The 64,575-nt window shown below is 39.3% G+C and overlaps 2 protein-coding genes across 2 annotated transcripts; one reads left to right on the top strand and one right to left on the bottom strand.

Moving 5' to 3' along the window:
• Nucleotides 1-4,997: 4,997 nt before the first annotated feature.
• On the top strand, nucleotides 4,998-15,186 carry LOC139943283 (uncharacterized). The gene is made up of 5 exons (XM_071940108.1): nucleotides 4,998-5,117; nucleotides 10,073-10,115; nucleotides 10,804-10,912; nucleotides 11,944-12,174; nucleotides 13,912-15,186. The coding sequence occupies exons 1-5, from the start codon at nucleotides 5,110-5,112 to the stop codon at nucleotides 14,007-14,009; spliced, it is 489 nt and encodes a 162-aa protein (XP_071796209.1). The 5' UTR covers nucleotides 4,998-5,109; the 3' UTR covers nucleotides 14,010-15,186.
• Nucleotides 15,187-19,209: 4,023 nt separating this feature from the next.
• Nucleotides 19,210-40,870, bottom strand: LOC139943201 (DNA-binding protein SMUBP-2-like). Its single transcript, XM_071940018.1, has 14 exons — nucleotides 40,724-40,870; nucleotides 39,246-39,415; nucleotides 37,113-37,320; nucleotides 35,597-35,718; nucleotides 34,847-35,016; nucleotides 33,045-33,245; nucleotides 31,111-31,433; nucleotides 29,366-29,613; nucleotides 26,833-26,981; nucleotides 24,945-25,068; nucleotides 23,542-23,718; nucleotides 22,853-22,994; nucleotides 22,134-22,272; nucleotides 19,210-20,253 (listed from the first exon to the last, which is right to left on the bottom strand). The coding sequence occupies exons 1-14, from the start codon at nucleotides 40,798-40,800 to the stop codon at nucleotides 19,213-19,215; spliced, it is 3,291 nt and encodes a 1,096-aa protein (XP_071796119.1). The 5' UTR covers nucleotides 40,801-40,870; the 3' UTR covers nucleotides 19,210-19,212.
• Nucleotides 40,871-64,575: the final 23,705 nt, after the last annotated feature.

Genomic DNA, 64,575 nt, shown 5'->3' with positions numbered 1-64,575 from the left:
GCCTGACTTAACAAGTTGTTTTTGTTGCAATAATTATGCCTACGCGTGCTGTCTTGTTATAATTATTATTTTTTGGAGACTACGAATATTATTATAGGCACGAACTACAAAAGAGAGGGGTTCCATAATAACTATAATAATAAGCACATTTAGGGAGGTTGCATACCTTTTGGGTGAAATCTTTTGAAAACAAATTTCAGCACCCACTTTGTAGTTAATAGCCTTTGTTGACATAATTTTGATAAGAAAGCCGCATAAATAGGCCTATTGTTTAAACCGCATTTAAAATGGATTATACACCAGTCCAGTTTAACCAAACAATGTTAATGGTCGACACAGATAACAAATTTCAACCTTGATTAAAGAGTTGCGTTTTTCGTTTGATTGTTTCAATGTTAGCTGATGAGCCAATAATAATATAAAAAGTCGGTGTTCGGTTCTAGGGGCGTACTTTGTGGTGGTTGGGGGGGGGGGGTACGAGAAGTACCGCTCCCGACGAATGATCTAAAATTAATCTAATAGGTGGGCGCAATGCAATATTATCAGGGCAGTGCATGCCCATTGCCTGCAAGTTGTAATAGAACAGTGGCCAAATTCAATAAAGGATGTAAGCACAAACATAAATAGCACCCCAAAAAATCTTAGCAAAATGATGATAAGGCCTATCACCCACAACACTGTGGCTGCAACCAAAGAGAAAGGACACTGCAACGTAGGCCTACAGTGCCTCTGTCATTTCTTGCTTAACCAAAGTAATTAGCTAAGAAGAATTTTCGGCTTAAAGGAACACGTTGCCTTGGATCGGACGAGTTGGTCTATGAAAAGCGTTTGAAACCGTTTGTTATGAAATGCATATGGTTAGAAAGATGTTTTAAAAGTAGAATACAATGATCCACACAAGTAGCACTCAACATTGTACGGTTTTCATTTTACATCGCGGACTAACACGGTCGGCCATTTATGGGAGTCAAGTTTTTGACCCCCATAAATGGCCGACCGTGTTTGTCGACGAGGTAACACGAAAACCACGCAATTTCGAGGCATATTTGTGTAGATCATTGTATTCTACTTTTACAACATCTTTCTAACCATACCGATTTTATAACAAACGGTTATAGAACGCTTTTCAAAGACCAACTCGACCGATCCAAGGCAACGTGTTCCTTTAACAGCTTTATGAAACTGTGTCAAGGTGGATCCACGGAGGTGTGTCAGTGAGTATCAGGGGGTGTGGCAGAGAGGGGTTCGGTTCTTGGACAGCCGACCGGGAGGGGCGTGGTTGGGGGATGGGGTGTGTGCCGCATGCATATCCAGCTATACAATTAGACCAAGAATTCACACATCATATGAACCAGTCTCTGATGGGGCGGGCCCCCAACCTAAAAAAAAAAAAATTCACGGCAGCAGAATGGGTTTTAAATTGGCGAAGCAGACACGGGATAAATAATACTTGTTGTGCACATCACACATTGCCTACAGATCGTTGTACTAAATTGATAACTATAATAACAATGTGTGTACTCTGTACTCCTGCCCCGTATTATCTCTAAAAGCCGATAATACAGAGATTACATTACATAATTAATCATGTTGATATGAGAGATCAATTGTTATATCCCGATATTCTAATTAGAGTACAAAGGCCAATATTGTTTATAACCTAATGGGAGACGATGAGAAGAAAATTAATTTTGCAGACATGGGGTCTAAGTAGGTCGGTTACGTTACAATTATGTTTTATTACAAAATAATTTTACCCAAAAGCTGGATGGGTACACCCGTAGAACGTGTGTAATATTTCTCTTCCTGGTAATCACTGGTTACAGAGGCTGTTTGCCTGAGATAGAGAGAAACTGTGGATCAGGCGCCTCCACAGACAAAATGTTCCAAGCATTGGCCTGAACATCAACGACTGCATGCTCTAAATCACATGATATTGTTAAAGACAGTGGACACTATTGGTAATTGTCAATAGTCTTCACAGTTGGTGTATCTCAACATAAGCATAAAATAACAAACCTGTGAAAAGTTTAGCTCAATCGGTCGACGAAGTTGCGAGATAATAATGAAAGGCAAAACACCCTTGTCACACGAAGTTGTGTGCTTTCTGATGCTTGATTTCGAGACCTCAAATTCTAAACTTGAGGTCTCGAAATCAAATTTGTGGAAAATTACTTCTTTCTCGAAAACTACATCACTTCAGAGGGAGCCGTTTCCCACAATTTCTTATACTATCAACCTCTCCCCATTACTCGTAATCAAAAAAGGTTTTATGATGATACTTATTTTGAGTAATTACCAAAAGTGTCCACTGCCTTTAAATCGAACGTCCCACCCAACCCATAATACCCAAAATAATCCTATACCCCTCTAACTGCATGCGGCATGCAGTGCAGTCCACAAGATGAAAGTGCATGGATGAAGGTATTTCGGTCTTTATACCACACAATAAGTTTCCACTGTCTCTCCACAAAAACGCTGGGATAATCACCACCCTACTAAACATTGTAGGTACACGCCCATTAAAACCACCAGCTAATTGGGAACACATCTTATCTGCATCAATGTATTCATAAGTAACAACACATCAACATTATTGTTTCGCATTATAATACACTTTGAAGATAATCCGCCTATGCAACAACATACCCAGGTGTTTGATAAAATGCCGCCAAAGGACATGTTTTGTGCCGCTGGTTAGTGATGTGTGGATGTGGTGGCTCTGTTGATGGTGTGTTATATATAGGGCAGGTCTTTCTTCCTCCATGATTATACGTAATTACGGTGGCGTTATAGGCTACACACTAACAGAAAATCCTCGGATCTGCGTCCAACTTCATAGACCGGCTTAAGCGGAAATATTGTGCTTAGCCTATACAATTGTCATTCCAAGCAAAACCATGGCAAAAGTCAGCATGCTGGCCACCAGTCACAGTTTGTAAAAAAAAAATAACGTGGCATTCTACTTTGGCTGGTAACCTTATATATAAGTTATAGTTAGCAGCGCTATGAAACAGGCTGGACACAGGCTGGGACATTGCATGGTTAGAATTGACCATAGAAAGAATTTGACTTCCTCAGACAATGCAAATGAAACCATGTATTAACACGATCGTATAAACATTTTAAAATTCTTATTAAGTAATTTTCCCTTCCTGTATTATAAGGAAAGTCGATGTAATGTTAATCGTCAGGAAAGTAAAATTCGGGATATCTGAAGGACACAATTTCATAGAGCTGCTTACATACAAAACGGAGTAGCTATAACAACAATGATTACAAGAATAATTTTAATAGCATCCAAGAGTACCATTTTTCGCATGCAACAGCAGCTGTGACTATTAATTTTTATCATGCTTAGTTTTGCTTATACTATACCTACAACTTCTTTAGAGAACTGTCTTTCTATAATCTACTACACCGAGTAGGTTTTTCGAACAATAACTGTTTGGGAAGCTTCTCAGCCTTCTGAAAAGAACTGTCCTGCTTCCCAAGGCGGAAGGTATAGATTGAAACTTTAGGTGCTGGGACTACACTTTAGGATGGAGGGATTGGCTAAAAGTGACACCCAGGTTGGTAGCACAATAAAACTTGCAATTGTCTCAATAAAACTTGCTCACTTGGCAGATCTTACCGGCAGGTGTATGAGACGGGGCCTTTTATTTTCAAGTTTAAGCGCCGGGTGAGAAAACGGAGTTGAATATTTTTTTCCCCTCATACATAATATCGAAGTTTTTCTCAGTCAATACGCGTGAGTATAAACAATAATCACAGCCTGTAGCCAAGGTGAATAAAATAATTCAAGCCCCAAAATATTATGCAGAGGGCAGGATTTGCCTTTGTTTTCTTTTCTTCCCCAAACAAGGATCTCTCAGCCGGCCGGCGGTCGGTCGAACAAACATTCTTCATTTTGCGGTTTCGTCTCAGACCAGACTTTAGGCCTTTGATCTTTAGCGCGGTATCAAGTCTTGAGACTCTCTCGTAATAGGTTTGCATTGTTGTGGTGGTGAAGTTAATAGTGGGGAAGGACAGATGCACACCCAAGCAGCTGCCCGTCTGTTCTTTAGGAGTTATAGCGCCCTCTTGTGGATTGCAATGAAAGAAAACCGTTTCACACAAAAAAATAGCGCTAAAAAAAAAAATTAAAGTAATAATACAAAAAATAAAAATAAATAAATAGAAGTCTTATAGTTTTTTACTGTAAAGGGGAAATATTGTCCATTGACTCTTGAACTTGTGCCCCTCCTCAATCATGGGAAGTCCATGAGAACGTCAAGTTATATCCCCCTCATTTTTTCCCCCGGCCTCATGATCCAAAAACACATCAAGTTGGAAGTCAACATTCAACCCCCATCTCAATTCACATTGACCAAATTTTCACTGAAACCCCTTTTGGGATTCTTAACTGACCATACCAATGACCAATGTAATTCATTATGATAAACATTTCACTGGTTGAAAATTTACGACAGTAAATTCTCTCCCTCTGGAGATTATTATTCCCCCGCCCCAATGGGCGCCTAAAAGGCCTAACGGTGAATTGTGTAAAAACTTCAGCAGCCCTCGATCACTGGCTCATTTGGTTCATCATATTCCGTCAGAATATTATTATTAGTTACTATGCCTCCGGATATACATTATTTTTTTATTTCTGTACATCAATAAATATTGTCTCTGTGCTTTTCACAAAAAATCAAGACAAATTTAGACGATGGCAATTCTATAATACAGGGGGAAATATTGCCCGCCATCATTATTTTTTTGTCGTTGTTGTGGCAGTCAGGCCGTGTCCTAAACGACGGCTACAGCTACGGCTAGATCGCGCGCGTCTGCTATTCTTCAACACTAGACGCGCTGATCTAGACGTAGCTGTAGCCGAAGTCGTCGTTTCGGACACGGCCTCTCAGTTTTCCTCGTTTTCCTTGCGGAGGTTTTGTTAGAGCGCCCTCTCGCGACTGTATTTTTTCGGATACGTTGTCTTGCATAAGCTGTAAACAATCAACACGTATCCGAAAAACGCTTCAACCACAAACAACGAAAGAAAGCGTGTCCAAAACGACGAACCGTGTAATCGACTGACGAGGAAAATCTGTCCTTTCCACAGACAAAATGCCAAAGTAAGTTTTATAATGTAAAATGTTAGAGATGGGGGTAGAGTTAACACATATTATCTTTGTAGTTAATACACCTACAGCCACAATATTTGAAGAAAAGGGTTTCCGTGTGGCCGTCCGTCCGTCATGGTAGGCAGTTTCATCAAGTTGATTTTACGTGTACCAAAACACACACACACACAGCCCCGAAAAAAAAGAACGAAATATATTAAATCATAACTCACATTTTGTACAACTCACAACTATGAGACTTGACAGCAGGCAGGAGCATTCTCTCCCCGTGCTTACATTTCAAAAATATTCGAAATCGGATGAATAGTTTCGGAGATATTGTAAAAAAAAGAGAGCAACGACAAAAAACAGAAGCTTGGCCTGGCGTGCAGCGCCCATTCGTTTGTGCATGACGTCAACTTTGAACCCCGTGGACAACGGATTTCGGAAATCTTCGGAAAGCGCCGAAGAAGCCCGAAGACGGTTTTTTGCGATGCGGGAGCACATGTTTACACAAAATGAGATAACGATTACATCATCGTGTAGCCGATAAAATTCCGCACATCGTACAGCTAGTCGCATAGCTTTTACCTTAAAAACCTATTTTTGTCGGCGTTTTCCATTTTTTGAATCAAGATTTCTTCCAGAGACAATCATCAAAATTGAATGCGACTTTGTCAGTGCTAATTCCCATACTTTTAAGTTTAACTTGTGAAAATTTGGTGTAATTTGATTATGTTTTCTTCTCCCGCAGAAAGGTTTTGTTAGACCATTTCTTGCAAAGTTGTCCTAAATACGCACGATTGTACATGTACGTCGTACTCGTACATCTTCGTGTTTCCGTGATGTGCCACCACAAGAGGGCGTGTGTTACAATAAGTTTGATAGGCCGGGGCTCTAATAATAGAAAGCTGGAAAGCTGCCCGATCTTGTTTCTTTGATAATTTCTACGTTCTGAATTGATAATAACAGACTGCTCATCTTGAGTCAAAAGAAACTAGTATTGTTATATACTTTTAGAGGCCTATACTAATTGAAACGAAAGTTGAACAAAAAAATTGATTGTATAATTATAGCCATTGGTTTTTAGAAATTGTCTTTGTAAATATAACAAAAATAATCGATGTATACAAATGCCTTCATCCTCAAGTTTTTTAAAGATTGTTCTAATGTTTTACTGTGTTAATGCTACAATTTTAAATCAAAGGATCAACTGATCTTAAATTAAAGGAAACACCAGTCATAAACTCTTTAATTTTATTTCATTCTGGTTAATTCAATAATGCTATTTGTTGACATAATTAATAAAGAATATTCACACAAACACCTGCAAAACTTAACACATATTTAATTTTTATAGTTAACAATTTTCCCCACGATGCCGCTCCTCAGTTTGATTCACAAAATATCACTTTTTGCCGTTCATAAAAAATCATACTAGCGCCTCAAAGCACAGTTTGTAAGAGATAGAGGGCGCTCGCCTAGTGTGCGCCCTCTATTGCCATAGGCTGTGCATTAAACTTGGCCGTGGCCGATATGAAGAAAAACATAAGAATTGAACTTGAACACGGGTACGTTTTTTTCACGATCCACGCTCATTAAAAACGGTATATCTCTGCAACCAAACATCCAATTTCAAAATTTTAAATTGATTTTTACTTCTAAGAATACACCTTAACAGACTACATCTTGTCAGAGAAAAAATCACCTGCATTAAATTTGACTGAAACTGCCTAGTCATGGTCATGTCCGTGTCATTTTTATAAAATTTTATTTAGACAACTCGTCCGTCGGTTAACTCGACCGTTCGGACAACTCGACGGTTGAGACAGCTCGACCGTTTGGACAACTCGACGGTTGAGACAGCTCGACCGTTCGGACTACTCGACGGACGTTTTTTTCAACAAAGTTCTCAGTCAGATGGCCGTGACGGGGGCCCTCAGCACGGTCCTACTAAAAGCCGACAACAAGCCGACAACAAGACCAGAGCGCCGCCAACACGCCGCCAACAAGTTTTAAATACCTCCAAAATGGCCAATAAACCATAGATATATTAGAACTATATGTGTTCTGTAATATAAACAGAAATTTAATGGAAAACTTCACGAAAAGTGTGTATTTTTTAACCAGAAAAAAAACTTCACTTGCACGGAAACGGTCGGACGCCATCTTGGCTTAAAAACCGTGATTGGACCAGACCATTTTGATACGGGTTGATTTAGCACTTATCAACAACAGAGGGCGGGCTTCGTGTGAAGACCTTCACTGCAGTGTGCACAGTGCATGACGCCCGCCCTCTATTGCTAAATCTGACTTACCCGCATCATAATGGACTGGTCCAAACACGATTTTAAGCCAAGATGGCGTCCGACCGTTTTCCGTCAAAGTTAAGGTTTTTTTTCTGGTTAAAAATTCACAATTTCGTGAAGTTTTTATGTTTATATTACAGAACACACATAGTTCTAATATATCTATGGTTTATTGGCCATTTTGGAGGTATTTAAAACTTGTTGGCGGCGTGTTGGCGGCGCTCTGGACTTGTTGTCGGCGTTGTCGGCTTGTTGTCAGCTTTTAGTAGGACCCCCTCAGCATGCTCAGCTCTAGCCCCATAAATCGGTCCAATCCACTCCGTATCCTTGGCCCCAGCACCACTGATATCAAAACCTTTCGCTTCCTTGAAAAACCATCTGCAACGTTCTGCATCATGAAACTTACCGATCTAATGCTTCAGAAGTTGCAGATAGCACTACACTTGAAATCGTTCAAATAGGTATCACAGATTTTGAGTAAAAATCAAGTGAATTTTGCGTGTGAATTTTCTCAACTACCGCTCTTTTACCGCTAATGCCGATATGCTGATTGTCCCCCGACCGTGCGCAAATTTTTTTCCCAGGACAAACGTGTGGAACCATCTGCACACGTTCGTCCTGGGAAGAAAAGATACCCAATCCGCGCTTCGTGTACGAACCTGAGGGGGGCGGAGCTTCGGCTGTTTGTGCACGTCACGGACTTAGCGCTGCGTGTGGTGCATTCTGTATCCCTGCAACTGTGCAGCCGTAGTCTTGTACACGCGGTGAGATGCGAAAACAGAGAAACAGAGCGCCCGCTAACGTTCGATTATAACAAGCGTGTACATTTTTTGCCAGGCATAGATCGGAACGTTAGTTGTGTGTGACCGGGCAACATCAATGGTCTTGGATCAAGACTACGGCTACACAGTTACCGGGATACACAATGCACCACACGCAGCGCTGAGTCGTTGACCCCCGTGACGTGCACAAACTGCTGAAGCTCCGCCCCCCTCAGGTTCGAATTTTCAACCTGGGTCTTTCGCTCGGGAATCTGCTAAGTTTTTGTGCCTTTTCTTCAAATTACTTCCTCAATGGTGTTTTGAGTGATATTGTAAGATTCATTAGACACTGAAGATCAAGTTCGTGTTTCTAGAATTTGTGTCATGATTTTCAAAAGTGGTAAAAACGGAGCAAATCTGCTGACTAGCTGTCGAAATTGTTCGTTTTTAACCATTTCGCCCTGCACACATTGCGTTTGCTTCGTAACCCTGCGGCTACGTCGTCGGCAGGAGGGTAACGTTATCGCAACTAGCTCAGCTCAGAGTCGGTGGCAGTGGCCATTGCCAGTGGCAGTGCGGGGCGCGCCCAGGCTGACGACAGGGGCAGCACGCCAGCAGTAGGGCCAGTGTGTTTTGTACTCAACAAAGCATGGATCGCTTATTTTTTTTCTTTCTATGAATTACACAAATCAAGACATTGTGATTCAGTAACTAGGCGACAATAACTATTACTATTCTAGTCATTGTGAAACCAGTGGTTTCTTCCTTCCCACAGTTTCTTTCTGCCATTCAGCAAAATCCACCAGGCGGTAAAGTACACAGGCATGCAACTCGTCCGCGTTTACGCGGAATTCCGCAATTTTTAATTTTTATACTGCCGGGTGGCTTGTAGATAAGGTGCCAGAACTTTTTTATTGCTTAGCTGCATGACTGAGGAAATTGGCTGGACATGTGGCTAAGGATTCAGCTATCCTTAGCCACACAAGTGGGGCTAAAAACAATGTGGGCAACGGCTCCCTCTGAAGTAATTTGGTTTTCTAGAAAGAAGTAATTTTCCACGCATTGATTTTGAGACCTCGGATTTAGAATTTGATGTCTCAAAATCAAGCATATGAAAGTACACAACTTTGTGTGACGGGTGTTTTTTCTTTCATTATTATCGCAACTTTGATGACCGATTGAGCTCAAATTTCCACAGGCTTGTTATTTTAAATGCATGTGTTGAGATACACCAAGTGAGAAACTGGTCTTTGACAATTACCAGTAGTGTCCACTGTCTTTAAAAAGTAAATATTGTTATCATTCATGCACTAGTCTTTAAGCTACCAAGATTCCTGGTTTGGGTGGAACTTTCCGGTCCTACTACTTGCCATCAACTTGCCGACTTGCCGTCAACTCGCCGTCAACTCATTTTCGTGCCGTCAACTCATTAAATTTACATGAAAAATTTATAAATGGGGCACGGAAGTGTTTAGTCTGAGCTAAACTACATATTTCTCATGGTTTTCGGTAAAATTTCATTCACAAAAACGACTTTGTGTTGATAAAAAAAAAAGTACCAATCATTGACACTTGGGCCAAGACGGTTTTGCTGCTTCGAGATAATTTTTTCACTAGAAAAAAACCTCAATTTTTATTCCGACATATGACCTAAAACTTACGCGAATTCTCTTTGAGCTGATACTTTACAGTTCTATGCTTCTTTTGTGGATTTTAAATATATATTGGAGGAGTTGACAGCGAGTTGACGGCGCAAGTGAGTTGACGGCGAGTTGACGGCAAGCAGTCGGCAAGTAGTAGGACCTGAACTTTCTGTAGCTGGAGCTTGAGCCTTATAATATAGAACATAATAAATCAAAATAATAAACAAGTTGTTTTTTCTTTTTTTCTTCTTCAGGTATTACTGTGACTACTGCGATACATACCTCACACATGACTCAGTAAGTCTGCGGGATTACTTAGTTTGACTAAGTGTCCATCATCATCATCACAGCTTTGCTTCATCATGAACAAAGCCTAGTAGAATGTTCCTCGGTCTTAAACTGCAAGGATAAAGCAGTCACAGATCCCACTTTAAACACAATGGTTCTATTTGATCAGAAACATTGTTTCTTTTATATTGACGGATAGGTAGCCGGCCTGGAATTTATTTCACATTTGAAAGGGCATGGCCATATTCATTTTGCAAAGGGCACTATTTCTATTGGAAAATCTTAAAGTAAATGGGTAACTTTTGATGAGGCACCAAGGCCAACAGGGGGCCATGGCCTGCGTGTGATTCAAGGCCTGAGGTACATGTACGTAGGTCACGCAGGGTCATTAAACACTCTGTTGCAACACTCTGTACGCAACGCAAACATTATGTTTAGTTCTGGAGCAACTTAATTTCATCACATGTTGCCCTTTTTCTATATAGTTTTTGAAAACAACTTCAAAGAAATTAAATGTGTAGCTAAAGGATCAAACGCATCATTGGTTACATGCTTCCGTATGCACTGTGCGGACCTTGAGAAATAGGTCTGTGCTCTGCTTACGCAGTAAAAACGCAGGGAGTGTGAACTAACCTTAGTGGAAAGACACTAATGCAGCACTACATCAAGGTCACTAAATTCTTAACTTAATTCACAGCCATCGGTGAGAAAAACACACTGCAACGGCAGGAAACACAAAGAGAACGTCAGAATCTACTACCAGAAATGGATGGAGGAGCAAGCCCAGAGTCTCATCGACAGAACAAGTAAGTAGCTGTTTTATTTAGTAAACACACATTAAAGTATTTCGCCATCTTGAACTACATGTAGACACACTAGTCAGGTAGTTGGTCAATTTTAATATACCTTATGCACATGATGTCATTTCAGTAGGGCGCCCTCACCTAGAGGTCAAAAGGAGGTTGTTCATTGGCCAATCCTGTGCGCCGTGCGTACAAATCTGTGTGTTTTGATTGTTTCGTCACTTTTTTTCCACTAAGATGGCCGCTGGATGACGTCAATGCATTTATGTCTATTGAATTCACACCCAAATCACCTAGCCTAGAACTTTATTTTTAAAAGGGCAAGGTCCTTTTCAGTTTCACAAAGGGCATTCCCTTTGGGCACCAAGGCCAAGACGAGGTCAATAGAGGTAATGCAGGCCTGTATGTTTTTTTTTTCAAAGGGTATCCGGTAAGGGCACAAAGGCATTTTCTCCTTAGTAAGGGCAACCTATGAGAACAATTTAAATTTCCACTGTCAGCATTTTAAGGGCACTAATGGAATTTTCAGGGGCATGGAGGCAAGTCGCCTCTGTGGCCTCCAGAAAGTATCAGGCCTAGTAATGGCATGTGCTGGTAATGGCTAGGCTTCACTTCTAGTAATTCACTACTGAAACTGGGAGTAGGTTTTTCAAAATTTGTATAACAAAGTGCAGTGTCGCGCCATAAAATTAGGGTTGGTCAGGTAACCGATAGCAGATCAGTGTTTTAGACCATACTGACAAGCCACAAATCTATAGACGATGTGACCTGTGTTTACATTCAAACCCCCCTCTGTTGACAAAACACTGTATACATGTACGTCATGTTTCGCCGGGCAGAAAGATTGCTTACACTTTCTAGCTGGCTGTTCAAACACAAAGGTTTTGCCTGGCGGTATGTGCGCGAATCGTGTTATGGTTTTCGAGTGACGGCAGAGGTAACATTGACTATAAGCAATTAAATTTAAAAGCAAAGCAACTGAATCTGAAATAAAAATTCAATATTTCTACAAACATTTGTCTCTTTGCCAACAGCCGCAGCGTTCCAGTCCGGTAAGATCCAGCACAACCCGTTCAATGAGGGCGGTGGGCCACCCCCTCCAGGCGGGGCTACCGTTCCACCCCCACAGAACTATGGTGGACCAAGGGGGCCGATGCCACCCAGGGGACCTATGGGTGGTCCAGTGATGGGTGGGCCACCGGGGGGTCCCCGACCACTCATACAGAACCCGCCAGGCCTGATGGGTATGGGGCCCAGACCGCCAAGTAAGTAGCTCAGTTTTGTTTTCTTCACTTTCCTTTTTGTTACAGGCACTGGACACTATTGTTAATTACTCAAAGTAATTGTTAGCATAAAAACTTACTTGGTAATGAGCAATGGAGAGCTGTTGATACTAGTATAAAACATTGTGAGAAACGGCTCCCTCCGAAGTAACGTAGTTTTCGAGAAAGAGGTATTTTCTCACTCAAATAATAAAAGACTTCCGCTGAAGCCTTTTGTTATGCATCTGAAAGCACACTAAGTTGTGCATCAGCAAGGGTGTTTTTTCTTTTGTTACTTTTTTGCAAGGTTTGTTGTTTATATACACCAGGTGAGAGTACTTGTCTTTGACAAATACCAAACGTGTTCCTGCCTTTAAGCATTGAAGTAGAGATGGTGCGCTTAGATTGCGCGCGCTTAGATTACGCGCTATTACTATAGCTATGAATTGCATTCCGCGTGACAATCTTGCGCGTCGCGCTTAGATTGCGCGCGCTTAGATTACGCGCTATTACTATAGCTATGAATTGCATTCCGCGTGACAATCTTGCGCGTCGCGCTTAGATTGCGCGCGCTTAGATTACGCGCTATTACTATAGCTATGAATTGCATTCCGCGTGATAATCTTGCGCGTCTGATAATCAAACAGTTCTGAAAAGAATTGTCCTGCTTATTAACTATTACCTGAGCGGATGGTATAGAAAAAGGCTGGGACTACTATTTTAATAGCTTATAGGATCGTAATTAACTGTACTGCCGCGGAGTCAGTTCTTGGGTTGGTCTCAACGTTTCGACTAGCTTGCTCTAGTAAGTCATCGTCAGGAGACGCACATTTTTCTGCTACAGTAAGCACAAAAATGTGCTTACTGGTAAACAGCTTTATGAAATTGAGCCCACGTTGTCAAGCTATGTTTAGGTTTGTAAAGACATTGGACATTATTGGTAAATGTCAAATGTCTCCTCACTTGTTGTCTCTCATCACATGCATAAAATAACAAACCAGTGAAAATTTGAGATCAATTGGTCATCGGAGTTGGGAGAAAATAATGAAAGAAAGAAAAAATCTCCTTGTCATACGAAGTTGTGTGCTTTCAAATGCTTGATTTCGAGACCTTAAATTCTAAATCTGAGGTCTCAAAATCAAATTTGCGAAAAAAATTACTTCTTTCTCAAAAACTACGTCACTTCAGAGTTTTATACTAGCAACATCTCCCCATTACTCGTTACCAAGTAGCGTTTTATTCTAATAATTATTTTGAGTAATTCCCAATAGTGTCCACTGCCTTTAAAGGGAAGTTACACGTTTGGTAGTGACTCAAAACAAATATTAACTTAAAAACTGACTTGGTAATGAGCATTGGAGAGCTGTTGATAGTATAAAACATTGTGGGAAACAACTTCCTCTGAAGTAAAGTAACATAGTTTTTGAGAAAGAGGTAATTTCTCACTAAAATAATAAAAGACTTCTAGCTTGAAGTCTTTTATTCTTATCTGAAAACACACAAATTTGTACAACAAGGGTGTTTTATTTGCATCATTTTCACGCAACTTCGATGAGCGATTGAGCCCAAATTTTCACAGGCTTGTTATTTTATGCTTAAATATAATGGGATTCACCAAGTGAGAAGACTGATCTTTGACAACTCCCAAACGTGTACCTTCCTTATAAGTCGACTCATGGCTGTTCATGACGTGTTGATCTATAATTGATCTAACTTGATTGTATTTTTTTTATCACACAGTGATGGGACCCATGGGCCCTATGCCGCCAGGAACTATGCCACCTCCAGGAGGGCTACTACCAAGACCTGGCATCCCAGTTGCAAACAGACCCTCATAACATTCTACAAGCTGTTTTTAGTTTTTTTAAAGTAAACTTTTTTTTTTTTAAGGGTCTTTGTACTTTTTCTAGGACAAAAAACACAATGTCCACAGAATTACACTAAATTTACATAGTTTGAAGATAATGATAGTAGAAAGCTTCCCTGAAAATATTACTTGTTGAGGTGCTGTAGTTTTTGAGAAATGAGTCAAACAATGTCATGAAAATAATTGTTGTCTCAGTGAGGAGATGAAAATTATTGTAGCATGTAATATGTATTTTTATGACATTGTTTTACTCATTTCTCAAAAACTACAGCACCTCAGCAACTACCATTTTAAGGTATGCTTTCTATTATCATTGTCTTCAAACTGTATAAGTTTAACGCAAATCTGTGGACATTGTGTTTTGTGTCACAAAAATTACCCAAATCCTTTCATGTTTGTTCAATCTTTTCTGTTTTCCTGTGCTATGTTTTTGTCTGTTGACCCAAACTTTTGCCAAATCCAAACCAAAAAAATGTGTAATTTTTTGGAGACCTCAACGGCCACAAGCAGCTTGGCCCAAATTCCCAATAAACCCATTGTATTGACTGCCATCGTTGGTGCAACGTGCACCTGTAAAAGGCTATTTATTTTTTTGCCGAGAGTTCCTGTGCTTCAATTTGTTTGTGCCGACCAGTCTCTAGCGATGCTTCAATTTATTTGTGCCGACCAGTCTTTAAATCCATTCACAAAAATATAGATCGCACAGCTACACAGTTTTCAGAATGGGAAACAGTACTCCAGAGGGTGCTGTTGCAACTTTTGGCGGGGTCGCCATTTGCAAAAATAAATAAACAATTTTTATGTCCATCACACAAAGACATTTCTTGGCCTGTTAGTCATTTGTATGTCTTTTTCTTGATTTATTTTTTACTTAGATCTTCTTTTGCCGTAACTTTTATCAACAATGTTCACTTGTTTCCGAGCCTCTTGTTGTCCATTTGAAGTGATGTACTGTAGATATCCCTTATTCTAATGACTGGTTCATAATTCAAGCGAGAGTGAATGCATAGAATGTTATGTGACGCAAACAATTTTTTTTAATGTGAAGGAAATTTGTGTGAAGTATGAACCAGGCTTAACACCAGAAAATTGTGTTCCTTTTTAGTATGTATGTATTTTGGAAATAAAACATTCTCATTTAACATAAATTGATTCTAATTTTGGTTGTCAAATTTGTTGCGTATTTTAAAAATTAATTACATGTAACCCTGTTTATATAGAGCACTGTTTTATAGAGTTGCTGCTTTAATAAATAAAAAAGTTCATTCTGAAGTTCTGAATCCAAGAATTTTGCCACGAATTTGTTTTAAAACAATTGTAAAAATTTGCTTGAAATGCATTCGCCTTGGTCCATTAACAGTGGCTAGCCAGGGCCCAATTTAATCATTTATGTATACAGCTGTTAAAGACACTGGACACTTGGTTATTGTCAAAGCCCAGTCTTCTCACTTGGTGTATTTCAACATATGCGTAAAATAACCAACCTGTGAAAATTTGAGCTCAATTGGACGTCGAAGTTGCGAGCTAATAGTGAAAGCAAAAAACACCCTTGTCACACGAAATTGTGTGCTTTCAGATGCTTGATTTCGAGACCTCAATCTCTAAATCTGAAGTCTCGAAATCAAATTCATGGAAGTTGACTTCATTCTCGCAAACTACACTACTTCAGAGGGAGCCGTTTCTCACAATGTCTTTTACTATCAACCTCTCTCCATTACTTGTTTATACCAAGAAAGGTTTTATGCTAACAGTTATTTTGAGTATTATACCAATAGTGACCAGTGCCTTTAAACCAAATATTCTGCTTGGTAAATTTCTTGGCTAAGCAATGGTAACTGTATGCTTGGTATTCTGGCTGGTAACCTATTGTTGACACATACATATATTTGTGCTTAAGCATGTTTTTGTGTCCTGGGCCCAATTTCATAGGGCTGCTTAGCACAAAAATTTGCTTAGCATGAAATTTCTTCCTTGATAAAAACAGGATTACCAACCAAATTTCCATTTGTTTCATATTGCTTGTTACTGGTATTCAGCTGTTGCTTATCCTGAAATCACATGGAAACTTGGTTGGTAATCCTGTTTTTATCAAAGCAAACATTTCATGCTAAGCAAATTTTTTGTGCTAAGCAGCTCTTTGAAAATGGGCCCTGGTCATTACCAAGCTGTGAAGACCAGGGCCCAATTTCATAGAGCCGCTAAGCGGCCGATTTTGTTGTTAGTACTGTGCGATTTCCTTTTCACAACGTCGCTAACTTTTAGCACATGAAAAAGCATGCCAACCTTCCAGTGCTTACCACACGAAAAATAAACGAGTCACAAACCAAATCCGCGCAATATGGCCGCCATTTTTTTTTGCAAACTTGTGAAATACACTTGCCCCTTGAACATTTTTCTGCTACAGTAAGCACAAAAACTAGCTTACTGTTAAACAGCGCTATGAAATTGGGCCCATGTCATCACAATATTATTCCTTGTATATAAATACCTATAACTAAAAAAAAAAACTGATCAAAATCGAAATTTTACTAGTATTGGAGGGCCATTCATGAAACTGTACAAATTTTGTGTGGATTCTAGTCTCTTACACTTTTTATTAAACTTTGAATGCATTATTTGCAAGAACCAGACTATGAGCTTTGAAACTTATCACCACCATTACAAGAAATACTTTCTCCAGAAGACGATCAGAGCATACTGATCGAAGTGTTGAGTTGAAATCAACGGTTCTTTTCAGAACCACCCTAACTCATTTAGAGATAGTCATAACATGGTGTTACCGCAAACCTTTCCATATATAAAATACTTTGGTTGGTGTTCTGCTTTAAGCTAAAACATTATGTTGCCTTAGTGTGTGTATCTGCTGTCTAAAATTCACCCATTGTTCATGCACAAAAACACATGCAGTGTGTTGAAACTAAAGAGTAGTGATTAAAAATACCCAAACTATTTGACTGGAAATACGTACAGCCAGCAAACATAGGCAGTCCACCATTAGTTTACATGGTTATAGGGAAGATACACGTTTGGTAATTACTCAAACAAATATTAACTTCAAAAGTGACTTGGTAACCATCATTAGAGAGCTGTTGATAGTATCAAACATTGTGAGAAACGGCTTCCTCAGAAGTAGCATAGATTTTGAGAAAGATGTAATTTCTCACTAAAGACTTCTCTGGCAAGAAGTCTTTAATTCCTATCTTAAAGGGTGTGTTTTCTTTCATAATTTTCTCACAACTTCGATGACCAATTGAGCTCAAATTTTCACAGTTTCACAGGTTTGTTATTTTATGCTTATGTTGGGATACACCAAGTGAGAAGAGTGGACTTTAACAATTACCAAACGTGTTCAGGTGCCTTTAACAATAACTTGACATGCCTTAGGAGTACCCCCATGTCAAACTGAGCAAGAGGATACAAGTTTAAGACTCGATAAATAGGTTCCTGTTACATGTAACTGTAAAAAGCTGTGTGACTTCTTAGTATTTTTAAAGCATTTTTCGAATATTTAGCATTATTGCACTATGGGAGGTTTTCGACAGGACTAATAATTTTAAGACAGCTATTATCTCTCTGGATTGACCATGGTATTTAGGAATCAACTGTTTTTATCAGGAAATGGAGGGTGTTGGGAGCAAGCAAAAACATTTCCACACAAGTTCCTCTAAGAACGATTGTTAGTCCCATAAGAGTTTTATACCCGCACGTTTATTAGGAAAGGCGGGGAGAGGAGGAGCAAGTAGAAACCATTCAGAGATAACCTGCAAGTTTGTTCCAATACAGACGATGTGACCTCTCGACGTCATTCGAAAACCATACATGATTCGCGCCAAACCCCCGGGCAAAACCTTTGTGTTTTGGCAGCCAGCTGGAAAGTAAACGCAATCTTACCATGACTACGCATCTATTTGCCAGGCGAAACATGACGTGTACAGTTTTTTGTCAACAGAGGGCGGTTTGAATGTAAAACATAGGTCACATCGTCTATAGGTTTTCTTTTAACTATTTCTTCTCAAAGGCACTGGACACGATTGGTAATAATTCTCAATAACAAACCTGTGAAAATTTTGGCTCAATTGGTCATCGAAGTTGCAAGAAAATATGGGGGAGAAAAAAAAACCCTTGTTGTACAACTTTGTTCGCTTTCAGATGCGTAATGGAAGGCTTCAGGCCTGAAGTCTTTTACGATATTATTTGTGTGAGAAATTGTCTCTTTCTCAAAAACTATGTTACTTTAGAATAGAGGGAGCCGCTTCCCACAATGTTTTGTACTATACACAGCTATCCATTGCTCGTAACCAAGTAGGTTTTTATGCTAACAATTATTTTGAGTAATTACCAATAGTGTCCAGTGCCTTTAAAATGATTTTCTTGTCTTTTTCTCTGCCATCTCAATCCCATTTTTTTTCAACTAGGGTCCACCTTGCCATGGTGGAGTTGCTCGATTGATCACAACTAAATCTCCTAAAGAAAACCACATCAGGGCTCAATTTCATAGAGCTGTTTAAAGGCAGTGGACACTATTGGTAATTACTCAAAATATTTATTAGCATAAAACCTTACTTGGTAATGAGTAATGGGGAAATGTTGGTAGTTTAAAACATTGTGAGAAACGGCTCCCTCTGAAGTGGAGTAGTTTTTGAGAAAGAAGTAATTTTCCTCGAATATGATTTCGAGATCTCAGATTTCAAATTTGAGGTCTCAAAATCAACCATCTTAAAGCACACAACTTCATGTGACAAGGGTGTTTTGTCTTTCATAGTTATCTCGCAAGTTCGATGACCGATTGAGCTCAAATTTTCACAGGTTTGTTATTTCATGCATATGTTGAGATACACCAACTGCGAAGACTGGTCTTTGACAATTACCAACAGTGTCCACTGCCTTTAAACAGCTCTATGAAATTGGCCCCTGGTGCTTACTGCACGAAAATAAATGAAGTAGCAAATGTAAATCCATGGTGAACGTGCAAGATGGCTGCCTAATTTTCTTGCTAACCTGTGTAATACACTTACGATTAAGCATTTTTTTTCTGCTACAATTAGCATGAAAGTTTACTTACCATTAAGCAGCTCTATGAAATTGGGCCCAGATCTTATCAGAACCAACTCATCTCCCCAAAAGATTTTTTACTCACAAGCTTAATAAACAACTATAGTTTTTCTTATAATTAACTATTTCTTCTTGGATGATTTTCTAGTCCGTTTCTCTGCCATCTCGTTTCGTTTCTTGTCCAATTGTCGCTCTAGGTGCGCCCGGACATTAGGGTCCACCTTGCGTTCCTTGACCCCACTCCCAGCCCTGACGACCTTCTCCCTATGGACAACCTTCCGAGCGTGCGCCCTCGCCATCTCCGTGCATCCGTGCACCTCTGGCATGTTATGGCCGAAGCAGTATCGCCGGTTACAGAACTGACACAGGATTCCAGTCAGAGAGATCTTCTCTTTGCATTTGACATAATTGCATCTTGTATCGGACTTGATCGCTATGGCAATAAGAGCGTCAAAGTCCTCCTCAGTGGTCTTCTCAAGGAGGTTGCGCTGTTTGCTCTTATCCATCTTCTTCTTGGCTCCAGCAGACGCATCCTTAAGACGCTGCTTATCCTCGGTGACTTTCTCGCAGTGTATTTCGTGGAGGAAGACGTTTCCAGCTGGGAGTTTCTTCTTACAGAACTTACACTTGTAAAGGTCTATCTTCTCAACAGGCTCTTTCACCTCCGGTGTCTGAACTTTCGTTGTTTGTGAAGATTGTTCTTGCGCTTCTGGAGAAACATTTGTTGTTTTGGTAGATTGTTCTTGTGCTTCTGTAGACAGTTTCTTGGTTTTTGAAGAGTGTTCTGTGGCTTCTGTAGATACTTTGGTGTTGTTCTTGCACTCCACATTTGAAAAATCTGCGGCGTGATTCCAATGTGTTTCGTGGTCGCATTCTACAAAACTTCCCTCAGCATTGTGGGTTAATACTTCTTGAGCGTCCAGAGCCAAATCACTGATGGCTTCCATGGGATTTTTAGTTCCCAACTCTTCAATGATGACATCAACATTTGAATCTGTTCCCTTCAAACCCACATTTGCATCATCGAGAGACTTCTCCCCCAATGCACCCTGGGATGGGTCAACTTTAGATTCCTCGGCTGCGATAGGCTTTTTGCTGATGGTGATGTGTCTATCTTTACCCTCCCCTACACTGAAATGGTTCAGTCCAAGTTTCTCCGAAACCTGTAACATTTGAATCATAAAAATATCTTGTTAGTTATATTATAATTATGTTAAAGATGCTATGTCAGATTGTTTGCCGATTTTACCCCAGAATTTTGATTTAAAATTCAATAGGTATTTTGATGGGGGTCGAGAAAGTTACAAGCTTTCATTTGAGCCATTACTCAAAAAAGTCTGCCAATTATTAGAAACATTTTAAATTTTTGTCATGGTTCCTGACCATCAAAAGTAAAAGTAAATTTTTTTTCGTTAGAGTGGGTGGTACTCTTTGAAATACTATTCACTCAAAAGAATCTATTTTTTAATGTTTGGGGCCAGAAATCTGACATAGCATCTTTAACAACAAACAAACTAAAAAAAATGAAATGGCTAAAGCAAATAAATTGCCCTCCATCCTGTTCCCTATGCTTATCATCACCCCGCCTAACAGAAAAGCCAACAAAATAATAAGACATCCCAAAAGAAAAAATGTGCAAACTGCTAAAAGAAATAACGGGTGATGCAGTATAGCGGGGGGGCCTGATGCAATGAAAAGGCGTAGCGTCTGACAAGAGAGCATTTATCTCCACGCAACCAAAACAAGCATTAACATAAGTTTGGTGACCAGAGCTTGGCACAGATCTTAAGTGCAAGTTACCGAGAGTCGAGGTCAAGTTTAACTATCAGGTTTTCTTCGTTATAGTTTTGTTTTTTACTTTCATACTCTCTCAATTAGTACTAAATTCCCAACAACATATTTTTCATGGTAAACAAACTACATTCATCTAGAATAACTGACGAAACAAAATCTCACCCACGTACAGACAACTCCACATGGTTGGGACCACAATTGCCCAGAAGTTTAAATACACGTTAGGGTCCTGTCACACAAGGCAATATTTACGGGCAACTTGGAGGCAACCCACTGCAGTGCTTGCTGCATGTACATACATGTAAGAGACTGTTCAAATATTGTCTAAGAACCCAAGAATAATTTGTGAACATTCAAATGTTACTGGATTTTGTTTTTCAGGGATTGCATTATGTGACATGACCTTTTAGACCTGTAGTCTATTATTTTCTGGTCGATTTCACAAAACTCTTCCCAACTTAAATTCAATCCTAGGATTTAGAGCCTTAAAGCCATTATACACTTTCCGTTAACATGATTGTCCAAGGCCCACACTTCCTGTATCACAACTTATATATAAAACAAAAAACCTGTTTCCGCGCGTTTCGCCGTGTCATGACATGTATTTAAGATAAATCCGTAATTCTCGCTAACAAGAATTTATATTGTTTTACCGTTTTCTCAAAAAGTAAAGCATTTCATGAAATAATATTTCAAGAGAAGTCTTTCACTTTTGCCTTCTGTGAACCCTGTAAGTTATTTGTAAATCTGTGAACCGAAAGGGTCCAATGGCTTTAAGATCGATCCTACATCGATTTTACAAAACCCGTCTTCAGCAGGGCGAGTCCCAAGTAATATTAAAAGTAATATTAACAGTCAAACAAATTCTCGGAGCCTAAAAATATTGTTCGATGGCTATTTCATGTCTGTATTGCCTACATGTAGTTAATGAAAAGGCAGTATGATTTGTACATCACGTGATCATGTACTTCTCCTTTAAAGAAAAAGAAAAAGATTGTCGGACTGATACTTGCCCTAACTCGAGATGAGGCCCGGTCCCACTGCAGCGATAACGAGACGATAATGATAACGACGCAAAGAGAAGGCATTTTATTGGTTGAAATGCTTCGCACAGAATACGCCCACGCTTATTCAACCAATCGAGGGCGTGTATTGATAATTTTTTCGTTCTCGTTATGGAGGCCTGTGTGACTGGGCCTCTACTCTTGGTGAAATCAACCCCCTGTACTTCAACTTGTGCCTGACTTACCTGATGAACAACTAGTCGATCATGGGAGTTGAGATTAGATGGAAACTGGATTTCATCTCTAGTCTGGTCTCGGGAGAAGCGCTGCACTTGTTCCGTCAACTCAATCTCTTTCTTTGCAGAGGCTTCAGCGTCAAACGTCCTGCCAAAGAAACAAAAGATAATTATTTTAAAGTGTAACGCACGTCCAGGGCCCAATTTCATAAGGCTTAGCAAATTTCTTTGCTAAACAAAACAACAGTGGGCAACAGTTGCAACAATGTACACTATACACTTTGTGGAATTAAGGCTCGTATAAGATCCTGTTCACAGGCTTTATGAAATTGGGCTCAGGTATTTATTGCCTGGGTTTAATTCTCCGATAGTGTGTTTATAATTGTGGATTATTCTTCCTGTGGACGATAAGTGTTCCAGATTGTTTGCGATTTCTCAAATAGGCTATACCCTTTGAAACTGAAGTTTTCACAGGTTAGTTTGGGAACAGTGGAAGGGAATAGGCCTGGTCATACAGGCCCCAATAACGAGATCGAAAACGTCCACGATAAAAATGCACCCCCTCAATTGGTTGAATAAGCGCGGGCGTATTCTGCGTTGAGTAATTCAACTAATCGAGGGTGTGCAATTCTATCGTTCTCGTTTTCATTCTCGTTATCGGGGCCTGTGTGATCGGGTCTTAAGGCTCGATTGACAACAAAAATACTTGATTAAATGTTCAGACAAACCTTTCCTTGTTCCCAGGGATGTTGTAATGCTTTGCCTGGGGTCGAGGTTGCTTCGGTCTGGTACCCTTCTCGGTACCTGAGGATTGCTTGCTTTGTCTCAAGAGGAGATGATCCGGTCTTGTATATTCGCTGATATCAATTTCTGTGGTCAAAGGTCAAAGTTGAGTTAATAATTTTACAGGCAGTGGACACTATTGGTAATTGTCAAAGACTAGCCTTCACAGTTAGTGTATCTCAACATATGCATAAAATAACAAACCTGTGAAAATTTGAGCTCAATCGGTCATCGAAGTTCCGAGATAATAATGAAAGAAAAATATTCCTTCTCACACGAAGTTGTGTGCGTTTAGATGGTTGATTTTGAACTAGAGGGCGAACTGGTGATGCTGCTTGCACAAACGCGACGGGACCGCAAGGGGACACGCGCACCATTCTGTATGCGCATTGAATATGAAGTACACGTTGAAGTTTGCTTTTATTGAGCGCTACGCAATACTGCACAAACACACGCTGTGCGATGCTATTTTGTCAATTTAGAAAATGTTGTAGCCGCGTCCTTCGCAATTCAGCTCTAAGCGAGTAATACTACAGGCATGCAACTTGACTTGGCTGCGTACACATATATAAACCAGTCCGCCCGCTAGTTCTTATATATAACTCTATAAGCTCAGCATCGTTCTGAATCTGACCTTCTTGATATTGGAATGCACTCCTGACCTCCCCGTTGGTCGACATGTACTCCACTAGATTCTTCAGGAATCCATGATGGCTGACTGTCTCGGAGTCACAGATGACTGCAACATGACGACGGGCTCGGGTCACCGCAACATTGATCCGACGATCTTCAGCTAAGAAACCAACTTCCCCTAGATAGATTCAATATAAAATGCATCTTAAGTTTGCGATAACACCGTATGATTTTGTCTTTGAGAAAAAGACTTTGCTAGGGCCGAAACGTCAACTATTTGTTTGCATTTATACTGTAGGTCCCTTTGGTTGGTAAGCAGTTTGCAACAGCTAATGTAATACCGTTTGTCACCATGTGCTGTGTAGGGTTGTTTAGGGTTGTTTTTTTATTCGACAGCTCGGCCACAACACGCCACAAAGAGAGGCAACTACCCTACCTATGCACATCTCACACAGGCTTCCTGTTGTGTGAGAATGTGTGCATCATGCTCGAATGCTCATACAATGTGGGCACCAGTGACTGTTTATGCAAAAAGGACTTGGGCTGAAAGGGTTAAAGAGAGGCAACTACCCTAGTCTGATGTGTGTTAAAGGCAGTGAACACTATTGGTAATTACTCAAAATAATTATTAGCATAAAACCTTTCTTGGTAACCAGTAATGGGGAGAGGTTGATGGTATAAAACATTGTAACAAACGGCTCCCTCTGAAGTGACATAGTTTTCGAGAAAGAAGTAATTTTCCACGAATTTGATTTCGAGACCTCAAGTTTAGAATTTTCACAGGTTTGTTATTTTATGCATTATGTTGAGATACACCAACTGTGAAGACTAGTCCTTGACAATCACCATTTTATACAATCAACCTCTCCCCATTAGGGCCTACTCGTTACCAAGTAAGGTTTTATGCTAATAATTATTTTGCATAATTACCAATAGTGTCCACTGCCTTTAAGCTTAGTCTTAAAAACCTAAAGAGACTGTATTAATTGAATGTCTGATGGTAAACCATTCCAAAGTGTCTGTGCAGCTTGTCCCCTGTGGATTTTCGCATTTTCCCTTTTAGGCATCTTAAAGGCAGTGGACACTATTGGTAATCACTCAAAATAATTATTAGCATAAAACCTTATTTGGTTACGAGTAATGGGGAGAGGTTGACAGTATAAAACATTGTAAGAAACGGCTCCCTCTGAAGTGATTTTCCACGAATTTGATTTTGAGACCTTAGATTTAGAATTTGAGGTCTCAAAATCAAGCATCTGATGCTAATAATTATTTTGAGTAATTACGAATACTGTCCACTGCCTTTTAAGAGTAACCTGTTATTTGAACGCCAATGGTTTAGGGGTGTAATTTTGTTTATGGTGTCACGCAAGTCTATCAAGAGAGGCAACTACATGTACCTACCTCTGCTATTTGACCTGACGAGGGATATGACCACAGCTTCTTTCTCCCTCCCCTGGAAGCCATCAACTGACTTGATCTCTAGTCTAGGATGCCTGCCGCTCAGTCGCAGTCTCAACAACTCCACCTGATTTCACAGGAGAAAACAAAAAATAATAAAAACAATAATTTGGGGGGCTAATCATCCTTACTCGCAGCTTAGAGGGATATGACCACAGCTTCTTTCTCCCTCCCCTGGAAGCCATCAACTGACTTGATCTCTAGTCTAGGATGCCTGCCGCTCAGTCGCAATCTCAACAACTCCACCTGATCTCAGAGGAGACAAAAAAATAATAATAATTTGGGGGGCTAACCATCAACTTAGCTTCAGGCATGCAAGTGCCCTTTGAAAAAAAAAAAAAGGAAAATTTTCAAAGGCACAGCGCAAGTGCGAGGCAACCGAAACGCCACGGGACATGAGACCCATAATGGTACCCTAGAAAATGTGGAGGTTTATAATGCTCTAAGGTGCATTGTTAGCATGTACTAGGCTTATTTTACATTATTGTACATTGTTGTTGCTAGGCATATATTAGGCTAAAAACACACAACAAAATCTCTTTTTTTATAGCGCTTATCTTTTTTTTTCTTTACACGGAATTCCGCGGAAATGCGGAAGCGTTGCATGCCTATAGTATTACTCGCAGCTAAGAGCTGAATGGCGAAAGACGCGGCTACAACGTGTTCGAGAAGCAGGCATGCAAGGGCGCCTTTAGCTGCCAGCCACCTCAACCCATTATGACCACGGAACACAACCAAGATCGAAATAATAATCAGATCAGAAGATCAGAGGATCAATCTCAAAAAAAAAAAAAATTACAAATCAGAGACAGCATCGTCTGCTCAGGACTATAAGGTCATCAGTCCAGTTTGAATGGTTTTCATAAAATTACTTTTGCATATTCTAGAGCTTCTGTTAAAGGCAGTGGACACTATGCGTAATTTATACTTAAAAAAATTATTATCATAAAACCTCTCTTGATTTTGAGTAATGGGGAGAGGTTGATAGTATAAAACATTGTGAGAAACAGCTCCCCTGACGTAGTTTTTGAGAAAGAAGTAATTTTCATGAGACGAAAATTATTTTAGCATGTAAAAACGTGTTTTTGTGACATTGTTTTACACATAATCTCAAAAACTACAGCATCTCAGCAACTAATATTTTAAGGTACGCTTTCTACTATCATTATCTTCAAACAATGTAAGTTTAATGTAAATATGTGGACATAATGTTTTGTGTTACAAAAAGTACCTTTAAAGGTCGGTGACTACTACCAAATTTCACAATGTTTGAATCCCAACTTTAGCGGCGGGTACAGCAATGATTTAATCAGGGATGATTTGGTTTTACCCCCCACACCAATATGTGTAATGCACAGTACTGTGGAAGTGTCGTGGCCGAGCGGTTAAGAGCACCGAATTCAAACTCTGGTGTTTCTGATCAGCAGAGTGTGGGTTCGAATCCCAAGCCGTGACACTTGTGTCCTTAAGCAAGACACTTCACCATCGCTTCGTCCTTCGGATGGGACCTAAAGCAGTTGGTCCCATGTGCTATGTACTGCATGTAAAAAAAACCACTGCACTTATCGAAAAGAGAAGGGGTTTGCCCCAAATGTTCCTGGCTGTGGCTGCTGAATGCGCTGTAGCACCTTGTAAACCCTTACAAGGTGCTACATAACTGGTTCTCAAAATTCATCACTTCAATAAAAACCTATCTTTCTGAAAGTTTGTAAGTACTCAGCGCCTTGAGTACCTCGTTTGTTAGATACGTCCGCTATAATAAGACTTTGATATCATTATCATTATTATTATTACTGACTGCAATGATGATCAAAATATATTATTCTTGTACCTGTAGGTTATAAGGAGCAATGACAGCAATCTCTGATGCCGCTAATCCACTGGCTAGAAGTCTCTCTACATGAACCACAACGAGGTCCGCCTCCCCCTCGTTCCCTTTAGACACCTCTGACTCTACCTCAAGCTCGTACAAGTCACACCCTATGAAAATTTTTAAAGCAATCGCACAACATCGGTAAACAGTATTGTCCCAAGGCCCACATTTCGTGTATCATACCAAACCTGCGAAAAATTAGGCTCAATGGGTCATCGAAGTCGGGAGAAAATAAGGGGAAAACCCACCCTTGTTTCCGCACATTTCGCCGTGTCATGACATGTGTTTAAAATAAATCCGTTATTCGATATCGAGAATTGATAATTGATTTTTCTCAAAAAGTAAAGCATTTCATGGAATAATATTTTAAGAGAAGTCTTTCACTATTACCTTCTGTAAACCCTGTAAATTATTTGTAAATCTGTGAACTTTTAATTTTTGTTCTGTTCAGAAAGTGTCCAATGGCTTTAAGTAAGATTATAATTAATTTATAAAGCTTATATATTAATTTTACTTATTAAATTAAATAAAAAAACACTCTTATAAGCGCATATCACCGTGAGGTCCCTATGCGCTGTAAAGGGGAAATCAACAATTGTAAAAAGTAAACAGATATGTTTTCATCTGGGTTTTGAATTGTTCTGATGTCTCAGTCTGTTTAACAACCTCTTGGAGACTGTTTCAAAAGCCCGGTTCATACTTCCTGCGAATGCGAATGCGAAGCAAATGTTGACGCCACAAATTTGCAACGAATAATTTGCAGCAGTTCAACTCTGCTCTACTCACTTGCGAATGTCGCTGCGAAAGGAGGGTTGTGACGTCAAATTCACGCCAAATTCGCTTCACTTTCACATTCGCATCAAGTATGAACCGGGCTAAACTGAACTGCTGCATATTGGAAAGAGCGGTAACCGTATGACTTGGCTTGAGGGGCACACTTGACTGTAAACAAAAACACTTGATAATAATATAGGTATTTATGTAGCGCCTTTAAAGACACTGGACTTTATTGGTAATTGTCAAAGACAAGTCTTCTCATTTGGTGTATCTCAACATATGCATAATATAACAAACCTGTGAAAATTTGAGCTCAATTGGTCAGCAAAGTTGCGAGATAGTAATGAAAAAAAAAACACCCTTGTCACACGAAGTTGTGTGCTTTCAGATGCTTGAGTTTGATTTTGAGACCTCAAGTTTCAAATTTGAAGTCTCAAAATCAAATCGTGGAAAATTACTACTTCCTTCTCAAAAACTACGTCACTTCAGAGGGAGCCGTTTCTCACAATGTTTTATACCATCAACCTCAGTCTCCCCCTTACTAGTTACCAAGTAAGGTTTTATGCTAATAATTGTTTTGGGTAATTACTAATAGTGTCCACTGCCTTTAAGAAAGATCAAAGCGCTGAACAATCAACAAGGTAAGAAACAGGAAAAATAAAACAACAACGGATTACTGACGAGGCTGACTGAAAAAGTAGGTTTTGAGGTTAGAGTAGGGTGCGTTCGATTAGCTTCACTGTGGCGACCCCACGGTACTCAGCATACATGTACCTTTCCCTAGAAAACTGGACAATACTTCAAAACAACATCAAACGGACAAAGACAGGACAAAACAATTTATCTTCAAGTCCGCGCTAATCCTCCAATCAGATTAGCAGAATGGAATGGTGATATAAATCTATATTGCACAGCCCATTTATCACACTACCTGCGTCTCGTGTGTTCTATGGTACGCGTCAAGTTTGCTTGAAGATAAACTTGTTATCACACAAGCGCGAGTGGAATTCGGAAAAATAGAGTGCATCTGTATCCCATATCCAAGGAGGCCTCGTTGGATATCGGACGCAGAAGCGCTATATTTTTCCGTATTACACTCACGCACGTGTGATAACTTATTATTATTGGTTTATTAAAACACATTCAAACATTGCAGCTACAAGCTGAATTGAGTTTAAAATACAGAGATTCATAAAAAAATCGAAAAGTTTAAAAATTACAAAAAAAACCATTAAGAATTACAAACTGTTTTTATACATTAAAAGGGCAAACTGGCTAGTGCCAGTAACAAATTAGACAAAACAAAAAATTGCACAGCAAGTCACCTTAAAGGAACAAGGCGAAGGGTTGGGGACAAATAGGCAAGCCAGCTGAGTGAACAAAAATCAAGAGCTATTGTTGAGTGCTTGGACAAGGGATGGAATGCAACTATTTTTGTAACGACCAGTTCTACATTTTGGGGGGCACATTTTGTTGGCATTCCGCAAGTTGTTGTTTTTGTTTGGTGGGAGCCAGTGCCTGTAATTTTCAGATTCAAACAAGGTCTTACCAAAGTTGACAAATAAATGATTCAGTCTATCAGTGATTGTAGGTAAACTGAACAATTGGCATACTTCCACATATGATGTTGGTGTATTTGGCTGACCAGCCAGAATGATACGAAAAGCCCTTTTTTGTAACCTTTCAAGGCTTATAAAGGAGTGAGACTCGTTACCTGTCGTATCGATGAGAACCAGAGGGACTGAGGTATCCTCCGTCTCCTCCACTCCAGGGAGGTCTGAGAGGAGGTGGCTGGAGACTGAGTCCGCAGCGGTCAGCTTACTCTCATAGAGCTCGTTTGAGCTCCACTGCATTATGGCAGCGTTCATGCGATACTGGGTCGTCAGCATCTTGGTGATTTGATCCGAGTGGAGGTTGACGGCTCTCTCCATGAGGGACACAGCAAGACCGTCGGATGCAGCTCTGTATCATAACAATAATAGATTCTTATTAAGTGATGTGATCAAGCAAAATGAGTCAGGTCATTTTTCATCATGCATTTAAAACAAGCAAAATAAACTGTGCTGCCCAGCACAGAATTCCCCCAGATTGCACTTCAGCATTGATGGCCCATATTTAAACATCAATAATTTTGTTGAGTCGCTCCCCTTGGGGGACTAAAATGGATTTAGAGCCCACCACTAGAAGTGGTCTAGCTACAACACTGTTAAAGACAGTGGACAATATTGGTAATTACTCAAAATAATCATTAGCATAAAAAACTTACTTGGTAATGAGTAAAGGGGAGGGGTTCATAGAATAAAACATTGTGAGAAACGGCTCCCTCTGAAATGGAGTAGTTTTTAAGAAAGAAGTAATTTTCCACGAATTTGATTTCAAAACCTCAGATTTAGAATTTGAGGTCTTGAAATCAAGCATCTGAAAGCACACAACTTCGTGTGACAAGGGTGTTTTTTCTTTCATTACTATCTCGCAACTTCGACGACCCATTGAGCTCAAATTTTCACGGGTTTGTTATTTTGTGCATAATAAATGTTAAGATACACCAAGTGGGAAGACTGGTCTTTGACAATTACCAATAGTGTCCAGTGTCTTAAAACACTGAATACTATCCCCAATATCTATGAAAAAAATCCACAGGCAAATTGCTTTGGTGGGATTCCAACCCATGACATTTGCATTGCATTTGCATTGCTTAGAGCAGTTGTTTAGCCACTAGACCACCCAGCTAGCCCGGTGGTTACAGGTAGTCAAATCCATTTAAGCCTAGACGGCTAGTGGGACTAGTGTCAAAGTCGCAAGTATCGATTGCTTAGTCAAGTCTCGACTACTGTTGGTGAAATCAACTACTCGGTTAATCATTCAGCCACGACTACTACAAAAATAGCCACAACTTCCTGCTTGGTGAGCCAATTGTGTCACTTATGACTGTTCATGACAACATAATTTACTTCTGAAACACAATCAGACATCAGTGACACAATCCTTCAATTCTTTCAGCAGAAATTTTACTATATTGAGCCTGCGGCAAACAATTAGCCCCAATGCATCTTGGGAATTAAAAATAAGTTGCGACTAGTGTCAAAATTGCAACTATTTGAGGCGCAACTAGACGAGAAGTTAATTTCACTAGTCGTCCCAGCTTACTTATTATTATTACTTATCAGCGCACCCAACCTTTGGAACTCTCTTCCTGCTACCCTCCATCTCAGACAAACTCAGACCTCTTCAAATTACATCTCAAAACCCACCTGTACACTCAGGTAATGAGCTTTGGTAATCTTGTTATGTTTAGTTTATTTGTTGCTTTCTATTGTATAAATTTGTTTATTTTTTTTGTAAAGCGCATTGAGAGTACTTGCAGTACTGAATTGCGCTATAAGTATTGCTTCTTCTCATTATTATTGTAACTAGAAAATCAAAAAAGGAAAAAGAAAACAAATTTGTAAGATATCTCACTTGTCTGAGAGAATAGTCGGTGGTAGCTGTTGATGGTCGCCGGCTAGGATGCACCTTGGAGCATACATGAGTGGGATCCAGCAACTAGCCTCTACAGCTTGAGCACATTCATCGATCACAACCACATCAAAATGGTCCTTAGGGAGGTAGCTCAGAGGTCCAGACAGCGAGGCGCTGGTGTTGGTGGCTAAGACGACGTCGGCACGCTGGAGGATCTCTCGGATGGCGTGACGTTCCCGCTCTCGCAGCTCCTTGCGGAGGATCTTGGCCTCGTCCCGGAGATGACGTTTCTCCTTGCCTTGTTTGGACTTGGATAACTGAATCTGTTTTGGACAATGGTGTATTATTGAGTTTTAAAGAAATAGTATACATGTACGTGTGGTAATCAATCATAAAATGAGTGGCAGTTTGTTGAGATACTGCATTCATCTGGAGTTTTCACATGTGACTTTCATTGTACCTTTCTTATGGGGAAGGGATACACTGTACCTTTAAAGGAACAAGTTGCCTTGGATCGGTCGAGTTGGTTTAGAAAAGTGTTTGAAACCGATTATTATGAATTGCACGCTAAGAAAGATGTTTTAAAAGTAGGATATGATGATCCACAAGAAAAGGTCTTGAAGTTGCACGGTTTTACTTTTATTTTGCAAACTAACACATCCCCCAGTTGTTCATTTTGTAGAGTAAAAATTTTGACTCCACAAAATGGCATGTCGTTTTAAGTAACGACGTATAAGGAAAACCGTGCAATTTCAGTACTTTTTTAAATTGATTATATTCTACTATTAGTATTATTACAACATCTTTCCAACCAGATGCATTTTATAACAAACAGTTTTCAATAGCTTTTCATAGACCAACTCGCCCCATCCAAGGCAACGTGGTCCTTATTAAACTTTGGTTAGTGGCTGGCTGCTGTAAGGGAACCTCGCCTTCAGCTCGGCCCATTAACAGGTAGCTAGTCACTAAAACCCAGTCATTAAAGCCATTATACACTTTCGGTAAACAGTATTGTCCAAGTCCCACACTTCGTGTATCACAACTTATATATAAAATAACAATCCTGTGGAAATTTAGGCTCAATCGGACATCGGAGTCGGGAGAAAATAACGGGAAAACCCACTCCTGTTTTCGCGCGTTTCGCCGTGTCATGACATGTGTTTATAACGAATCCGTAATTCTCGTTAACGAGAATTTATATTGTTTTACCGTTTTCTCAAAAAGTAAAGCATTTCATGGACTAATATTTCAAGAGAAGTCTTTCACCATTACCTTCTGTAAACCCTGTAAATTATTTGTAAATCTGTGAACTTTTTTTTTTTTTTCTGTACCGAAAGGGTCCAATGGCTTTAAAACACGCAGTGAAGACTGGCTCCCCACAGTTTTATTCCCTGAATATAATAAAACAACGGTTCCAAAAAACCAAAGGTATAGGTTCCTTTAAAGGGAAGGTACACGTTTGATAATTGTCAAAGACCAGTGTTCTCACTTGGTGTATCCCGTCATAAGCATAAAATAACAAGCCTGTGAAAATCTGGGCTCAATCGGTAGTCGAAGTTGTGAGAAAATGATGAAAGAAAAAAAACACCCTTGTTGGACGAATTTGTGTGCTTTCAGATAGGAATAAAGACTTCAAGCTCGAAGAAATTACCTCTTTCTCAAAAAACTACGTTACTTCAGAGGGAGTCGTTTCCACACAATGTTTTAATACTATCAACAGCTCTCCAATGCTTGTTAACAAGTCAGCTTTTAATATTTGTTTTGAGTAATAACCAAACGTGTATCTTCCCTTTAATGATATTGCCTATAGATCAGCATTACCCCTACAATTTAGGACCCTATCTTTAAGAAATGTTTCAGATGAAGTCCATCTACAACGAATGTTCTCAGAAAAATTTCATTGTCTTTTCTTTAAATCTTTCTCACCAACTTACCCTTGTTTGGTCAATCTCTTTGCGCACATCTTGAACGATTTTTGCCTCGTCACTGGACGCAACGATGGCGTCGAGGGCGTGCTTCTGAATGCTCGGCAGGAGTCTGGCTGGATGGCCGATACGCACGATGCGGACTTTACTGGCAGCCAGCCTCTCAACGAGGTTATCAACAGCTATGTTGGATGGTGCACACGCTAGAACCTACATCACAAGTTAACAAAGCATTGTAATATTACACCGCTATCATGGCTGATTGGAAGTGGTGCGTTTATGTGATGAGACAGGGCGGCCAACCCAGTCCAGTATAGATGGTCTGCCTACAGGTACAATTCCAGGCAGAAGCTGCCCTAAGCTGCGCTGGATAGACAATTTTTTTTCAATTCAATTCAATTCACTTTATTTCCAAATCCAAACAAATAAACAAAACAATTAGCAGTGAATAAAGAACTATGTTTTACAAGCAAATGGAATAATGATAATACATGAAGTAATACTATATTACTACATTTACAAGCAAAGGCAAAATATAAATTACGGAAAACAAGCAAAAAAACATACAGAGCACAATAAGACAAAGTGGAGTGGTAGAAGCGTAGGAGAGCTAAGAAGAGCAGCGATTGGAAGATATTAGGTAATACACCCCCATTACTATTTGAGGATAAGGCAGCCACGGGGTTACTCGATTTATAATGGATAATTAAAGACACTGGACACAATTGGAAATTGTCAAAGACCAGACTTCTCACTTGGTGTATTTCAACATACGCATAAAATAACAAAACTTGGAGCTCAATCGGTCGTCGAAGTTGCGTGATATGTAATGGACCACATTCAACATTGTCATCAGCCACATCCCTCTCTCACCAAGCTTCTCAGCAGCGATAAAAGATGATTAGCTCGGCAATGACAAGCCCTTGATGATTAGCTTCCCCTTCTTTTAATTAAACAACATCAACTTCTCAATCCTTGATTTTATATCGCCTCTGCTTAAACTGTTCTGGCGTCTTGTCGCTAATTTTATGAACTCGATATATTTCCTCTGATCTATCCTATGTCAGAGTATCTGTCATGTCCTATGTTCGTCTGTCCTTTTGTTTGCATGTCTGTCTGCTTGTTTTGTTTGTTTGTCTGTCTGCCTGTTCTTTACAAGCTTGTTCTGGTCATCTAAACAGCCCCATACTCTATTTATTTCATTTATCCTGCTTACTGTTACTTAACACCTACCCGAGTGGAATGTTTTCAACGGAAATGGTATTGTAACTTGTTTATAATGCACTTGTTCACCATTTTAATGTAATTTTGATATGTGTACACTTCTGAATTTTTCGTAATTATCGAGTAAAAAATCAGGCCCCAGCCTAAAGGTTTTTAAAAACTAAAAACACTTCTGCCGTTGAGAGCGCGTGTCAAAGGACAATGCCGCTGACGTCATCTCTGGGAGCTTGCTTTGTTATGCCTCCACGCTGCAACAAAGCGGCTTTACAAATTGGAGCTCCCAGAGATGACGTTTTGAGAGTGATTACGTAACAGGGCTTTTCGCAAATCTCTCAGAAAAGCGCTAGATAAGGGCATTCAAAATGATTGCTTTGTTACACAATTGAAATCTTTTTATAGTCATATGACTCGATTTCCCTATTCTTTGAAAACATTTTAAGTGAATTTCAGCAAAGTTTACGACTTGACATTTTCGTTCAAGCAGGTCTTCAATGTTACTTTTGCTTTACTCCGCAATATATGTAACTGTCAACATTTTTATGGAAGTATGGAAATAAATGTGTATTTGAACTTATCATCAGCCCTACCTTCAGTTTCTGCTTGACTGCTTGTCTGATAATTTCTACAACCGTTGTCGTTTTCCCAGTTCCAGGAGGACCGTGGATGACGGCAACATCTCGTTGGGACAGGGCAAAGGTCATCGCATCTTGCTGCGATTGGTCCAGGTTTTCATTGAACAACTGAAAGTCGGATGAACCTAGAACGAGACAAAAAAAAAGAACATTATTGAGTTACGGTTTTTTTGAAAAACAAAATTTGATTTAATGTATTTTGACAACTGATGACTTCATTATCAAGTCACGACTTCTATACTTGATGATCAAGTTAAATACATACATACATACATACATACATATAAGGCATTTGTATAGCGCCACTACTTCAAGAACGCAGCGCATTAGATAGAGTACAGAGAATGTTTGATACACTTCTTAAATAATTTCCTGATTGAGGTGGAGAGTGCTTTCCAAGTGTGTGGAGCACAATGAGAGAATGTGCGACTTGAAGCTGACTTAAGAAGCTTGGTTGAGTTAGGTTCCATGAGGCGAGTAGTGTCGGATGCTGAGCGTAGACTTGAGCAGCCAGGCCTACATACACAATTTCAAATTGATGCAAGTTTTGCAACTATACATATTATTTGCGAAACTTGCATCAACATGCACACAAACTACACCGAGGAGAAGACAAAAAACATTGACAAAAATATAAATAATAATAACAATAGGTGTTTGGCTTTGCTCTGGCGTTGCCAAACACCTAAAAAAAGAGGACCTTACCCGTCTGATCTGAAGTAGGCTGATCTGGTCTCGTCTGAGGTCTGACATCGGCCTCACCAAATAACACATCAATCACGTGACTTGCTGGGCCGGTGGTGTAAGAATCAAGGCTTTGTAGAGCCCTGTAAATAAAAACAAAACAAAAAATAAACTTGAGTTATTAACCAAAAAATTGACTAGGACAAGACATGAACCTGTGACCTCCATATTAACATGCCGGTGCTCTACCAACTGAGCTATTATATCTAGACCTATGTTGGTGATCATCCTATTTGGTAAAAATCTTTGTCAGAAGCCATTCCACCTGTCATAATAACAATCAATTTTTATATTACACAAATATTGACTGCTTCGAGTGCTATGGTTAAAACTACGACTCCCGAGGTTGTCCCCGGAGCGTTCTATTTTCCCAAGGCGCAGCCGAGGGAAAATGGAATGGTCGGGGAATATCAAGGGAGTCAGAGTTTTAACCAAAGCATGAGTAAAAGCAGTCAATATTTGTTTTATAACACCCCAACAGACTATTTATCATCCTGGTACACATAACATTCATACGTGTGTTTCAGATACACAGATGCACAACTGATTGGGTTTCAGGTGGGTAAAAAGACATTTGGGTACTGCACGCCGTGTGATAGTCGTCGGACTATCACACGTCAAACAATGCACTATCACACGGCCAAGGTACTCAATGACGCTTAGATAGGGATAGATTATTGAAGTTATGAATTCTGAGACCAAATCATGTAGCACCTTATACATGTAAGGGTTTACAAGATGCTACGGCGCATTCAACAGCCACATCCAGGAACACCGGGGCCAACTCTTTGTGATACACGTAAGTGCACTGGGTCCTTTTACATGCGCTACATAACACACAGGACCAACTGCTTTACAACCCATCCGATGGACGAAGGAAAAGTTAAGTGTCTTGCTTAAAGGCAGTGGACACTATTGGTAATTACTCAAAATAATTATTAGCATAAAACTTTACTTGGTAATGAGTAATGGGGAGAGGTTGATGGTATAAAACATTGTGAGAAACGGCTCCCTCTGAAGTGCCATAGTTTTCGAGAAAGAAGTAATTTTCCACGAATTTGATTTCGAGAACCTCAAGTTCAGAAATCTCGAGGTCTCAAAATCAAGCATCTAAACGCACACAACTTCGTGTGACAAGGGTATTTTTTCTTTCATTGTTATCTCGCAACTTCGACGACCGATTGAGCTCAAATTTTCACAGGTTAGTTATTTAATGCTTAATGTTGAGATACACCAAGTGAGAAGACTGGTCTTTGGCCATTACCAATAGTGTCCACTGTCTTTAAGGACACTTGGTCATTTTTATAGTTTGTTCGGAGTCGCAAGTGTGGTTTGGTTTTTAATGTCATGTTAACAATTATTTTGAGTAATTACCAATAGTTTCCAGTGCTTTTAAGCCTTGTTTTTGCAAACATGCATTAACAACATTTTTTTACAGAAATGAATCATGAAGTCTGTAAAATGGTGAGCTACTTACTTTTTCAGGCGTCTATACGTGACATCATTAGCCAACTTGGTCAATCTGTACAGTCCTTCATGGTCAAAGGTCACAGAACCACCCTCAGTATCTTTATGGTCGAAGGCAACAGTAATGGCCACCTGGGTGACCTTCGACACGATGCCCGATGGATCATCTGTTGAGGAGGCTCCGCCCCCATGTGATTGGCCAACTCCAACGATGTCTCCTATTGGAAGAACGTAATAATAATATTAATAATAAAAGTATGCACTTTAATTAGGGAATAACAGTGTTCGTACCCGGTCTTCACTGCGTGGTAATGACCGGGTTGGTGGCTGGCGCTGTTAACGGACCGAGCCAACGGCGCCAGCCACCAACCAAGGTCATTACCATGCAGTGAAGACCGGGTACGAACACTGTTATTCCAATTAATAAATACCTTTTTTAGCCAATTAAACGGCTAAAATTGTCCAAATTTTGTGACTTTTCTCTCTGCGGTACTTCCAGACATGTTCAGGGGCCATATTTGAGCTTTTGATGGTTCCCATCTCTTTCGTGCGTTAATCACATTACTGATCTTTGAGACCAGTTGACTCTTTTAAATAATGATCTGTTCAGCGCCTTCACTGGGGTCAAATGAGGCAAATGATTGGACGATAGCTGTTCCTTGTGCATTAAAACGCGCGCATGAGCTCGGCGTCAGTTTATACGCACGCACATGTTACACCCGCGCACTCAAAATTGAAACATTTTCAGCGCGCGTCGAAACTAACAGGGATATAAATAAGCGTGCGATACAGTGCAACGCGCAAGGTTTACACAATGTATGCTGATTGTAGTTACTTATTCGCTATTTTCCAAAGCCGGTCTTTATACCATCGTTAACACTCCCACTTGTGACCGGGTTTTGACTAATCAGAGACTTGAAACTGTTCAAGGTATTTATTAATAGAGCTTAATACAGGGTGTCTAGACGCTGAAACTTAACAGTAAGTGCATGATAACAAAAGAATTACACAAGTTTAAGTGAGAAGAAATAACTGAAACTTTAGTATTTGCTAGATGGATCTAAATAAGTGGGTTTGAGTTCAGTCTTAAATGAGTCCAGTGTAGTGAAGGCACGGAAGTGGACAGGAAGGTTGTTCTAGAGAGTGGGTGTGGCAATTGAGAAGGCACAGTTACCTATAGTGAATCCAGGGAAATGGACCAGTGTTGAAATCCAGGTGGGGGGGGGGGTAGGGGGGGAGGGTAGACGGTGATTGAAGAACACAAGATATTTTTGTACCCAAATTATTGGGATTTGTAGCTCTCTTTTTTGACCAGGTTGTCAACCATTGCTAGCCCCCCATGTGGTTGTATCATGTAAACCTCATGTGTGTGCTGACCTTTGCGTTTGACTGTGAAACGAGCGGTTATAAACAGAGCTCCAGCTGGTCATTATCAACCGTTTAAACACCCCCACGTGACACGCTCTCCACCAATAGGACTAGCCAAACTGTCTGAGGTATTTATGATAAGTACCTGGGTTAAGGTTATGAGCGGGTAGGTTGCCATCACCATGCCCCTTGTTGGGTGCAAATAAACCCATCAATAAATGTAGGTTATAGTTACCTGGGTTAAGGTTATGAGCGGGTAGGTTACCATCACCATGCCCCTTGTTGGGTGCAAATAAACCCATCAATAAATGTAGGTTATAGTTACCTGGGTTAAGGTTATGAGCGGGTAGGTTGCCATCACCATGCCCCTTGTTGGGTGCAAATAAACCCATCAATAAATGTAGGTTATAGTTACCTGGGTTAAGGTTATGAGCGGGTAGGTTACCATCACCATGCCCCTTGTTGGGTGCAAATAAACCCATCAATAAATGTAGGTTATAGTTACCTGGGTTAAGGTTATGAGCGGGTAGGTTGCCATCACCATGCCCCTTGTTAGGCGCAAATAAACCCATCAATAAATGTAGGTTATAGTTACCTGGGTTAAGGTTATGAGCGGGTAGGTTGCCATCACCATGCCCCTTGTTGGGTGCAAATAAACCCATCAATAAATGTAGGTTATAGTTACCTGGGTTAAGGTTATGAGCGGGTAGGTTGCCATCACCATGCCCCTTGTTGGGTGCAAATAAACCCATCAATAAATGTAGGTTATAGTTACCTGGGTTAAGGTTATGAGCGGGTAGGTTACCATCACCATGCCCCTTGTTAGGCGCAAACTTGACCAGCGTTCTCCCATAGAGCCCGGTGGATTGGTTGACTAGGTGTAGCTTCAGAAGACAAACCCCTCGCCTCTGCAGCTCCTTCAAAGGTGTGTTTTCAATCAATGCACTGAAAAGAAACAACAGTGTAGAACAACGAGTCAGTCAAGGGGGTGGATTTAACAAAGATATAAGACTAGTCTTATCTTGAGTTAGGACGAGAACCCGTCCTAACATTGGACTAGCCGTGCATGTTTTATCTCCTAGGACTAGTCCTACTGTAAGTTAGGACTAGTCCTACCTCTTTGTGAAATCATACCAGGGGGCAGTAATTTTGTTTAAAGGCAGTGGACACTATTGGTAATTGTCAAAGACTAATCTTCACAGTTGGTGTATCTCAACATATGCATACAATAACAAACCTGTGAAAATTTTAGCTCAATCACTCGTCGAAGTTGTGAGATAATAACGAAAGAAAAAACACCCTTGTCATACGAAGTTGTGTGCTTTCTGATGCTTGATTCGAGACCTCAAATTCTAAACTCTGAACATTTGTTTTAAAAAAAAAAAAAAAATAATAAAAATCATTGAAAACAATTTACAATACTGATAGCTATTTCAAATGTACCCTTCATTTTTATTGAGCAATTTCATCAACTGTTATCACAACGCAATCGTGAGAAACTTGTTATTTTCTAACGTTTTACCCTTCACGTAGTTCAAAAGGTCGGACCGCACGTGTGTGCACAGTTGCCGGGCTACACAATGCACCCCACGCATTGCCACGACCTTTGAACTACACGTCACACACGTAGAGCCGAAGCTCCGCCCCATGCAGGTTCGACATTTGAACCTGTGAATTTCGCTCCGGTTCTGGTAAGTTTTTGTTCATTTTTCTTCGAAATATTTCCTCAATGGTGTTTTGAGTATTATGACAGGCTGCATTAGACATTGCGGATTAAGTTTGTACCCTCAGAATTTGTGTCATAATTTTTGAAAGTGGTAAAAATTGGGCAAATCTGGTGACTAGCTGTCGAAATTGTACGTGTTGGACCAGATTAACCGTTGCCGCTCGAAACAATCTCGTAACCCTCCGGCCTGGCGGCCGTCGGGAGGAGGGTTACGTTATCGCAACGAACTAGAGTCTAGAGTCTTAGACTTCCTACTAGCTAGAGCATAACCAACGACAGGAAACTTTATTCTCAGCATGATTAAGCCTGATGAAAATACAGACCGTCAGTAAACTGCATAGCTTCTGTCACCGGTGCAGCTTGCACAATCTCGCGGTAAACAGGAATCAAAGTTGGGGTTTGAAAACATATGAGGGTCGATAACGTATGACGCTACGATAAATTAGTTTCACTTTCAATTTTTATTTATTTTATTTTGAATGAATTTACGTTTTTTTTCTAAGTTCTTGTTCTGTAAATGTTCTTACCTTGTTTCAGCTATTTCGGCTTCTCTTTCTAAGGAGAGTAGCTCAGTATGTTTCTGGACGAAATTTCTTACAGCCATTTCTTGAAGCTTTCTAGATCAATCAAAAACTGTGTTATCTTTTCAGTTTCTTACACACTGCACTTACTGCCATGGGCGCTGCCATATTGAATGGACCTTTAAATCTGACAGAGGGCGCTCTTTAAAATAACGAATACGCTTATCCGCTAGCGTTTTTTTTTTCGTACCAGACGCGGGCTGGCCTTCGCATCAGCGGCGTAACTAGACATTTTCATTTGGTGGGGCAAGTGGGGGCAATGATTAAATTTGGGGGGCCAAAGAAGTGCAAGATTATTATTAAATATATTAACTGATATAGTTGATACACACCAATGCAGTTCTGAAACAGTCTACATAGTCAGCAGGTAACAGAAGATTGCGAAAACAACAAAATCTTAGAGAACTTGTCATTTTGTATAAGATAAAACTTTTCGACTGTATAAAAGGATTAAATTACCAACTGTGATCACCATTTACCAATTTAGAGTTGTACACAGCATTCTCAAATAGGCTCTGTGGGTGTGTAAAATACCCAAAACATAAAAATATTAGGCCAAGTAGAAATAGAAAAATAGAAATGTTTAGCGTCCCCGCCCGCTTCCTTTTTACAGGACACCTCCTTTTTTTCTTAAGTTTTTTTTTATGCACATTTTTTTTGTTTTTTTTTTTATGAAAAGGGGTTATTTTAATAGATCTCAGCAAAAAAACAAAAAAACAATTGATATTATTTTGACATTCATGGCGGCCATCTTAAAATAAAAAATAAAAAAGCCCCTCCTCCTTCCTTTTTTTGAGAAACCCAGACACTAAACATGTTTATTTTTTTTACTCGGCCTTATTGTAATAAGTGTAAGCCATAAAAATAAACGGATATTTAAAATAGGCATACCTCTCAATTGCACCGCTTGCTTCAAAGGAGAAGAAATGGTCTAAGCAACCTTTTTCGCTGGCCATTTTGCTGTAGTAAATTTCTCTGTAGTGCATCTGACCATGGAGGTAGAAATTTCTACCTCCATGATCTGACTAAGTTGTGTGTTAAAGCCATTATACACTTTCGGTAAACAGTATTGTCCAAGTCCCACACTTCGTGTATCACAACTTATATATAAAATAACAATCCTGTGGAAATTTAGGCTCAATCGGTCATCGGAGTCTGGAGAAAATAACGGGAAAACCCACTCCTGTTTTCGCGCGTTTCGCCGTGTCATGACATGTGTTTATAACAAATCTGTAATTCTCGTTAACGAGAATTTATATTGTTTTACCGTTTTCTCAAAAAGTAAAGCATTTCATGGACTAATATTTCAAGAGAAGTCTTTCACCATTACCGTCTGTAAACCCTGTAAATTATTTGTAAATCTGTGAACTTTTTTTTTTTTCTGTACCGAAAGGGTCCAAGGCTTTAACGGAGCTATTGGTCTGCGTTCAGACCACCACGTATTTAACAGAACTTTGTCACATCCTGCACTCTCTGTAACCGCAAAACCACAACAAACATTTACCGCCAAAACGATTGCGCGCGCGTTCCATGCATTTTTCATGTTATAGTCCACATAGGGCTTACTGATATGAATAAAGGTTTTCCTTTTAACGGCTGCATTTTAAGCAGCCTTAAACGATTTATATATTAGGCCTATAAGAATATACTTTTCTCTGATTTCATATGGGGGGGGGGGGGGGGGGGCAAGAGGGGGGGGGGGGGGCAAGGGTTCTGAGTGGGGGGGGGGGGGCGCCGGCCCCCCTGCCCCCCTCTGGTTACGCCATTGCTTCGCATTATTGGCGCTTGATCCCGTTGACCCTATGGCCAACGTGTGGTACGAACAAGGCAAAGCAGAAAGTCAATAACAAACAATTAATTTTAATATTATTTTTATTTATTTCCTAAAAACCTCAAAAATGGGAGAAGATAAAAAGTACATCAAATTTACAAACAAGGTACTGAAACACGTAATAAAGAAATAGGATAACCCTGACTGTCTTGGACGACCCCCAGACCATGGTTTTTGCCTTTTTTCAGCGCTTTGATCTTGATGTAAAGGCGCTTTACAAAACAACAAATATTGAGTTGTATGATGTATGTATGTTTCTATTACCAAAGTATGAAACAAAAGGATTGTCAGAACGATCTGAGTTTTAACGATCTGAGTTAAATTTCCGTCTGAAAGAAGGACTAATAATGCAGCGAAAAATCCTTGTGCAAGCTAAAACTGTTTTGAACTCTATCAATTAAAATAATATTCTTCTGATAAGCAAAGTCATCGCTGGCCTCGCAAGTTAAAAGGTGAGCATTAAAATATGACAACCTAGTAAATTGAAATGTAAGCTCATACCGATACGTAGGCCTAAAACAATCTCAGTTGATACAGCACAAAATTACATAATGGATTTACATTTTCAATAATTTGACACCTGTACACGTTTATTAGTCAAAATGGGGTTAAGTTAAAGGAACACGTTGCCTTGGATCGGACGAGTTGGTCTATAAAAAGCGTTTGTAACCGTTTGTTATAAATTGCATATGGTTGGAAAGATGTTAAAAAAGTAGAATACAATGATCTACACTTAATATGCCTCGAAATTGCGTGGTTTTCGTTTTACCTCGTCGACTAACATGGTCGGCCATTTACATGTTTTTCTTGACTCCCATTATGGCCGACCGTGTTAGTTCGCAAAGTAACAGGAAAACCACGCAATTTCGAGGCATGTTTGTGTACATCATTGTACTCTACTTTGACAACATCTTTCTAACCACATGCATTTTATAACAATAATGGTTACAAACGCTTTTCAAAGACCAACTCGACCGATCCAAGGCAACGTGTTCCTTTTTTAAGGAGAATATGGACGAGAAAGTGCAGATTCGTGAATGTACTCGCCGAAGGTGAGTACATTGTAGTCACGAAACTACACTTTTAGAGTCTATTCTCCGACTCACCCGATTGGTTGTGTAACAGTTTCACTGAATTCGATTTATGAATAGAAACAACAGTCTATTTAATTTCGTAAACGTTTTCAAACGACGATTAGCGACATTGTATCATAAATTTACAAAACATATAGACAACAGGTTCATATTTAACTGTATTTTTTTAGATTTGGTTATTTTTCAAATTTACAGCTTAAAATTGTCATTATGGTCTGTAAGATGCTCTCGAAACAGGATTTTAAAGCAACAAATTTTTGTTTTACCATTTTTTCCTCCAAATCGTGAAAAATATGCTGTAGATTCTACGACTCAATCTAATTTTGCTATGCTAACTTTTTTCAAAATGGATAAATCACACGTATTTGTTGCATTATATCACACTCGTTGTCGTGTTTTAGTTTCAAGGGATACAACAATCTATCCCTTCCTCTTTTTCGGTTGGTTTTGAGCAGCAAAGGACAAACAAATCTATCCCTTCCACTTTTCAGCTTGATTTAAGCACCAAAGGATAAACAAAACTATCCCCTCCTCTTTTTGGCTAAGTTTGTGCACCCAATATTGACTTTGTTCTCCTAAAGGTATTTTATGGAGAAAAACAGTATAGTTTTAACATTTTGAAAACATCTTCAAGAAAAGTTGCTATATGTTGCCAAAACCAGTACAAAACTAAAAATTGTTTAGTTAATTGTGAACCTGTTTATTTTTGGTTATTTGTCAAGTATCTTAAAATATTCATTATGGTCTGAGAATTGCTCTCGAAACAGGATTTTAAAGCAATACGTTTTTGTTTTACCGTTATATCCTCCAAATCGTGAAAAACATGCTGTAGATTTTACGAATCAATCTAATTTTGCTATGCTAACGTTTTAAAAATAGATAAATTCCACTTATTTGTTACAATATATCGCACATTTTTGCCGTGTTTGAGTTTCAAGGGATAAACAATTCTACCCCTCCTACTTTTTGGTTGGTTTTGAGCAGCAAAGGATAAACAAATTTATCCCTTCCACTTTTCAGCTTGATTTGAGCAACAAATGATAAACCAATCTAACCCTCCTTTTTCTTGCTAAGTTTGTGCACCCGATACTGACTTTGTTCTCCCAAAAATATTTTATAGAGAAAAACAGCATAATTTCAACACTTTGAAAACATCTTCAAGAAAATTTGCTATATACATTACCGAAAAAGGCAAAAAATAAAAAATCATAGTTAATTGTGAACCTGTTAGACATACTTTAAGTGCTTCAACAATATCGAGTACAACGTCATTTTGTTCAGCTAACTAAAAATAATTGTCATTAAAGTGATTTTTTAAACTGGAAAAGTTTTTGCAAATCGAAAGATAACACGTTATTTTCAGCAATGTTTGGTTGCACTTCATGCTATCTTTCAGTTTAGAAATATACTCGTTTTCAAGTTGAACTATTTACTTCAAGTATATGCAATGAATCTACACTCAACTGTATAAATTATGTTACGATTCACACCTAAGTTATACGAATCAACATTAAAGGCAGTGGATACTATTGGTAATATTGTCAAAGACTAGCCTTCACAGTTGGTGTATCTCAACATTTTTTAATTTTTATGCATAACATAACAAACCTGTGAAAATTTGAGTTCAATCGGTCATCGAAGTTGCGAGATAATAATGAAAGAAAAATAACCCTTGTCACACAAAGTTTTGTGCGTTTAGATGGTTGATTTCGAGACCTCAAGTTCTAAATCTGAGGTCTCGAAAGCAACTTCGTGGAAAATTACTTCTTTCTCGAAAACTATGGCGCTTCAGAGGGAGCCGTTTCTCACAATGTTTTATACCATCAACCTCTCCCTATTACTCGTCACCAAGAAAGGTTTTATGCCAGTAATTATTTTGAGTAATTACCAATAGTGTCCACTGCCTTTAAGGGTAGATTCGCAAAAAGAATCTACACTTTGAATGACATTACAGAAATAGTTTATGATCAATACACCATTGAATACATTGGGCACTTGCACATGCAATTGAAATAAATACAATGTTAGGTTTCGTTTACTGAACTGTGTTAAAATTGACACCATGTTACCTATAGATACTGAAGAGGGAATATAAATTTAAACATAAATATTTGTATATAAATTTATAACTAAGGGAATCAATATGCGGTGAAGAGGTTTTCAACTAGTGGTTTAATCCCAACGAGGCCTGGTTCTTGATAATTGTACCGAGACGAAGTCGAGGTAAATTATCAAGAACCAGGCCTCGGCGGGTTTAAACCACTAGTTGAAAACCAATTCAACTCACTTTGATTCCCATTCATAAATACCTTTTCGGTCAAAAACATCAACACTTTTTGGTCCAAAAGTAAAATAAATGCAAACATTATAATTGTTCAATGATTTCTTTCAACACAACACCCCTCCAGCTATAAAATGGTAAAGCCCTCCGCCGCCTCGGGTAAAAAAACAACTCCTTATAAGGGAATGCTGTGCGCGTCGCGCGTATCGCTTGATGTGGCACAACTGTTTCAGGTTGCCCTCGACCAATAGGAATGAAGAAACTGTCTAAGAAGAACAGGTGCAAGCTCGCGTGTCACGCCCATGTTTCAACACGTTTTACTGGTCATAAACAAAGGTTTATACACACCCACGTGACGCGCTCTCCAACAATAGGAATAGCAAAACTGTCTGAGGTATTTATGAATATGACTTTATGAATATAAATACTTGACTATAAATTAAACATCTTCTCGTAAAATACATAAACCGAGTATTTAAAGCACTAGACACCTTCGGTAATTGTCAAAGACCTGCCGTCGATTTCACAAAGAGTTAGGACTCGTCTTATCTCGAGTTAGGACGAGTAACTCGTTCTAACTAACTCGTCCTAACTTAGGATTAATCTTAAGGTCTGCATGCTACAGTGCAGGTTTGGGACTCTTCCTAAGTCCTAATGGTTAGTCTTAAGTTAGGAAGAGTTTCGTGAAACCGACGGCAGTATTATCACTTGGTGTATCCTAACATTATGCACACAATAACAAACCTGTGTTGGGCTCTTGGTAATCGAATTTGCAAAAAGAATATTGAAAAAGAAAAAAAAGAAAAAAAACTTGCAACATTATACCTTGTGGGCTTTCAGATCCATAAAACAGGCTTCAGCTGAAGTCTTTTATACCGAATACCTCTTTCTCAAATACTACGTCACTTCAGAGATGGCAGTTTCATACAATGTTTTATACTGCCAAAAACTCTCCATTGCTCGTTACGAAGTAACTTGTTTTGTGTACATTTATTTTAAGTAATAACCCATGGTGTTTAATAGTGCCTTTAAAGGCGTTTGGTCGTGATGATTAAAGCGGGCCTGTGTGGCCGCTTCTACATGGTGTTAAGTACCCCGTGGCAGTAACAACACGCCCGCCCTCTATAAAGTGGGAAGGTGTGAGTGCAAGAACTTAATGAGAGTTCATAATTCCTTGTACAACCACAGGGCCGCTTTGATAACGGCAGTGCCCCCTAAAGTCAGTGGACACTGTTGGTAATTGTCAAAATCCAGTCTTCTCACTTGGTGGATCTCAACACATGCATAAAATAACAAACCTGTACAAATTTGAGCTCGATTGGTCGTCGGAGTTGCAAGATAACTATGAAAGAAAAAACAGCCTTGTCACACGAAGTTGTGTGCTTTCAGATGCTTGATTTCGAGACCTCAAATTCTAAACAATTGAGGTCTCGAAATCAAATTCGTAGAAAACTACTTCTTTCTCGAAAACTACGTCACTTCAGTGGGAGCCGTTTCTCACGATGTTTTATACTATCAACCTCTCCCCATTTCTCGTTACCAAGTGAGGTTTTATGCTAATAATTATTTTGAGTAATTACCAATAGTGTCCACTGCCTTTAACTTTTATAAAAAAAATCATGTAACAATTTTAACAATTTGAACAATAATTGAAAATAATAGATCTCGTACAGAACAATCTGGCACAACTTTAACTTCATCTTCTTATACAATAACATTTTCTAACTTAGGTAAAGCCTATGACAACATTATTATCAATGTTGCTAATTAATTGGTAAGTTTTTGTTATAAACAAACTACAACATCACCGAGAAAGAAGCAAAATCAATAACAAGTGTCATCAAAAGAAGATATGGCTTCTCCCACCTTATTCATAATAGATTCTAAAAGAGTTAATGCAAAAGAAACACTTATAGAAATTCACATTGTTTTAGTGACAACAACAAGGTTTCGTCAGATTTAAATAATTGGTAACGACATCTTGTCAATGAGTGTGGATAAGGAGTCGGATTTTAATAGATGTTAAATTTGCATCGGGGATAAAGAATATTTTTTATTTTTGGTCTTAACCCATATACACCGATGTATGTAGCACTGTTTACTCAGTACTTTCCCGAGTCCTGTGAAAACAAATCACAGGCATTTTACTCGGGTGGGATTCGAATCCACGACCTTCGCAATTCTAGACTAGAGTCGGAATTTATTTCATCATTAAATCTTAACTTCCGATTTAAACTGGGGATGCGAAATCAAATTCATGGAAAATTACTTCTTTCTGGAAAACTATGGCACTTCAGAGGGAGCCGTTTCTCACAATGTTTTATACCATCAACCCCTCCCCATTACTCATAATCAGGAAAGGTTTTATGCTAATAATTATTTTGAGTAATTACCAATAGTGTTCACTGCCTTTAAATCTTAACTTCCGGTTTGAACTGGAGAGGCTAATAAGTCAAATACAATCGTTCTCTGCTTAGCTTTTCCTAACCTTTTGAATACATTTCCAATGATCATTACAGACTCTAAAGTTTGGTTAGAGGAACACGTTGCCTTGGATCGGACGAGTTGGTCTATAAAAAGCGTTTGAAACCGTTTGTTATGAAAGGTATATGGTTAGAAAGATGTTTTAAAAGTAGAATATAATGACTCACTCAAGCATCACTCAAAATTGCACGGTTTTCTTTTTACGTCGCGAACTATCACGGTCGGCCATTTATGGGAGTCAAAATTTTGACTCCCATTAATGGCCGACCGTGTTATTGGACGAGGTAAAAAGAAAACTACGCAATTTCGAGGCATATTTGTGTAGATCATTGTATTCTACTTTTACATCATCTTTCTAACCATATGCATTTTAAAAAAACGGTCACAAAACGCTTTTAAAAGACCAACTCGATCGATCCAAGGCAACGTGTTCCTCTAAAGGAACTGGACACTATTGGTAATTGTCAAAGACTAGTCACTCTCACTTGGTGTATCTCAACATGCACCAAAATAACAAACCTTCGGATTTTTAACTAATGGAAGAAAAACACCCTTGTCAAACGAAGTTTTGTGCTTTCATATGCATGATTTAGTGACCTCGAAATCTAATTCTGAGATCTTAAATTCAAATTCAAATAATTATTTTGAGTTATTTTTGCTCATTACCAAGTAAGTTTTTATGCTGAGTAATTACCAATATTGTCCAGTGCCTTTGAAAGAGTTATGATTTGGTCAAGAATTAAACCACAAGTTGAGGTCAATGGGGTCAAATTTGTTGTACCTTTCGACAAGTTTTTGAAGACCTTACCAGATAATTTATTGATCTTAAGAACACAATGTCTGATATTATGTCTGATATAAATTTAGGAGTTATGAATGTTTGAAATGTCAAAGTTTAGCTCTTGATTTGAAACGGAAGTCAATGTAAAAAAGGGGGCACACTTTCAGTAAGTTAGATAAGACATTTCCAAAAATGTGTAGATAATTAATAGCAATCAATCTTGGGGTTTAGGATTTGTTTTAACTACTAGTCTTTATTATTAATAATATTATTATATTTTTATCGTGGTCAAAATTTTATGTAAAGGACTTAGGTCACATCGATGCAGTAACTGAATTTTCAAGGGAATAAGGTTTGATCTTACTCCATTTTAAAGAAATTTAGGGTATCTTTGGATGTTGCCTTGTTAGAGGGCCTACTAATTCTGTTCAGAAATACGAGTGTCTAAAGTCTCGCTGGATATCTTGTGTTTTTTCATTTCCATGTTTGGTTGAGGCTTCTTTGTATCTCTTTGTGCAGTGATTTTAGAGTAGAATGTGTAGAGATACGGGTTTAGCGAGGAGTTTATTGGGAGGATGAACACAACAGTCCAGGCGTACATATCAGGACCAATTTCCACAATCTCAGCCTGGGATAGAATTCCCATAATGATCACAGGCATCCAACATGCGAAGTCAGTACCGACTATAAGAGCCATTTTCACCGCCATCTTAATTTCTCTCTGTCGGTGAGCCGTTACCTTCACAAGCTTAGACGAGCGTTTTACTTTGACAAAGATTGCTACGTAGCAGCTCAAGACAACGATAAAACAAAACAAATTGACGCCAAGGAACAAGATGATTGAGTAGATCCAAGCCGGTTCTCTTGCATCAGGTACCGGTATAGCGATAGAACCTGAACCAAACACACTACTGATGGAGTTCTCTACAAATGAATAACTAGACACCTTAGTTGTCAGGGGGAGACCAATGCACACATCAGACAAACCGTAGACTTTGGAATCAGTATCACCACTGAATACAGTCGGGATAATACTAATACATGCAGACACTAACCACATTATGACCACAAGAACTTTGCTTATCTTTCCTCTGATGGTAACACGGCTGAAGGGAAATACAATGCTTAAAAAACAGTCCAGACTGATCAATGTGACAAAAAATACCGATGCTTCACTAGACATCACTGATACTACCCCAGCTATCTTGCAAACCACACTAGACCGCCATTCCTTCGCAACACTGGAATAACTCTTACCCAACAAGATATCAGCAATAGCAATAATCAACATATAAACCCCCATCATCAAGTCAGAAATAGCTAAATTAAGAACCAAGAATGAGTGCGTCTCATTCTCGCGTAATTCTTTGCCCCGTCTACATCTCCAGATGATGACCATGAAGTTGCCGATGAGGGCACTCAACCCAAGAATCCACAAAGACGCTCGTAGTGGATCATTACGCATCAGACTGCCGCAGATGTTTAGTGGTGGTTGCAACTCAGTGGTTGTACACTTAGAGTAATCAAACTCTTTGGATGGTACTTCTTCATCAAATATACAGCACAAGCGGTAGTCATCGACGTACCTAGAATAAAATTAAACATTAACTCAAATTGTAGGTTTGTATATTATCAGTTCTCAATTCAAAAAGATGAATACAGATGTTCTCTGAATTATAACCAATTAAGTTCACGTTTTTGTTATATAAAATTATGAGTTTTTGTAGCGCTAGGTGGCAGCAGACTTACCAGGTAAATATTCATTGTTTGCATAGTTCTGAGCAAGCGCACATTACCGAAAACATTGGATTTACCCTGCCAGTTTGCTGTCACCCAGTGCCCCATAAAGTCACCCATTGTGTGTATAGTGTCTTCTGCAGGGGAGTGATCAAATGAAGCTCCATCAAATACACAAAATATGAGAGAAGGTTACATTAGTTACTAGCACCCCAGAAAGCTGAAAACTATCATCGCAGGGGGAGTGAAGTTGGAAAGCACACAAGCTAACACAGGTTGGCAACATATCTTTAGGAATGAAAGAACAGATGGATCCACTCATCACTTGATTCACAACTAGGCTACGCTTTATGTCTGTACAATTCAGAATTCAGCCCCTCAGAAAAGTCCCATAGGCTATTAAAATAATGGAATAGCCCTGTCTAGGATGACAAGAACTTTTGCTTCCGATGGCAATGCATGGAAAAGTACGAAAACCTTATTCGATTCAAGATGTGTCGATTTAAAATATGATACTCTAATAGCATACATTTTTATGAAGAAAATTAGAAAAAACATAAACAAACTACGACAACCAACCAACAAACATACATCCCAAGACAAAACGGAACAACAAGACACTCACACATTGTTTCAATATTTCAAAAGAAAGGAGTTAGCTGAAGTTTAACAATCGCAAAGCACCTTTTTACGTCTCCGAAAACAAAAACAAAAAACACACAAACACAAAAACAAAACACAGAGCAAGAAATTAAGCACAAGCTCCTAAAAACATCCGAAACACAATGAAAAGAAGACATAAAGTGACAGACTTACAATTTGTCCAGACTGTCCAGACCTTTAAGAGCCCCCGGATCGATCTTCAGTGCAGATCCTTCATTGGTCCATTTACCTCGGATCAAGAAACTATGAGATAAATGAAATTCAATAACATTCAAATTTGGTTTAGAGCAAAGCCAAAAAGTGACAGTGATGGTGATTTCCAATGTTGCATAACAATTAATATGCTTAGTATTTAGGATTGATTCACAGTTAAGATCAATCTAAAGGCACTGACACATTTGGTAGTTTTATTGTCAAAGCCGTTTCTCACAACGGTATACTAGGCAACAGCTCTCCATTGGTCGTTCCCAAGTCATCTTTTAAAGTATAATATTTAGAGTAATTAACAAAAGTGTCCAGTGCTTTGAACTATGTGTAAAGCGGGCCTTATAGGATTTGGGTACTTTTTCAAAATGTCCATATATTTACATTACACTTACTCAGTTTGAAGATAATGACAGTGGAAAGCTTCCCTTCAAATATTACTTACTGAGGTGCTGTAGTGTTTGAGAAATGAGTAAAACGATGTCATGAAAATACGTCTGTAAAAAAATAAAATAATTTTCGTCTCATGAGACCAAAATTGTTTTCATGACACTGTTTTACCCATTTCCCAAAAACTACAGCACCTCAGCACGTAATATTTTCAGGGAAGCTTTCTACTATCATTATCTTCAAACTGTGTAAGTGTTTTTTCACACCCTTTAAAGGCAGTGGACACTTTTGGTAATTACTCAAAAAGGTTATTAGCATAAAACCTTACTTGGTAACGAGTAACGGGGAGAGGTTGGTAGTATAAACTAATCATTGTGAGAAACGGCTCCCTCTGTAGTGGAGTAGTCTTAGAGAAAGAAGTAATTTTTCCCACGATTTCGAGACCTCAGATTTAGAATTTGAGTTTTCAAAATCAAGCATTTGAAAGCACACAACTTCGTGTGACAAGGGTGTTTTTTTCTTTCATTATTATCTCGCAACTTCGATGACCGAATGAGCTCAAATTTTAAGTTTTGTTATTTTATGCATATGTTGAGATACAGCAAGTGATAAGACCGGTCTTTGAAAGTTACCAATAGTGTCCACCGTCTTTAACCTACATGATTATAGGTTATTGGGCCTCTACTGTTTGACCATAAACATCATGTATTGACTTACAGTTCTTTCAAGTTGCCCAATGAGTTGAAAGCTCCACTATTTATTGAGAGTAATGGGTTATCCATAACCAACCTATTGGAGAGACATTCAAGGAGAGACATTCAAACAAATTAAATCAAACTATAATATTATTCCCCTTCTATTGATACGCTTGGCTAATTTTGCATTTCAGCTTGTTTTGGTATTAAACCTTTGAACTAGATGTCCAATGAATTTTTGAACTAACTTTCGAAGATTGTTCAACGCAAGCCTAATCAAACATACATTTAATATTTGTTTGGAGAGTCGGAAATAAGCAACAACATTATTAACTTTGCCACTTAAACATTGCCACTAAAAGTGACCTTGGTTTGTTTTACGACCTGGTCGTCACCATTTTCACGTGGCTCCGCTTTACACACTCATTTTCTATTGTTTGAATCAATGTTTGTTTTCTTACAATGTTCTCAAGTTGACAAGGTCCTCGAAGATGTCACTCTGAAAGTTGGAAATATTATTCTGTGAGAGGTCCCTGGATTCGTACAAAAAGAAGAAGACTGGGATTAGGATTTCAATCGAATTGAATTGAATTGAATTGAATTGAATTGAACTGAATTGAATTCAGGTTATTCCAGTAAATGAAACCACGTTGAAATGGGCGGTTTCTAAAGAGGGATGTTCTATTTATAGATTTGGAAAACAATAACAGGATTGTGGCAAAAAAGGGGTGTTGAAACATACGGGTATCGGAACAGACACTATTTAAATAAATGCTCCATTTAGATCTTACTTGAGGTAGGCCTATTGTAATAAAAAATGCACCTACAAACCTTAACTATCTCAAACTAACAAGATTAAATTTCAGTTTTTAAGATCAATGTTACAATCTAAATTATGGGCCTTTGCTGAAATATTGTCGATATATTAAACTTTCGAAACATTCAAACTTCCATGTGCAAATGACTTACAGCGAGGTGAGATTGAAGAGTCCAGAGAACGTACCGGCGTTTAAGTCCCGTAAGCTGTTGTTTGTCAGAACTCTAGATGGGATAAAATAAAACTAAACACCATCTGAATACAGTACAAAAGCAAAGTTCAATATAAGTGTAAATTAGGATTTCAAACAAATCCAAATACACTCACATACAGAATTACAGACACATACAAGTCAGATAAATATAAACACGTTGTATCGGAAAGCAATGAAGTATTTTTGCGGGTACAAATTTAGGTAAAACTCCCTTTGGTTAATACAAGTGTTGGCTATAACAAGAACCAGTGTATTACATTTGGTTTCACCAATTTACACCGATGTGTGTTAGCACTGTATACTTTCCCGACCTCTGTGAAAAAAAACCACAGGCATATTACTCAGGTGGGACTCGAACCCACGACCTTTGCATTTCGAGAGCATTGTCTTAGCAACTGGTGCGTTCTCGACGTTTGGTTGAGTATACTCTGCTTGTCTGCATTGCGATAAAACATGTCTCTACCGGAAGTTGACTATCATAGACCTTATCGCAAATACTCGGTACGCGCAAGTTAGGCGTGGATTGTGGTGTACGCTAGCTGCACCCCATTCAAAAGTGGACGGTTTCACAGTGGTTGTTATTTGTGTAAAGGTATACAGCTCTGCACATTATCTACACCAAACAAAACTTCAACCATCAATAAACCTGTAGCGAGTACCACCACTTCCGAAAATCATCACACAAGTGACTTTTAAACGGTGGTGTGGGGTGAGGGTCTGCTAACAACCACGGAGCAGGCCAGACTGCATGCCAGGCCTCAATGGAACGGCCTGAACATATGGCTGGTACGGTTACACTTTAACATAGGGTCAGACGAGTGGGGTGTGTTTGCACTAATGCTAAGCCATGGGGCAGATTTGGTATGCTAGGTATGGTTGGGTTTGAACACAGCTCACACGAAAGATAAAACGCTGGGAGCTGGTCCACTCCAAGATAATGAAATTGTATTGTCTGCGATTTTAAGGACGCCCGACTTGTACCGGGTAGTGCAACTGGAAAAAAGGAACTTGTGATACCTGTTGGGGTTTTAAATCGAAATTTAAGTTATGATATGTATAGCTGCGATATGTAAACTCAAAACCCCTTTGACAGCCATGGCCCTCCGTAGGTGTTTTGCATTTCGGACCTTTCCACAACTTTATGGGTACGTTGGGAAAATAAATATAAGTTAAGGATTACAATATTCAGCAAGCGACTTACAGTGATTTCAAGTAGTACAAACTTTTGAAGATTCCCGTATTCAGTTGAATTATATTTTCATTGGAAAGTTTACTACAGGAAAAAAGGAAGAACACGTTTGGTTAGTGAAAAGTAACACAACAGAGCACAAGTGCATGGTTCTGCTTAACGTAAGCAAAGCATTGGCTCTTACAAAGCAGGTATATCAAGCGTATTTTACGGATTTGCGGGGAATTTGTGCTTGTGTGCGCACGTGCTCAATGTTACTAGACATGCTACGCTTACCACAGCTAGTGCAGACATTTGGTCTTTGCATTTTAACGAGCGGAGAACGGTTAACGTATGCGCATAATTTGGCGGTAAGCAGAGCCATGAAATTGGGCAAAGCGAAAGTACGTTGTTTGTTTGAGAAAAAAAGGGTAGAGAGGGTTGAGCTGTGTGTACTTACAGGTGTGCCGTCCGTATAACAATGTCACCTACAGTATCTTGATTCCAACCCGAGATGCACTGAATGATATAGCCATTATCAGAGCCCATACAAGAACACACGGTCGGACATCGGTCAGCTATGTCATTTAAAATATAAAAATAAACATATTAAGGAGACCGGAAAGTTTAATTAAAGTGCCCTACTTTCGAGTTCCTGAAAAGCAATTTTTTTTTAACAATTTAGAAAAAAACACTCACAAATGTGTTTAAGGTTTGCTCAATACGTCAAGAGCTTTTGGTACAAATACTTTTAAAACATTTTTGTGATCAATTTTAATTGAGTAAAAGAACACACACATTACGAGTACTTTTATCCATAGACTTGGCCCCTGTCTTTATACGCAAGGATAAAGACAGGTCCACGCTGTCAGATCCATTGATTACATTGGATACAATCATCGTTGGATAAACGTGCAGGGACATAGATACCCAAATAGTCAATGCTGCCACGTCCGCAATAGAAGTTGATAGCGTATCTCTAGGTGAAATGACCGAGGTCAGAGGTCAAACTACACGCCGGTTTTGCAATGTTTTGAGGCCGGTCTCTGGCGTTATTCACGAGTGTGACGTCATATGTTCAGGCTACCTTATCTAGTGCTATTGTGAAAGATTCGCGAAAAGCTATGTTTTGTCATCACTCATGTAAAGTCAATGTTGGTAGCTCCAATTTGTAATAGCCGCTTTGTTGCAGCGTGCAGGTATAACAAAGCAAACTATCAAGTATGACGTCAAAGCATTATCATTTTTAAGTATAGTATCTGTTTAACTTTGAAGTCTGAAGTTACCAACTTCCGAATAGAAAAGTACAGATCAGACTGGGTCACACTCTGTTTCTAATATGAAATTACATCAATGATCCTCAATATCTTCACTATTCCGAAAAAGGGTGCGGTTTCGTCGGTACGTAAAAGCCTAAGAACATATTAATTTTACCAAAACCATTTTTTAGGGGGAAATCTTGATGAGAAGTTCCCGGGTGAAGGAGAAAAGGAAAAAAATTGAACAAATATATCGGCTGATGGCAGAACACCTAGAAAAAAAAACACCCAAAACGTACCGCATGCTCCTGGTGTTTCGTCATCTTCATCCGGACAGTCGAAGTCGCCATCACAGACTGAGGACATGTGAATACAGGCTAATGAATTCTGACACGGGAAAGATCCTGGACAAGTCACATTGTCTAGGAATAAACACAATTGAAAAAAAATGCGAAAAATTGTTATGTTGATGTTGTAAATTGTGATCAATTTTTTTTTCATTCTGTGTTTTGATTGGTCCGAGGTGATGTTTTTCAGCTGCACCACAATCACCTCGAACCAATCAAAACACATTAATGAAAGCTTTTTATCAAATGAAATCATTGTATCCAGTGAAATAACTGGTTCAGAAAAGCAAGTACCTGTCGTTATCTTGGCGGATAAACTCAGGGGACTACTCTAGTACTAATGTAGCCTCTAATGAGTACAAGGGTTAAGTTCTTACCACAATCAACCTCGTCTGCTCCACTGATTTGGCAATCTTTAAAACCGTCACATCTTGCGCTTCGATTCAAACAAGAGCCGTCGTCACAATCAAAGACATCGGGATCAGGACAAGATATGTTAACAGTACCTTGATAAACGGGGTTATATTTATGTGTATTTAGTTTGGTTTAAAAGTAAGTGTTACAGTGTGTTTCACAAACATCGATAGAGAAAATCTAAAAATTCGAACACCTATCATCTTAAATAAAGTATTGTTCTCGGACAAAAACTCAACCATTTAGCCGGCGAAGATGTTATTTGAAAAACAGAGTTTGTGTTTTGCAAGGGACAACTTGGCCTCTGCTCTGAATGGAACAATGACAACCGACTCCCCCTGCCCCCCAAAAATAAAAAAATAAAATAAATACTGGTGCTATTATCTATATTTATAGGATATATTTTCTTATGTCTATGTTACACTTTTGTTGTCTGTGTGTTTATAATTTTTTGATAACAATTTTTTTTACTTTTTTGGTTACTCAATGTATTTTTGAATGAATGTTTTGTTTTTGTAAACTGTACATTTCGGCTTTAAGCCGCTGTACTGCAGTATTTAAAAAAAAACTTTGGATATTATTGTCATTGAGTACTAAAGAATAGTCAAACTGTTACAGTTAGCCACGCCCCAAAGCAGAATACTCCAGGGACATGGACAACATGTGCCCGCAACCGCGCCCAAGTCGGAAGATTCATTTAAAAAGGTCGTAGGAGAATTTACCATAGCTGCCATACAGATCTAGTAGAAACCCTCGCCCACTAATATATGCATCACTTCTAAAGTTGAAAGTCACTTCCTGCGATGAATTCAATGTTACAGATAGCAGTTTATCGACGGATCCAGTCAGCACAAATGATACAAAGTCTCCGTAGAGATTGGTGCCTTTAAGAACAGCTATGTCTTTCCCGTCTTCTGTCGAAAAATCACTTATTCCAACGTGTACTAATGACATGTATTCCGGAGCAATGATCACCCAGTTGCAGTCAAGAGACGGAGGATAACCGGTTGGGTAGCTGGTTAAGTTGAAGGTAATTGGTTCGCTTCCAACGGGAATGTTGGTCACACCACAAGCCCCTGAAAGAATATTGCAGGAAGATGGGAATAAACAGAGAGACCGTGCAGAAACTGGGCTGGCACCGGCCTCTCAAACTCAAGGTTTTCATTGAATAGCCATGTATAATGACGCAGACACCAGACTTTAAAACCAAACTACGTAACATTGGGTGCGGTCGTTTAGCTTCCCTGGGTCGACCCCGGTCTGTCCCGGTACGTTCGAAGAGCTTTGGCGGGGCTCACCCGGGTCAGCCCCCAGTGCCATGCTTGTGGAGTGGGTCACTTGGGGTGACCTGAGGTGCATGCTGTCACCACGAGAGGGCGAGTGTGATCGTTCGATTAGCTCTTGTTAGGGGCTCACCCGGTTGAGGACCGCGGGGTCGACCCAGAGAAGCTAAACAAACGCACTCACAGTGTGATGCGGTATACATGGTCAAAGGTTCATTTGATAGGTAACTCCCACAGGAGCCAATTTTATAGCCCTGCTTAATTGCAAAATGTTGTGCTACCATAGCAGAAAACTGGTTGCAAAAAAAGTAGGCAGCCCCCTTGCGTGTTGACCATGACTTGCAATTCTTTGTCATGCTCAAGCACGACAATTTACTGAGCACAACAAAACTATACTTACAAGAGTAACGTTACCAGCCAAAATACCATGTCACATATACCGTTTCTGACTGGTACCCTGCTTAATTCTGCTAGGCAGGAATTCTTTTCTGAAATATAATTCTGCTTATTAGCAGCTCTATGATATTCGGCTCAGGTTCTGAAAGTCGGTAAACATCTGATCATGACGTCACTTTTCTAGGCTCCTAAATAACGCAGAACACTGGCCCGCCTGGTAGAAAAACCTGCCAGACTTACCTTTGACCTTGCACTCTAATTCAAATAGGAGATTCATAGCCAATACAATTTGCATACACACAGCAAATGCTCGAAAGTGCAAGAGCGTGCTGATAAAACGACATCTCGTACCCATAGGAACTGAATGATATGGATTGCGTGAGCCACTGCATGTTTATCCGAGGAAATCATAAGGGTTGTAGGACTAGTGCCTGTCTTTATTCTCACACTTTATAGAGTGCCATGGCCGAGTGGTTAAGAGCCTCGAATTCAAGTTCTTGTGCAGTCACCGCAGTGTGGGTGCGAATCCCGGTCGTGACACTTGTGTCCTTGAGCCAGATACTTGACTATAATTGCTTCTCTTCACCCAGGGGTATAAATGGGTACCTCCGAGGGTAGAGGTTGATTTTGTGTATGAGAAAAAAGCACAAGCGCCTTATAGGCAGCTCAGGGCTGTATAATTCCAACGGAGCTGAGGAACATTAAAGGGGTGCTATTGGCCCTATGACCAGGGCACTAATGTAAAGCGCAGTGATACGGTTATTGTGAAAGGCGCTATATAAAAACGTATAATTATTATTATTATTATTATTATAACGTAAAACTTGGACATACTCTTGGTGGCGCTCGATTTAAATATCAATCACTAAGCATTTGGACGATATCGAATACTTGTCGATAAGAACATTCCCATGGCACTTAGGAGAAATGTGTATAAAAAGTGTGTTCTACCAACTATAAGGAGCAGAAATATGGAGAGCAACAAAACTGATAGAATAAAACTCCGCATAACACGTGACTCATGTACCAAGGCTGCACAGCGCAGCGGGTAACATGAGTGACCGGTGTACATAATCTTAATCGTTCCCACCGTTGGTCGATTTCCAGCGCTTATTACGAAATGGCTGCGGGTTCGAGGGAACAGGGAAGAATTGTTTCTTACTTGAACAACTGTTCGTCTGCTTTAAAACTATGCATAGGCCCTACTCGTAAAGATGACAACATAACTTTGAGAAGAGGAATAATCATGTTACCAAGGTATAAGAAAACAATTGCTGCACGCTGTGATTTTTGGTCCATGGGTTTTGTACACCCCCGGGGGAAAAATGGTACCCTGGGCATCGCCAAGGGTGCCATTTCCCCCCTCGGGTGTGCAAAACGCCATGGACCCCGTCATATCTTGCATGATATAGCATTTGATTACACACAACCACAACACACGTTTTATTGTACAACTGCACTTTTGAACCTCCAGAAATACTTCGTCACAACTTTATCATAAACTTTGGTCCTCACCACAATCCTCTTCATCTGCAGATGAGCTTTCTGGACCGAATCGGCAGTCAGGATTACCATCACACCTTGCTTCTGCAGCAACGCAAATCCCATTCCTACAATCAAAGTCATCCTCCGACTGGCAGGAAATTGTATCTGTTGTAGAGAGCAAAATGGGCAATGTTGTCACCACTAAAAAACTTAAATGACAGTTTCGTGGACCTCACAAAAAAGTCAGAAATGTGTTACTCCGTTTCTCAAAATTCTTGTTTATGGAAACGGAACCTTATACTCACAATAGTATCTTTATACTAGTGCGCAATACCAGTGAATCACTACATTTGCAATATTTTGTTTATTCACTGATACTTGGTCTTGCATTGGTGGAACAAACAAACAGGTGTGGCTCTTTTAACGAGGTGATCAATCCTTTATCCTATCTTGAATATTTGAGCTCAATTGGTCGTCGAAGTTGCGAGATAATAATGAAAGAAAAAACACCCTTGTCACACGAAGATGTGTTTTTTCAGATGCTTGATTTCGGGACCTCAAATTATACATCTGAGGTCTTGAAATCAAATTAGTGGAAAATTACTTTATTCTCGAAAACTACGTTACTTCAGAGGGAGCCGTTTCTGTTTTGTTTTACTATGAACAGCTCCCCACTCGTTAACAAGTAAAGTGTTATGCCAATAATATATTGACAACTTACCAATAGTGTCCACTGTCTTGAATAAGGTGAAAAGATTTAATACAATATTTCATTAAAATATCAGCAATCTCCAAAACGCCCGTTGGAATTAAGAATTAGATAAACCCAAAACACACACTAATTTGGCCTGGCGGTTTGGCTCAATCGTCATTTTCGACAAAACGGTGACGATGTTCCATAGTATTGGGTATGCTTAAATGTCAGTTGTTTTCATGAATTTAATTAGTGTTCTCACTTTTGCATGTTCAATCGGGGTCATAAGTCATCAAAGGTTGGGTTAACCTAATTTAGTTTAAAGTTAAAAACAAAACAAAAACTAATAACAACATTGTTTGCTTCATTTGCCTATAATATAGATTGATTGTCAATATTCCTTTAACATGTTTCCCAAGGTTCGTTGCAAGCAGCGCAAGTTACTCTCGAAAACAGTTCAAGTTCATTCTTTGAAAGAATTGTTTTAAAGGGAAGTTACACTATTGGTAATTGTCAAAGACCAGTGTTCTCATGAAGGTTTGTTATTTTATCATACGTAAATCTCAACATATGCATAAAATAACAAAAAGAGGAGAAAAAGGAGAAAAGCCACAGGTATCTGTAACGTTTGATAAGAACGGATTTGTTAAAGGGAAGTTACACTATTGGTAAGTGTCGAAGACCAGTCTTCTCATCTGGTGTATCCCAACATAAGCATAACATAACAAGCCTGTGAAAATTTGAGCTCAATTGGTCATCGGAGTTGGGAGAAAATGGTGAAAGAAAAGACACCCTTGTTGGACGAATTTGTGTGCTTTCAGATAGGATTAAAAGACTTCTAGCTAGAAGTCTTTAAATATTTTAGTGAGAAATGACCTCTATTTCAAAATCTATGCTTCTTCAGAGGGAGCCGTTTCTCACAATGTTTTATACTATCAACAGCTCTCCAATGCTCGTTACCAAGTCAGTTTTTAAGTTAATATTTGTTTTGAGTAATTACCAAACGTGTACCTTCCCTTTAAGAATGATAAACCAACGATTCCATTTATTATCACTTACCAAACAATAAAATATAATACATTTTTTTTTATAGTTGAACTTTAATGTGTTTATTACAACCGGTAGTATTACCATTGGAGCCTTCAAATAGTAGATGAAATCCCCGTCTTGACAAGAAGTAGCCAGTTGTGAAACGGACATATATTGTCTTCGATGAGGTAAATGAAATAGACTTCAGTTGTGTGGTTCCACTTAGTTGAAAGGACGATGTGTGTCCATCAAGAAGGGTGCCATTCATGTAAAGAAAGTCACGATTATTGTCAATGTAAAAATCCTGTACGGACATCACCACCACAGATATCAAGTCTGTGGCCAAGAGCTTCCACTGGCAATCCATTAGACGCGGATCTTTTATTGGATAGCCCAGTGACGTCAGATTAACTGGGTTTGTTCCGACTGAAATGTTTGGTGAACCACAATAATCTGAAATAGAATAAAATTTAAATCATCGGATGCCTGTAGTGTGGGTTTATAGACTGTGCAAGTCTCGCGCATAATTTGAACTTCCGGGATCAATGTGATCCCAACCTTATTACATTGTTTTACATTGGCGTGATTTTCTTTCGTAAATTATTTCGTCAAAAAATTTATACAAGTTGTAATGAGTATTTTTAATGTTCAGATAAGTACAAATAAAAATAACCAAAGAAAAGATTGTATTTCTTAAAACATAAAATTCATCGTTTGACGTGCTTTCTCGTTCCGAAACGCGCGAGACTTGCGCAGTCTATGCACCAATAACAACGAAAACTTGAAAATGGAACTTGAGCTAAGCTTTCAAAGGTCCTTCTTTTGGTCGATGGGGGGTAAGCGTCCACTTGAAACCATGTTCACACGGTAATTTGAAGCCCTTGGGACAATCGTGCAACCGCGTACCTTATAAACAGCTTTTAATAGTTTCACATTTGGGTCACAGAGTCATACTTTTATTTAGATATTATAGCTTGTGTAATAATGGTTTGTGTATTTGTCTAAAACTAATTCTGTATTTTTGTCGCTAAATGTAATTTACAGCAACGACTTGATTTCAGAATGAATAAAGTTCTTAAATTGACGTGTTTTCTCGTTCCGATTTGCGGATTTATTAGGCTATAAACTTTGACAAGAAGCAGGGGTTTACAGTATCATTAACACATTAATGATCAGTGTTATGCATGGTTTCCAACTGGCCAATCCCTTATTAGCTAAAGTTTTGTGATCTCGTTAACTAAATGTTTCTGTCTTTGTACAGAACTTACCACAGTCAAACTCATCCTCGCCGTAATAGGGGCAATCCCTATACCCATCGCAAACTTTCAAAATGTTCAGGCATCTTATACCAGATGGACATGCGTACTTGTCCTGACTGCACTCTGTAATGTTTAATTAAAAAAAAAAACATCAACTAAAGGATAATTACACCATCACCAACACTAACACCATCAACACCTGCAACAAGACATACACCCACACCCACACCCACACCCACACTAATACTAACACTTAAACAAACAACCACAACCACACCAACACCCACACCAACACCAACACCTACACCAACACAAACACCAACGCTAACACCAACAACAACACCAACAACAACACCAACAACATCAATAGCAACATCAACGCCAATGCCATCACTAACTCCTAAACTACCACCAACACCAAGACCAACAACAGCAACAACATCCACATCAACGCCAATCATAACTAACTCATAAACCAACACCAACACCAACACCGACACCAACACCAACACCAACACCAACACCAACACCAATACCAACACCAACACCAACACCATTACCAACACCAACACCAACACTAACACCAACACTAACACCAACAACAACCACAACAACCAACACCGACAACAACACCAGCACCGACACCGACACTGACACCGACACCTACACTGACACCGACACCAACGACGACTTCGACAGCAACTGCAACGGCGACGACGATGAAGACGACGACGACACCGACACCGCCGACGACTGCCGACAACGACGTTGCATCGACGACGACGCCGGCAGCGGCAGCGGCCGCCGCAGCAGCAGCAGCAGCAACACCAACACCAACACCTTTACCAACACCAACACCGACACCAACACCAACATCGATAGGAACATCTACATCAACATCAACGCCGAAGCCAACACCAGCACCAACACCTCAACCAACACCAACACCAACAACAACTGGGACGGCACCGACAATGGAAAAAATACAATAGCAACCAGCATTATAAAAAAAAAGTACCCCTCACAACCAGAATGCGGCAGAATGCGGCATGATCAGTAAAACATAAGCTTTATCCCTAATGCAAATTTATTGCGTAAATTTGAGAGTTTTGAATGTTAGGTGGCAGCAGCATTACCATGTACTTTTCAATTGTTTACGTAGCTACCGGCGTGCTCACGTTTTCAAAACTATAATTTACTTATAAGTATGCTGCCACCTAAAGTCCCCCAAATTCTCACATTTAAACAACATGAATTAACGTCTGTGCGGCAC

Source organism: Asterias amurensis, chromosome 10 (genome assembly GCF_032118995.1).
Source record: "Asterias amurensis chromosome 10, ASM3211899v1".
NCBI classification, from domain to species: domain Eukaryota; kingdom Metazoa; phylum Echinodermata; class Asteroidea; order Forcipulatida; family Asteriidae; genus Asterias; species Asterias amurensis.
The sequence above is the reverse complement of the archived record's forward strand: the minus strand, read 5'-3'. Positions and strand labels throughout refer to the sequence as shown.

Bases quoted from the DNA above. Each gene is read 5' to 3' on its own strand.
- LOC139943201 (XM_071940018.1), bottom strand. From the start codon at position 40,800: ATGGCTGTAAGAAATTTCGTCCAGAAACATACTGAGCTACTCTCCTTA. The intron at 29,614-31,110 runs GTGAGATATCTT...GTTATGATACAG, and splicing joins CCGACTATTCTCTCAGACAA to AGCTGCATCCGACGGTCTTG. The intron at 26,982-29,365 runs GTAACGAGTCTC...AAATTTTCATAG, and splicing joins GGTTCTCATCGATACGACAG to GGTGTGACTTGTACGAGCTT.
- LOC139943283 (XM_071940108.1), top strand. The intron at 10,116-10,803 runs GTAAGTCTGCGG...CTTAATTCACAG, and splicing joins CATACCTCACACATGACTCA to CCATCGGTGAGAAAAACACA. The intron at 10,913-11,943 runs GTAAGTAGCTGT...CTTTGCCAACAG, and splicing joins GAGTCTCATCGACAGAACAA to CCGCAGCGTTCCAGTCCGGT.